A 72,089-nucleotide genomic window follows, 5' to 3' on the forward strand; every position below is an offset into this window, starting at 1 on the left:
GAAGGAGATTGTGATCCTTTCTTGCCTCGGCAATGTAGTGGCACAACGACACAACAGTTAGCCTCTCTGCCTCAGAACACCAGGGCTCCACTCTGACCTTGGTTGCTGTCCGTGTGGAGTTTGTATGTTCTCTCTGTGACTGCATCGATTCTTTCTGGTTCCACGTTTCCCTCCCATCCCTTAAAGATACGGGGGTTGGTGGTTTACTTGACCTCTGTAAGTTGACCCTAGTGTGCAGGTAAGCGGTGGGGAGTTGCTGGGAATGTGGGGGGATGAATTTAATGTTGGATAATTGTAAATGGATACTTGATGACCAATGTGAACCTGATGGGCCAAACAAGCTGTTTCTGTATGCACATAATATCAAATGTCCATTGACTTGGCCTCTACATCCTTCTGTGGCAATTAATTCCACAAGTGGGACTGCTGTAGATCGGACATGTTGGTCGGTGTGGGCAAGTTGGGATGAAGGGCCTATTTCATAAAGTCATAAGGTCATAAGGAATAGGAGTAGAATTAGGTCCTTTGGCCCATCAAGCCTACTCCACCATACAATCATGGCTGATCTATCTCTCCCTCCAAAACCCATTCTCCTGCCTTCTCCCCATAACCTCTGACACTCGTACTAATCAAGAATCTATCTATCTCTGCCTTAAAAATATCCACTGTCTCGTCCTCCACAGCCTTCTGTGGCAAAGAATTCCACAGATTCACCACCCTCTGACTAAATATTTTTTGCCTCATCTCATTCCTAAAAGAACGTCTTTTAATTCTGAGGCTGTCTCCACTATCCCCACACTGTATGACTCTATGACTCTAAGTAAGAAGAGAGATTGTTATTGCGGGATTGCTCCCCTAGGAATTGGGATGGACATGAGGGGCCAAAATCTTTCTAAAACTTGTTTAGATCCAAGATCCACTTATGCAGGAGACTTCCCTCATTGAAGACATATGAACAGGTGACCAGGTCTTACATTGCCATGATCCCATTGCCTCTCATTCTGACCACATTCACAATAGGGGGGGGTGATAAAGTGAAAGGCCAAGATGTAGTCACATTAGACCTTCATGTCTCTTGCTTGCTGTAGACTACAGTAAAACAAAAAAATACATCTCTTCAGACACAAAATTAGTACAACCAAACTTTACCAGCTCTACACCATTTGTCCAAAACAAGATAATCCACAGATCAAAGGGAATTAATTCATGACCACAAAACTACATCTGTTTAGATTTCTGTTCAGAGGAGACTTCTGGCTCTTTGCATGAAGCAACTCTGAGAAAGCTTAGCTGGAACCATGCTCACTCTGCTCACTGATGTTGCACAGATGAAAGGATGGCATTTGGAGCTCAACTTTAGACTTTAGCGATACACTGTGGAAATCATGGCATTGGCTAATGGTAAAATTATAGTGAATTGGCAACCCTTCCTCCTCAATAACCTCCAACACCAAGTGTGTGTAGGGTAGTGTTAGTGTACGGGGATCGCTGGTCATCCAGGAATCGGTGGGCCGAAGGGCCTGTTTCCCCGCTGCATCTCTAAACAAAACAAAACTAAACTATAAACTGAGTCATGGAGTTAAAACTAAAGTTATAGTCTATGGAAACAGGCTTTTTGGCCCAATTCTGAGCTTGACATATTTGCCTCCATTTGACCCTCAAAACCCTTCCTATCCATATATTTGGCCACGGGTCTTTTGAGAGTCATAAATGTACCTATAATTCTGTTTAGGGACCTGTCTGATGAATTCTGACAGTTTATCTAAGTCTCTGATGATTCAAATCGTTTGAAAAAAGTTGGAAAATAATTCACAACTATTAAATAAAAATTAAAACACAAACCTGTTATTAATTGATTCAAGTTGGCTGGGCGGCACAGTGGCGCAGCTGGTAGAGCTGCTGCCTCATAGCGCCAGAGACCCAAATTTGATCCGGATCTCGGGTGCTGTCTGTCTGGAGTTTTCACGTTCTCCTGTTCTCCTGTTCTCCGGGTTCTCTGGTTTCCTCCCACATCCCAAAGGCGTGTGGGCTTGTAGGTTAATTGGCCTCTGAAAAACATCTCTAATGTGCAGGGAGTGGTTGAGAAAGTGAAATAACATGGAACTAGTGAGAACGTGTAATCAATGTTCAGCATGGAATCGATGGGCCGAAGGGCCTGCTTCCATACTGTATCTCTCAACTTAAACTTAAAACACAAATATTCTGCGAGATGGATTACAAACAAAAACAACCTAACATTACACATAAACTAGTCAGTTAACTTTGGGCGGCACGGTGGCGCAGCGGGAGAGTTGCTGCCTTACAGCGCCAGAGACCCAGGTTCGATCCTGATTACGGGTGCGGTCTGTACGGAGTTTGTGCATTCTCCCTGTGACCTGCGTGGGTTTTCACCTGGATCTCCGGTTTCCAAAGACATACAGGTTTGTAGGCTAATTGGCTTGGTACAATTGTAAATTGTCCCTAGTGTGTGTAGGATAGTGTTAGTGTGCTGGTTGGTGCAGACTCGGTGGGCCGAAGGCCGTGTTTCCGCACTGTCTCTAAACGAAACTAAATGAAACTAATCTAAACTAAACTAAACTAAACTAAATCAATCTAAATTAAACTAAACTAAAGTAAACACTAAATGCACCAGATATGGCTGTTGTAAACAGGGACCAGATATTCAAGGGTGACTCCAGGGCAGGAAGCTTATTGCAGCTCCATTGAACAGCACAATATCTTTATGTAACGTGTCTGGTTAAGCCCTTGTGAAGTGCTTTGGGGTGTTTTCATTGAAGGCTTAAAAAACACATAGCACACGGCTTTGTTTTCGCTGGCTCTCCTTTAGTACATGTTTATAACCCAGTGACAATGAATAGCAGCCAGCTCTTCTCAACATATAAAAGCTCCTCCCTGTGAGTGTTGGAACCATTTTCTATCCTGTGGTGAAGTCAGTAACAATGTAATGGTGTTGAAAATCGAGCATCGGAGGAGGGAACAGAAAAAGCTTTGTACAATATTTAAATTTTTCTTTGCAGTAAATGAGCTGCTCGTTACGGAGCTATTAGCTTCTAATCAGATGCAACCTTTTTTATTTGTGTTGCCTCAGTTGGGTTCTGTGCAGGTGGATACTGAGATCAGCGAGGTTAATATGATTTTTTGTGATTTATTAAAATGGGGAAAAATTTACTTGTTGCAGTTAAAAAGGAAATAAACCTCTAAGTTGTCCAGATGTGTGAATTGTGAGAGGCCTGGATAGAGTGGGTGCGGGGAGGATGTTTCCACTAGTGGGAGGGTTCAGGACAAGGTCCCGGAAAATGTGGACGTGTTTGAGGAGCCCTCTCTCAGCAAGAGGACAGCATGGTGGCATGGTGGTAGAGTTACTGCCTCACAGCGCCAGGAACCCGGGTTCGATCCTGATTATAGACAATAGACAATAGATGCAGAAGCAGGCCATTCGGCCCTTCTAGCCAGCACTGCCATTCAATGTGATCATGGCTGATCATCCCCAATCAGTATGGGTGCTGTTTGTACGTTCTCCACGTGACCTGTGTGGGTTTTCTCTGGGATCTCCGTTTTCCTCCCACATTCCAAAGACGTCCAGGTTTGTAGGTTAATCGGCTTAGTCCAATTGTAAATTGTCCCTAGTATGTCTAGGATAATGTTGGTTTATGGGGATCGGCGCGGACTCGGTGGGCCGAAGGGCCTGTTTCGTGCTGTATCTCTAAACTAAATTAAACTAAACTAAAAGCTACTAGTGAAGGTGGAAGTCACCATTGTCCTCAGTGCAACACCACGACCTTTGGTTCTGAGGAAAAGGATGTTTGTAAGTGAAGTCCACAAATACATATCACCAGAGAGGCATAGAGAGGGCAGACAATCAGAATCTTTATCCCCAGTGGGGAAGAAGCTGCTTACAAGTCTCAGCATCTTTGCTTTCAAGCTCCTGTAACACCTTCCAGAAAGTATAAGAACAAATGTAATGGCCAAGGTGGAAGGTATCTTTAATAATACTTCCAGCCTTCCTGATGCAATGCTCCATGAAGATGGAACTGGATGTAAGGAAGTGATGAGCCTGTGATGGACAGGGCTGTGTTCACCACTCTCTGCAGGATCAGGCGATCAAGTGCAGAGCAGTTCCATAGCAGGCTGAGATCGAGATGCATCCTGTCAGAATACTTTCCAAAGCGCATCAGTAGACCTTTGAGAGAATCCTCGTGGATATGCTGAATCTTGCCTTAAGTCTTAAGACAGTAAATACATTAATGTGCTTTCTTGATCACTGAATGATTGAGAAGGAACCACATAGATAAGCATGTTTAAGAACTTCAAGGCGTCGACCATCTCTATAGCAGCTACACTGAAGATGACAAAGGTAGTGTTCTCCCCATTCGCTTTCTTAAATCAACAACTAATTCTTTCAAAATGGGCAGGAAGGAAATGCAGATGCCGAATTACACCGAAGATAGACACATGTATGAACCCTTAAGTATTACCGAAGATGGACACAAAAAGCAGGAGTAACTCAACGGGACAGGCACCATCTCCAGAGATGCTGCCTGTCTCTCCACCCAAAATGTCACCCATTCCTTCTCTCCAGAGATGCTGCCTGTGCCCAGCATTTTGTATCAATCTTCAGTTTAAACCAGCATCTGCAGTTCCTTCTTACACCTTAAGTATCACCTATGAGTCACTTACACTGATACAGCCTTAATCATTGTGAGAGCTGGAAGCAGTGAATCAGTATTTCCATTTAGTTGTACATTAAGTGTTCTCATTTAGAAATATGACCTTTGTCTCCTCCTTAATGATATAAAGAACACATCAAGGGTAAGTTAGCGGTTGTCTAATTGAGATGGTTCAAATATCACACAGTAACAGGAAATCTTAACTGTTCACAACTGTAATGCGAACCCTGAGATCCAATTATGGGCTTGCTGTCATTCCTTGTATCTGCTATTATTTATAATGAACACACTGTTTCAATCTGCCAGTGATTTAATCTGCTTTGGCCGACTTATGCCAGCAGCAGCCTGTTTCGTGGAAGCTGATGAACTGCCTGTTCGAGAAAGACGCTCACGTTAGACATTAAAGGACTGTGACAGCTCTTTTGCAGGTTTATGTAGCTGGTTTTGCTGCTGATCCGAGGACTACCAAGCCGAGCAGTTTCTCCCCTTTCCTTGAAGCCCTTTTCCTTTCCCCTTTCCACAGGGCGGCACAGTGGTGCAGCGGTAGAGTTGCTGCCTTACAGCGCCAGTAACCCGGGTTCCATCATGACGACGGATGCTGTCTGTGCGGAGTTTGTACGTTCTCCCCATGAGAACCCAGTGGGATTTCCCCAGGTGCTCCAGTTTCCTCCCACACTCCAAAGACGTACAGGTTTGTAGGTTAATTGGCTTTTGTAAATATTGTAAATTGTCCTTCGTGTGCAGGACAGCGCTGGTGTGCGGGGATCATGGCTACACCTTTATTACATCTACCAAAGTGCATGACTGCACACTTTGCTTTGCTGTGTTCCATTTTGCCACATCTTTGCCCACTCTCCCGACCTGTTCAAGTCCTGCTGCAGACTCCATACCTCCGCTACATTACCTTGCCCTCCACCTATCTTCGTATTATCCGCAAACTTGTCCGCAAAGCCATCAAATCCATCATCCAGATCATTAGCATATAACATGAAAAGTTGCGGACCCAGTACCAACCGCTGAACAACACCATTGGTCACCAGACTAGGCCACCTTTATTGCAACTCTGACTTCTGCCATTCAGCTAATTTTCTATCCATGTTAGTACCTGGCCTCTAATACCATGGGCTCCTAACTTCTTCAGAAGCCTCACCTGTGGCACTTTATCAAAGGCCTTCTGAACAGCCAAGTAAACAACATCCACTGTCTGAAACGTCACGCATTCCTTCTCTCCAGGGATGTTGCCTGTCCCGTTGAGTTATTCCAGCATTTCGTATCGAACATCCACTGACTCTCCTTTGTCTATCCTGCTTGTTTCTTCCTCTGAAAATTCCAACAGATTTGTCAGGCAAGATCCATGCTGACTTTGGCCTATTTTATCATGTGCCACCAAGTACCCTGAAACCTCATCCTTGATGGACTCGAAAATCTTACCAATGATTGAAGTCAGACTAACCGGCTTATAATTTCCTTTCTTTTGCCTCACTCCCTTCTTAAACAGTGAAGTTACATTTGTGATTTTCCAGTTCTCTGGAACCCTTCCTGACCACTAGATCACTACTCATGTCCCCACAATCTCAACAGCTACCTCTTTCAGAACCTGGGGAATAGCCCATCTGGTCCAGATGACATCCACCTTCAGGCCTTTCAGCTTCCCAAGCACCTTCTCCTTACCAATAGAGACTGCGCTCACTCAGCCCCAGACCCCCTGACTCTATTTGTCGGTACCCTCCACTGTGAAGGCTGACGCAAAAAACATATTCACTTGGCCCGCCATTTCTTTGTTCCCCATAACTACTTCTCCGGCATCATTTTCCAGTTCCAAACTGCAAACAGCAAAGGCCCAGCAATGATCCATAAGGCATAACCTCCAAACATAGGCTTCCAGTCTGAAAAATAACTGTCCACCATCACCCTCTGTCTCTTACCATGAGGCCTATGGTCTATCCTGTCGGTAGCTCTTCCTGGCTCCCATGTGATCTAGCCTTCCAGAGCATGCATTACCATGCATCTACCATGCAGAATCTTCCGGAATATCGCTATTTGGCAACACCAAAGTGTTTATCCTTGATCTAATATTATCATTATCTTTGGAACCCTTCTTCAGATTGATTGTAGTAAAGCCCCTGTCCCACTTGGCCGATCTATGCCGACCTTTTTTTACTCGTGGACATTTTGTTAGCCGGTTGAAAAATGCCGTGACCTGTTTGAGGTCACGAGTACGCGCAGACCACTCACGAGCATGAGGAAGACCTCCCACGACCTCATATGACCACGTGGCAACCATGGTGCCAGTATGAATCAAGGGCAAACTTGGCAGAGGTCGGCAATTAGTTCGTACAAGTGGGACAGGCCATTAAGGGGGAGAAATTTCAGCCCTATCCACCTCTCATTTGCCTGGCTTTGTCCTCCCCACTAAATTCCACCTCTCACACCCTTGATGGAATCAGTCTGAAGAAGGGATACAGCCTGAAACATAGCCTATCCATGTTCTGCAGAAATGCTGCCTGACCCGCTGAGTTACTCCAGAACTTTATGATTTTTGTGCAAAATTCCAGCATCCGCATTTCATTATCTTCTTTTGTCAACCATATTGAGAAAACCTTTCTTGTTGGGATTCTGTGACTTAGTACTTTAGATGTTGGCTAGCGCTTGTGTTATTTAATTTCCCAATCTACAATAACCAACTCAAACCTCATGCCATCATTGTTTGCAGTGTTTAGATTTAAGATCCTGGTTTCAGATTGATATATCTCACTTTCAGTTTTAATCGAAAAATATTTTGATCATTCTTCTCAACCCTGACTTAACCCTGGCTCAGCTGATCTATAATAGTCTCTTCCTTCATTGGTTTTAAACACATGTATTTAGAAAACTATCTCCCATGTACACCACAATTTCTCCCATAATATTGCTACTAATTGTATTTACCACAACTCTAAATACTAATAAAACTTAAAACCTACTATAGTGGTTATAATTAATGATTGCATTTGGATCAAGGGATTGGACACGCTAGAGTTGGGCAGGAAACATGTTCCCAATGTTGGTGGAGTCCAGAACCAGGGGCCACAGTTTAAGAATAAAGGGTAAGCCATTTAGAACGGAGACGAGGAAAGACTTTTTCACCCAGAGAGTTGTGAGTCTGTGGAATTCTCTGCCTCAGAGGGCGGTGGCGGCCGCTTCGCTGGATACTTTCAAGAGAGAGCGAGATAGGACTCTTGAAGATATGGGGAGAAGGCAGGAACGGAGTACTGATTTGGGATGATCAGCCATGATCACATTGAATGGCAGTGCTGGCTCGAAGGGCTGAGTGGCCTACACCTCCACCTACTGTCTATTGTCTATTGTCTATTGTCTATTGAATATTACTGGATATCGTAACCTGAACCACACTGCTCACTGCAAATATATGCTACTGGATGAACTACTGGAGGAACTACTACGTTCATAAGTCATAGGAACAGAATAAGGCCCATCTACTCCTCCAGTCTACTCCACCATTCAATCATGGCTGATGTTTCTTTCCCTCTCACGCTCATTCTCCTGCCTTTTCCCAATAAACTTTGACACCTTTACTAATCAAGAATATGTCAGTCATCATCTGTGAGAGGAAATGGAGAGATAATGCTTTGGGTTGGGATCCTTCTTCTCAAGATGGATCCTGGTCCAAAGTGTTGTCTGTCCATTTCCTTTCACAGATACTGTCTGACCCACTCAGTTCCTCCAGCAGGTTTGTGATTTGCTCAAGGTACCAGCATCTGCAATCCCTTGTATCTCCATACCACTTACTGATTTGATTCCTTCTTCAGGCTCTCCGCCCTTGTGCCTCTGGCTTACACCGCCTTGCACCTTCATTGCCCTTCCATCGTCTTGCAAGCACTACACATTCACTCTTTCCTGGCAAAGAACCTTCTACCGGAAATGCTGACTGAGTACATCTAGCCACAGATGCTGCCTGACCAGCTGCGTGTTTCCAGCACTTTCAGTTTTTATTCCTTTTGCCTATCCTGCTATGAAGTTCCAATTTAATTCTGACTTCCCCTTCTGGATTATTTCTACCACTCAAAATTCTACAACAGTTCACAGTCTCTTGAGTCACACTGCTGGGTTGACATCAATAAATGCAGAGATATTTTTCTGAAGGTCTTCAGAATTTTTGAATTGGGTCCACAATATAACTGATTGATTGAAAGAAACAGCACGGAAACAGCCTCCCAAAAAACCACAAAAAGCTTGAGCAACTCAGTGGATTAGACAGCATCTCTGGAACAAGGAAATAGGTGACGTTTCAGGTCAAGACCCATCTACAGGGAGGGTTTATGTAAGGAACTGTGTTTGAAAACCAGGGCTCCTGGTCTTGCTGTGATTTGACCAAACAACCAGAACGGAGAGAATGACTTCCATCGGTATTTACCAGCAATAAGTGCAGCATCTTTCAAAGTACAGGGATGCCATAAATCAGCCATAGTTAGGTTCAAAGAGTGTTTGCCGTTCTTGAGTGAGGCAGTAAACAGCCTGGTTGCACTGTGTGAAGGCAGATCATGTTAATAAGGCAGGGGCTTGAATTTTATGTGCGGGTACGTTGGATCAAACGGGAGGTGTGTTAATCACGAATTGTGATCCCAGCACAGACTTTCAAATGCTGTCAAGTTTAGCCTCCATTAAGTAGTCATGCGTTCAAAGTATTTTCATCAGTAGGAAAGCAAAAACTCAGAATTCGCTGTGCAGTTCCCATCTCACCTGATCTAACGAAACTCTGGGTGGACACAAACAGAATTAGTCCAAGCCATTCCAACATCTTTAATCTTGCAAATAAATTAGCCAGAGATTCCTTGAGAAAGTAATAATCCTTTATTAATTATATATTTTTCATCTGGTGCATTGATATAATATGTGCATACTCATCCTCTAATGGATATTTCTGACAGATAAAGTTCCATGACAGAAAGATTATACACTTGGAGTGAATATAATTGAGGATTTTTTTTTTTTTCTCGAATCAATGTATTTGATGTATATTTTATTGCTGGAAGTGAAAATGTCGTAACTGATGAGTGCATCTTGTTTGTTTGCAGCCTTGAGCTGCAAGACTGTACAGTTAGAAAGAAGTGTTACATTAATGGAGACGAACCAAGCCCTTGGGCCTTGTTATTATGCTCAACATTAATCCCAGTGTTATTAATTCAGCATAATAAGCAAACAAGCAATGAATATAAATCACCTATGATATCAGGCGCCTTGTCAGAAAAATAACACGAAGCCAAGCAGAGATTCATTAACCCTCTGAGGAGTGTGTAGCAGTATTACTGTGCAACAGACATAACAAGGTTACATTTTAATGTGCCAGAAACATTCTTTCTTTGAAGCCATATTTCAGCAGTTCATGCATAACTTACATGCCCCGCAATACTAATGTGAGCATATTAGCACAAATTTATTGAGTCAGTATGTACCAATATCCCACTGGATTAATGGCCCAGTTAGGAAGTGCACCAACTAATGTGCATTCCTATTGTACAGGGAGCTGGCAGGTGCTGGGTCTGATTGGCATTTCTCTGTTGTGTTTGGTGAACGCTGCCAAGTAAGTTGAAACCAAGCCAAGTAAGTGCCAGGAATGCAATAAATGCATCAGAAAGAGTCAGAGGGTTGAGGGCCAAATGCAGGCAAATGTTACTAGCTTAGATAGGGACACCTTGGTCGGCGTGGACAAGGTGGGCCAAAGGCCTATTTCATGCTGTATGTATGACTCTGTGAGACTCTATGATTCTAACTTTCCAGAGCAGCCTACCACGTGGTACCTTGTCAAAGACCTTGTTAAAGTCCATGCAGGTAATGTGGAAGCAGAAGGCCCTCAACACCGCTCCACCATTTAAAACAGATTACCACTGATCTAAAATGCATAAGTCACAGAATGTTTTCTTTCTTTTTTTGTAGGTATCTCCACTCTTCTTTACTTCATGTTTCCATATTTCCTTCCGACAAAGAAGGAGACTATTTTGGCCAATCAGGTCTGTGCTGACTCACTGACCTTTCGCATTGGCACATCAACATTCCCTGACTCCAACTGCCCCCAGATTACGCCACTCATTTACATACCAAAGTAAAGAAGTGAGCCTAACATCATGTCGCGTACAACACATCATCCTCCGACATTTTCCCACCACTAGTCACGTCTTCCCATCTCCAACACTTTCTGCTTTCTGCAGAGCCTATTCCCTTCACAACTCCCTGATTCACTCGGCCATCCCACCCAAACCATACCCCTACCCCCCCCCCCCCCCCCCCCCCCCCCCCCACCCCACCCCACCCCGTTACTTTCCCCTGCAACCGCAGGAGATGCAACACCTGTCCCTGTACCCCCTCCCTCAACTCCATCCAGGGACCTTGACAGTTCTTTAGGGTGAGGCAGAGGTTCACTTGCAGCTCCTCCAACCTCACCTACCATTGCTCTCAGGGTAGACTCCTATATATCGGAGAGACCAAGCACAGACTGCAGATCGTTTTGCTCAGTCCACCTTCACCAAGTGATCTCCCGGATGCCAAACACTTAACCTCCTCTCACATTCCCACACTGACTTTTCTGTCCTGGGCCTCCTTCTTTTTCAAAATGAGGCCTCATGCAAATTGGCCAAACAGCACCTCATATTTTGCCTGCTTACAACCCAGTGGTATGAATGTTAATTTCCCTAATTTCAGTAACCCTTGCATTCCCTCCCTTCACCCCCCCCCCCCCCCCCCACACCTCCCCAACACTAGTCATCCTACTAGTGTCCGCATTCTTGTAGCCCTTCGTTATCATCTCTTCCCCAGCCAACAATGGGCCATTGTGGACTCCACCCTTCCTTGGTCATCTGTTGCCAGACCCGTTTTGTTCTTTTCTTACCTCCATTTCCCTCCCCTCTACTTTCAGTCTGCAGAAGGGTCCCGACCTGAAACGTCACCCATCCTTTTTCTCCAGAGAAGCTGCCTGACCCGCTGAGTTACTCCAGCACTTTGTGTCTATCTCTGGTAAGAAAAAAGCAGCATCTGCGGTCCATTCTACACATCAGTGGTCTGGAAATTACTGGAGGGGTTTCTGAGAGATAGGATCCACATTCATTTAGAAAGGCTGAGGAAATCAAGTCTCAGAGATTGAATTTTTTGAAGATGTGACCAAGAAGATTGACAAGGGCAGTGCAGTAAATGTTGCCTGCATGGACTTTAGCAAGGCCTTTGACGAGGTACCGCATGGTAGATTCCTAGATTCACACAGCACAGACACACAGAAGTTGTCTAGCTCGACAGCTATGAAGTCATACAGGAAGGTGAAATTGCTTTAGTTTAGTGATACAGCGCGGAAACAGCCTCCTCGGCCCACCGAGTCCGCGCGGACTAGCCCTTCCCACACACCACCACTATCCTACACACACTAAGGACAATTTACAATTTTACCAAAGCCAATTAACCTACAAACACTGCTGTACGTCTTTGAATGTGTGGGAGGAATCCAGTGCACCCGGATAAAATCCACGCAGGTCACAGGGAAAACGTACAAACGCCATACAGACAGCACCCGTAGTCAGTGTCGAACCGGGTTATCTGTGGTTGTAAGGCAGCAACTCTACCGCTGCGCCACCGCGCCGCCAGTCTTAGAGTGTTGTGTAAAATAGTGAAATGGTGAATCCATGGAATTCTAGTTTGGAATTATTTTGGGTAACTGGGGACGGGGAAGCAGCAGATTTCATTGTGGCCTCCGTTTAGACAGAGTGAGATACAGCAATTAATATTTATCATGATATAGGAAGCGATTTAGCTCATTGATAAAAACACAAAGTGCTGGAGAAATTCAGTGGGTCAGTCAACATCTGGGGAGGGAACAGACAGCAATGTTTCGCTTTGTGACCTTTCTGCAGACTGATATGAGTAGTGGGAAGAAAGCTGGAAATGAGAGAATGAGAGGTGAGGGTAGCATGATGTATTTTCCAGCTCCCTCCCCCCCCCCCCCCCCCCCCCCCCCCCTCCATTATAACATGTCTCCAGAAGAGTCCCGCACTGAAGCATCACCTATCTATTCCCTCCATGGATGCTGCCTGTTCTGTTCAGTATTTTTTATTGTCAGGTGTACTGAGGTACAGTGAAAAGTCTGCCCCACTGAGTTAATCCAGCAATTTGGGTTTTGCTCAAGTTTCCAGCATCTGCTGTCTATTGTGTCTCTGGTTTATCATCGCTCATCGCGCCCATGTCAGTTCTCAGTGCAAACCCATCAGTCCCATCCCCCCAATTATTTCCCTGTGATCTATTCTATCAAGCTTCAAATCAGTTAATCAGGAAGATAATATATGGTATATTTAGTTCACAAGAATCTGGCAGATCTCTTCTAGAAAATGGAATGCAGGTTTATGCCTATTTGGAATTATCCTGATGGAACATTATGCCATTCTTTTGGGAATATATTATTTTGGAAATGTCTACATGTCTCCACTGAGAGATGTTCTTTAAATGTTCTCATGCCACAACTAGATCTGCTGCAGAGTAAATGATAGAGATTAACTAGTTGTCAGTCACTAATCTATATAATTAAAAGTCTAATCTTGACCACTTCCTGTTTGTGTTGTATATTGATTTTAGAAAAATCGCTACCACTTATGGCTGTGATTTTTGGCCATATTACTCAGTCCCCCTTCGCTCATCAGGTGCAGAGGATTTTTCCCATCAATTAAAAATAAAAGACTTATTAATGTTTAAAAAATGTTGAGATTCTCTCTCGTCAATCACTCCATGAAGGCCACGCCCCTTCCGATGGGAGGGGGAGGGACTATAACACCCGGAAGTGCGGAAGTGCCTTAGTCGCTGCAAGATGGGGGAGGAGGAGGCCACTACTCTCAGTCTGAGTTGTGAATCAACTGAACAACACAGTCTACTAAACTGTGAGTGTGGTTTTATGGGGTTTTATGTGGTTTATTTGGAACTGTGTTTGGAAGGAATAAATGTTTTATGTGCCTTTTAACTGTGCCTTTTAACTGTGCCATTAAACTGTGCCATTTAACTGTGCCTTTAAACTGCGCCTTTAAACTGTACTTTTAAACTGTGCCTTTAAACTGTGCCTTTAAACTGTGTGGCTAATGGAAATGTGTGGCTATTGGAAATGTGTGGCTAATTGAGTGGCTAATTGAAATGTGCGGCCAATTGAAAAGTGTGGCTATTGAAAAAGAAAATGTGTGGCTATTGCGACTGTGTGGCTATTGCGACTGTGGCTATGGCAGGAATAAATGCTTTATTAGGTCCAACCGTGTTTATTGCAAAAGTCCCGCTCATTTCGTGATTTCCATTTAATGGACAGGTCACGCTGATTGTGTCATTTCTGGTGAGTGCAGAGGTTGTGCTGAATGCAGAAGTGTTGTTGACTGTGGAAGGCCCACATTGGAGATGCCGTGCTCAGCCGTTTGTATTCAAAAAGGTTTACTGCCATATATATGGTGTGTATGTGTGAGTGTCTTTGGGTATGTATGTGTGAATGTGTCTTTGCGTGTGTGTGTGTGTGTGTGTGTGTGTGTTTGTGTGTGTGTGTGTTTTTGTGGGTGTGGTTGGGTGTGTGTGGGTGTGTGTGTTTGTGTGTGTGTGTGTGTGTGTGTGTGTGTGTGTATGTGTGTGTGTGTGTATCCTTCCGGTGGGCGGCGCGACTCTGGTCAGCAGCGGCCTCTCTGCAGTCTGTCCGCGTTTTTATTTTTTTCTGTCTGTGTTTTTATGTAGTTTTTGTTATTTTTTGTTGGGGTGTGTGTGTGGGGGGGGGGAAACTTTTTAAATCTCTCCCTGCACGGGAGACCCGACCTTTCTCGTCGGGTTTCCGTTGTCGTTGGGGCCGCAACGAGGAGCGGCCTCCAACAGGAAGAGACCGGGGACTCTGGTGCTACGACTCACCATCACCGTCGCGGGGCTGGCCGAGTCCGGAGCGGGTGGAGCGGTGGAGGAGCGCTGCTGCTGCTGCTGCTGCTGCGGCCCGAGTGGAGAGTCGGAGGCTCCAACGGCAGGTCTGTGGACGGCGGCACCGGGAGCCCGCGGGTCCCTGGAGGGAGACCGCTTTTTAGGGCTCTCGCAACGGCGACTTCCCCCGCCCGAGTTGCGGGGTTGAAGAGCTCCTGGAGCGGGGCCTACATCACTGCCCCGCGCGGCTTGGAATGGCCGCGAGACTCTGTGAGCGCACGCCCGGGGGCTCTAACAACTAGACCCGGTGTGTGACCTTGCACCACCCGCGTGGCTTGAAATGGCCGCGGGACAATCGCCATCGCCAGCCGGGGGCTTTGACTTTGACTCTGACATGGAGTGGGGGGGGGACTTGAGAGTGCAGTGGAGAGATAAGTTTGATTTGGCCTTCCATCACAGCGATGTGATGGAGGTTTATGTAAATTAGTTTGTGTCTTGGGCCTATTTGTTGGTAATGTATGGCTGCAGAAACGGCATTTCGTTTGGACCTCAAGGGGTCCAAATGACAATTAAATGTATCTTGTAAATTGTGTGTGTTGTGTGTATTGTTTGTGTGTGTGTGTGTGAAAGGGTGTGTGTGTGTGTGTGTGTGTGTGTGTGTGTGTGTGTGTGTGTGTGTGTGTGTGTGTGTGTGTGTGTGTGTGTAACTGTGTGTGTGTGTGTCTGTCTGTATGTCGTTCACATTTTAAACTTTATTAAATCCTGCTGCGCGTTCTTCATCACAATGGGAACCTAATAGGCAGGAATTGCTGCACTGTCCGAGAGCCACTAAGAATGCATGGGGTATGGGGGGAGGTTGAGGGGAGATGGACTGAATGCGTGTAGGGGAGGGGAATGGCAAGTACGGAGCGTGGTGGGGGGGGGGGTTAAGGGAGGAGGGGTGACTGAGTGAACTGCCACCACACCAGCTGTGAGTGACTGAACTGCCAGCCCACCAGCCATGAGTAAGTGAACTGCCACCACACCACCTGTAAATGACTGAGGTGCCAGCCCACCAGCCATGACTCACTGAACTGCAAGTCCAAGAATCCATTGTCCACAATGTCCATACTAGCTCTCTGTAAACCATTCCCTTCAGCACACAACACCTTTACTAGCACTCCAGAGATCCACGCAAGGATAGACTTTCCTCCTTCATTGCTGTGATTTGTAAAAATAAAAGAAAATGTCTAAAATTGATTGTCCACCCTCTCCCCCTTCTCTCTCACACAGACTGGCACCTGTTTTTGGCAGAATTCCTGGCAATTTCTCAGCAGCCATCCCACCAGGCCTGAGTTACTGAGCTGCCAGCCTGCCATGCCTGAGTGACTGAGCTCCCTGACCTGAGTGACTGAGCAGCCAGGCTGAGCTGCCAGGCCTGAGTGACTAAGCTGCCTGGCCTGAGTGACTGAGCTGCCAAGCTTGTGTGACTGAGCTGCCAACCCAATAATCCATTCGGCCCACAATGTCCATACTAGCCCTCTGAAACCAGTCCCTTTGACCCACAACACCCATGCTTACAATCCAGAAAGCCCCTCCCCCCACTGGCCAGCAATATTGGAATTGGTGGAGAGATGGAATATTGCATTGGGGGGCCAGCCTTCCCGTGTGAAGCTGGGACCTAACTGGTCCCACTTACTCTAGTATAATTATAACATGCAAGCTCCAAGATGGGAAAGAGTTGAATAGACCGTGACTTTCAGCAGTTGTGCAGTTCCTAAGTTCTTCATCTGACTTCACAGAAACAGGGCAAAAAGGGTCATGGTGTAGAGGAATGTGAAATAATTAGATGGTCTGTGCAATTTTATGTGAAAAAACATACAATGGAAAATCTGAAACAATATGCCAACATTTTTAAAGTTGTGATTATTACTTGGAGTGCAGGAGTATAATGGTGATCTTATGGAGGTGTATAAAATCATGAGAGGAATAGTTCAAGTAGATGCACAGTCTCTTGCTCAGTAGGGGAATCGAGGGCCAGAGGACATAGGTTTAAGCAGAAGGGGAAAAGGTTTAATAGGAATCAGAGGGATAACATTTTACCAAAGGGTGGTGGGTGTATGGAACGAGCTGCTAGAGGAGGGAGTTGAGGCAGGGATTATCGTAATATTTAAGAAACAATTAGACAGGTACATGGATAGGACAGGTTTAGAGGGATATGGGCCAAGCACAGGCAGGTGGGACTAGTGTGGCTGAGACATGTTGGCCGGTGTGGGCAAGTTGGGCAGAAGGGCCTGTTTCCACTTTGTATGAGTCCATGACTGTGAGTGCTGGAACCATTGGAAGAGAAGCTTAAATAAAGAGCGCACTTTGTGATAGAAAATCATAATTAACTCCTGATGGATTAAAGCTGTTTCACCCCAGAAGACAGGAATGAATTCACCATTGGAAAATACAGGAAGGATGAAAACAGCAGGAAGGGAAGAGCTTTATAATTTCAGGATCATTTGGAATTGCAGGAAGCTGTCCTTAGGATGCCCACAAGATGAGATAATCTGTCTTGAATTAAGATCTAGAATAGAGTGTGCATGATAGGAATCTGTTTCAATCCCCCAGGGAGTGAAAAAGATGCAGGTATCAATTTCTACGATGAAATACTGTAGGAAGGGTATGTACTGGCAATAATGCGATTATCATGGGCGATTTCAATCACTCCGGCAAAAGACAGGCCTGTTCAAATAGTAATAAAGAATCAGGCTCTGTCAATTGTTCTTTCACCCCAAATAAATTAGTAACCCAACTAGGGTTAACGTGTATCTTGATCTGTTGTGAGCAATCAAAGCAGAAATGGAAATTTCGAAGCGAAACCCCTCAAAGCTATTGAGCAGGATATGATTGATCACAAATTTGATTGTCACCCCACTAAGGCAATTGGTAAGGATTTATACAAAGATTTTTCCATGAAACTCAGACGAGATTTACTGGATAATGGGACTGAATAAAGCAAGCTTGAAAATATGAACAGGCAGAGTTAAGATGTAGCCAAGATAAATGCATGCATGTTACATATAATCCCTAATGGCGATGTCTTACTAAACAATAAAATACAAGCTCTTCAGGGATAAATGTGTAGGGGACTTGGGGAGGAGTGCAGGGACATATATAAGAAGCTTAAAAGACATATTAGAGGTGGAAAAAGAACCCTGGAGAATAGTGGCAGAAACCTGGCAAAAAAAATACAAAGCATCCTCCACTGACAGGAGGGATGTTATATAAGCAATTAGAATGCAGAGATAGAGAGGAGATTCTAATACACAATAGACAAAATCTAAAATAATTATTTGCCAGAAGATAGTCAGAGCGTCATAGAATTACCAAGTCATACAGCACGGAAACAGGCCCTTCAGCCCAACTTGCCCATGGCGACCAAGATGCCCCATCTACACTAGTCCCAACTGCCTGCATTTGGGCCAAATCCTCTACACCTTTTCCTATTCATTTACTTGTATCTAGGCTCTTTAGATGTTGTTATAGGACCTGCCTCAACTATCTCCTCTGGCAGTTTATTCCATGTATTTACCTCCCTCCATGTGAAAAAGTTGCCGGGCAGGTTTCTATTAAATTTACCCCCTCTCACCTTCAACCTTTGTTCTCTGGTTCTTGATTTCCCTATTCTGGCTACAAGACTGTGAGCATTCACCCTGTCTGGTGCTCTCATGATCTGATCAGCTCCATAACATCACCCCTCATTCTCCTGAGCTCCAAGGAATATGGTCCTAGCTTGTCCACCCTCTCCCTATTGCTCTTGCAATCAAGTCCTGGCAACATACTTGTAAATTTTTTCTGCACTCTTCCCAGCTTAACAACATCCTTCCTATAGCAGGGTGACTAGAACTGAAAACAATATTCTAAATGTGGCTTCAACAATCAATGCCTTGTACAACTGTAACATAACATCCCAACTTCTATACTCAAAACCTTGAACGATGACGGCCTTCTTGACCAGCCTCCAATATTTACTTGTTATGCCATTTTCATGGAATTATGTTCATGAGTACCTTTGTTCCTCTGCTCTACAACACCCCAGGGCCCTGCCATTCACTGTGAAGGTCCTGCCCCGGTTTGACTTCCCAAAATGCTCACACCTATCTGCATTAAATCCCATTAGCTATTCTTCATCCCACTCGCCCAACAGATCAAGATCCTGCTGTCATTTTTTATAACTATCATCGCTATCTGCAGTACAACCCACTTCAGTGTCATCTGCAAATGTACTAACCATGCCTTCTGCATTCTCATCCAAATTTTATATATAAAGAACAAACAGCAATGGGCTTAGCACTAATTCCTGAGTCACACCAGTAGTCACAGGCCTCCAGTCCTAAGAACAACCTTCCACCATCACTTTCTGCTTCCATCTGCGGTCAATTTTCGATCCATTTGGCTAATGCTTGCTGGATCCCATGCAATTTAACCTTCCAGAGCAGCCTACCAGCGGAACCTTATCTAGTGTCATGCTGAAGTCCATATAGGCAATGTCTATGGCTTTGCCCTCATCAGCCTTTTTGGTTACTTCTTCAAACAACTCAATCAGATATATAATACTGCTTTTCTCTTTACTACTTGCAACTAAAGACTGAATGTTCCCTTAACCTCTCCAAGGGAACAAAGCAAGGCATAAAACATTGTGTGGCTTATGGAGTATCAAGGAACTGCAGACGCTGGTTTGCAAAAGAAAACAGAAAGTGCTGGAGTAACTCAGCCGGTCAATGGACCTTGTTTAATGGTGTGAATGGAATCAAGGGAAAAGGTTTGTGAGCATTGTGTAGCCTCAAGGGAGAAATCACCTGGATGGTCGCAGGTGGCCGCTGGATTGGACACAGATGGTGGCAAAGAAGACAACTTCTGTTGTGTTTAACATTCCACATGGCAAGCAATTACTTCTGAAACCCAGTCAGGATTGTTATGTTGCCAAACGCAGCAAAGTTCACCAGCCAACAACAAGATGAAAGACCAATTAATCTGGATCTGGAGATGTTAATTAGGAGATATGTACTAGCCAAATTCATCTCTTCAAACAATAAAATAGGATATTTTTAAACATACAGATGGTCCTCAGTTTAATGTCTCAGCAAAAAGGATACCCCTCTCATAAAGCAACATTGCCCAGAGACAGCATCTGATGTGGTAAATCTTAGAAACATAGAAACATAGAAATTAGGTGCAGGAGTAGGCCATTCGGCCCTTCGAGCCTGCACCGCCATTCAATATGATCATGGCTGATCATCCAACTCAGTATCCCGTACCTGCCTTCTCTCCATACCCCCTGATCCCCTTAGCCATAAGGGCCACATCTAACTCCCTCTTAAATATAGCCAATGAACTGGCCTCAACTACCCTCTGTGGCAGAGAGTTCCAGAGATTCACCACTCTCTGTGTGAAAAAAGTTCTTCTCATCTCGGTTTTAAAGGATTTTCCCCTTATCCTTAAGCTGTGACCCCTTGTCCTGGACTTCCACAACATCGGGAACAATCTTCCTACATCTAGCCTGTCCAACCCCTTAAGAATTTTGTAAGTTTCTATAAGATCCCCTCTCAATCTCCTAAATTCTAGAGAGTATAAACCAAGTCTATCCAGTCTTTCTTCATAAGACAGTCCTGACATCCCACATCATCTTCTGAGGTGATGCTCGAATCACAATCTTCTTGTGCAGTTTAGAGATTCAGCACGGAAACAGGCCCTGCGGCCCACTAAGTCCGTGCCACCCAGCGATCTCCGCACACTAACACTATACGCCCTAGGGACAATTTGCAATTACACCATGCCAATTAACCCACAAACGTATTCGTCTTTGGAGTGTGGGAGGAAACTGGAGATCCCAGAGAAAATTCATGCAAGTCACGGGAAGAACGTACAAACTTTGTGCAGACAGCACCCGTAGTCAGGATCAAACCCGGGTCTCTAACACTGTAAGGCAGCAACTCTACCACTGTGCCACCATGCTGGCCAATGTGACCTCCTGCCTGAGATGCAGTGGACCAAACTAACATTGAATTTAATGACTTTATATTAAACAGGGATGTCAGACCCATGGGAAATCAGACTCGTTCACCTAATTTCATTATCAATCCATAGAGTCCTTTGAGCCCATCGATTGCATCATGATAAACTAATGGAAGACATGAGGTAGATAATTACTCACAAATATCCGTGACTTCTTTGTGCTCATTACAGTGAAATGAATAATGGACATTGTTTAACTCCACTTACAAAATAATTCTAACCAACATAATGTCAGGGTATCCACAGCTCGTTTAGGAAGTTGACTGAAAGATTGGAAAGGAAAGAGGTGAGAGATATTATTGGACCATATGTGGTGCTTGTTGGCCACTGTGCCATACACCCTTCACAAGTAGATCTTCTTGTACATAGGCTTCTGTGCAGCACAGTGGCGCAGCGGTAGAGTTGCTGACTTACAGCGCCAGAGAACCGGGTTTGATCCTGACCTTGGGTGCTGTCTGTACGGAGTTGTACATTATCCCTGTAACCGCGTGGGTTTGCTCCGGTTTCCTCCAACATTCCAAAGACGTGCGGTTTTGTAGGTTAATTGGCTTTTGTAAATTGTCCTTAGGTTCTAGGATAGAACATAATGTATACGTGATCGTTGGTTGGCATGGACTCGGTGGGCCGAAGGGCCTATTTCCATGCTGTTTCTCTAAACTACACAGAGGGCTGGGGGCTTTCTCCACGTTCACGCAGAATTTGAGGGAAGCAGTATTTTAATGTGCATGATGTAATGTGCAACATTTACAATAGAATTATGAATCCCAGCCTTCACATATAAAACATTGATATGTCCCTTGACCGTTTAAATCTGGCTCGTGCCAGCTTTTATCCTCCGGTGTAGCTAGCCTTGATCTGGAGATTGAGGCCCACATCCATTGCAGACACCGTCCTTGCTCTGAGGTGTTAGGGTGATGATTCACACCAAAGAAAGACACAAATTGCTGGGGTAACTCAGTGGGTCAGGCAGTATCTCTGGGGACCACAGATAGGTGACGTTTCAGGTCAGGCCCGTCTGCAGACCTCTTTAGAACCCGAAACGTCACCTATCCATATTCTCCAGAGATGCTGCCTGACCTGCTGAGTTACTCCAGCACTTTATGTATTTTTTTTAGCAAACCAGCATCTTCAGTTCCTGTGTCTGGATGATGCTCACCATTTGGCATCACTGCTAAATCCTCAAACTCATACGGGTGCCAAAGATTATGGGGAGGCGGCGGGAGAATGGGGTTAGGAGGGAGTGATAGATGAGCCATGATTGAATGGCAGAGTATACTTGATGGGCCGAATGGCCTAACTCTGCTCCTATCACTTATGACCTATGACCTCAATGTTTCAGCATTTCATGGCCACATTAAAGAACATGCAATGATTTCCCAAAATTCATAAGTGATGCAATCCGCTAGCTTTTTGGGATTAAATATTTTCACACAATACGACAGAACATTAAGCTATGGGGTGGAGTATCCAGCACTTGGTGTTTCGACTCGGCCAAATAGAATGGATTCTCAAACCAACTGGAAGACTGTTGCATGGAGAAGACATCAAAGTTGGCAGTGCAATCAACTTCTAAAGTTACTAATCCAATTTGCCACACCATCATCCAGATCATTGATGTATATGACAAACAACAGTGGATCCAACACAGATCCCTGAGGCACCCCACTAGCCACCAGCCTCCAACCTGACAAACTGTTATCCACCATTACATTCAGGTATCTCCCATTCAGCCATTGTTGAATCCATCTTGTTACTCTACTATTATTACCCAACAATTGAACCTTCTTAACCAACCTTCCATGTGGAACCATGTCAAAGGCCTTACTGAAGTCCATATAGACAACATCCACCACTTTACCCTCATCAATTTCCCTAGTAACCTCTTCAAAAAATTCAAGAAGATTAGTCAAACATGACCTTCCAGGCACAAATCCATGTTGACTGTTCCTAATCAGACCCTGTTTATCCAGATGATTATATATATTATCTCTAAGTATTCTTTCCATTAATTTGCCCACCACTGATGTCAAACTAACAGGTCTATAATTGCTAGGTTTACTCTTAGAACCCTTTTTAAACAATGGAACAACATGCGCAGTACGCCAATCCTCCGGCACCATTCTCGTTTCTAATGACATTTGAAATATTTCTGCCAAAGCCCCTGCCATTTCAACATTAACTTCCCTCAATGTCCTAGTGAATATCATGTCAGGACCTGGAGGCTTATCCACTTTTATATTTTTCAAAAGTGTCAGTACTTCCTCTTCACTGATCCTCATAGTTTCCATAGCTACTCTACTTATAACCATATAACATATAACATATAACCATATAACAATTACAGCACGGAAACAGGCCATCTCGACCCTTCTAGTCCGTGCCGAACACATAATCTCCATTAGTCCCCATATACCTGCGCTCAGACCATAACCCTCCATTCCTTTCCATCCATATAACTATCCAATTTATTTTTAAATGATAAAAACGAACCTGCCTCCACCACCTTCACTGGAAGCTCATTCCACACAGCTACCACTCTCTGAGTAAAGAAGTTCCCCCTCATGTTACCCCTAAACTTCAGTCCCTTAATTCTCATATCATGTCCCCTTGTTTGAATCTTCCCTACTCTCAGTGGGAAAAGCTTTTCCACGTCAACTCTGTCTATCCCTCTCATCATTTTAAAAACCTCTATCAAGTCCCCCCTTAACCTTCTGCGCTCCAAAGAATAAAGCCCTAACTTGTTCAACCTTTCTCTGTAACTTAGTTGCTGAAACCCAGGCAACATTCTAGTAAATATCCTCTGTACTCTCTCTATTTTGTTGACATCCTTCCTATAATTAGGCGACCAAAATTGTACACCATACTCCAGAATTGGCCTCACCAATGCCTTGTACAATTTTAACATTACATCCCAACTTCTATACTCAATGCTCTGATTTATAAAGGCCAGCACACCAAAAGCTTTCTTTGCCACCCTATCTACATGAGATTCCACTTTCAGGGAACTGTGCACAGTTATTCCCAGATCCCTCTGTTCACCTACATTCTTCAATTCCCTACCATTTACCATGTACGTCCTTTTTTGATTTGTCCTGCCAAGATGTAGCACCTCACACTTATCAGCATTAAACTCCATCTGCCATCTTTCAGCCCACTCTTCCAACTGGCATAAATCTCTCTGTAGACTTTGAAACTCTACTTCATTACCCGCAACCCCACCTATCTTAGTATCATCTGCATACTTACTAATCCAATTTACCACACCATCATCCAGATCATTGATGTACATGACAAACAACAGTGGACCCAACACAGATCCCTGTGGCACCCCACTCGTCACTGGCCTCCAACCTGACAAACAACCATCCACCATTACTCTCTGGCATCTCCCATTCAGCCACTGTTGAATCCATCTTGCTACTCCACCATTAATACCCAACCATTGAACCTTCTTAACCAACCTTCCATGAGGAACCTTGTCAAAGGCCTTACTGAAGTCCATGTACACAACATCCACTGCTTTACCCTCATCAATTTCCCGAGTAACATCTTCAAAAAATTCAAGAAGATTAGTTAAACATGACCTTCCAGGCACAAATCCATGTTGACTGTTCCTAATCAGACCCTGTTTATCCAGATGCTTATATATATTATCTCTAAGTATTCTTTCCATTAATTTGCCCACCACTGACGTCAAACTAACAGGTCTATAATTGCTAGGTTTACTCTTAGACCCCTTTTTAAACAATGGAACAACATGCGCAGTACGCCAATCCTCCGGCACTATTCCCGTTTCTAATGACATTTGAAATATTTCTGCCATAGCCCCTGCTATTTCTACACTAACTTCCCTCAATGTCCTAGGGAATATCCTGTCCGGACCTGGAGACTTATCCACTTTTATATTTCTCAAAAGTGTCAGTACTTCCTCTTCTTTGATCCTCATAGTTCCCATAGCTACTCTACTTGTTTCCCTTACCTCACATAATTCAATATCCTTCTCCTTGGTGAATACCGAAGAAAAGAAACTGTTCAATATCTCCCCCATCTGACTCTCTAATGGACCAATTTTATCCCTCGTTATCCTTTTGCTATTAATATAGCGGTAGAAACCCTTCGGAATTACTTTTACCTTACTTGCCAAAGCAACCTCATATCTTCTTTTAGCTTTTCTAATTTCTTTCTTAAGATTCTTTTTACATTTTTTATACTCCTCAAGCACCTCATTTACTCCATGCTGCCTATAATTATTGTAGATCTCCCTCTTTTTCCGAACCAAGTGTCCAATTTCCCTTGAAAACCATGGCTCTTTATAATTTTTACGATTTCCTTTCAACCGAACAGGGACATAAAGATTCTGTACTCTTAAAATTTCACCTTTAAATGTACTCCATTTCTCTTCCACATCTTTCCCATAAAACAAACTGTCCCAATTTACTCCTTTTAAATCCTTTCGCATCTCCTCAAAGTTAGCCTTTCTCCAATCAAAAATCTCAACCCTAGGTCCAGTTTTGTCCCTCTCCATAATTATATTGTACTTATACTTGTTTCCCTTACTTCACATAATTCAATATCCTTCTCCTTGATTCAATATCCTTCTCCTCAATATCCTTCTCCTAATGTTGATTATCTAAATAAACCAGGTTAGATTTAACGGCAATAAATGCAGAATGTTATTGGATATTTTGTGACAAAATTACAATATAAATTAATTACCTATCTGATGAAGCAGTGGCTTATGATAGGGTGTGTGTGTAAAAAGGTTTGGCAGTTTTCTGGTGAGCTCAACAAGTTGAGGCAATTAATATTCCCAACAGAATGTTACACTCTATTACCGAAACATAACAATAATATATAAATCTTCTGAAATCATGAGAATGGCCAAACGTTTCAGCATGAGGGCCACATTATATATTTGGCACATTTTTGCAGGCTGTAGGAAAAAAATAAAGAAATGGCAGTTTTATAAATTTAATGACCTCAAAAATTAACTGAAGTAAAACAAATGGAAGAAATTCAAAACAAAACTTGTAGCCATCAATCAAGGTTAACCAATGTAATCATAAAGTTTAATGCAACTGCATTAATGGGAAGGATGGAACTGCTTTTTTGATTTTGACAGTGGTTGCGCTGCTCACTGGGGTCGGGCCCCGTGTGAGTGGTGGGGGGATCATCCAGTTCGCGCTGTATACACAACCCTCCCGAAGTTCAGTTTACCCGAGGGGGTTCGCTTCGGGAATCACAACAAGCGCTTTTACTGGGAGGTGGGCTCTTGCTTTGGGCAGCTGAAGGCAGGCCTGTGCATGTGGCATGTGTGTCTGTGTATTGATGAGGTGTGAGTGTGTGTGACACCGAGGGTACCAGCGGTTGTGGGATTCGCACGGTGGCCGGAGGGTTGCTATCAATCACTCGCTTCTCCTGGCGGGAGTCTCCGGCTTCTCCCGTTGGATTGGGGCAAGGTGGGGAAGGAGGGGGAATTTGTTTGAAAGAACTTCTTCGCCCTCCCCTCCTTCTCGGCTTTGTGTCAGCTGCTGTGCCCATCCCCCAGCGGGACATTGGATGCACAGCCCAGGGAAGGACAGGCTTGGCACCAGCACAGAATCAACTCGCTCCTGTTTCACAACACACCACAAAGCCAGCGAGCGCCTCGCACAATTTCTCTTTCCACCGATCTTTAATTCCTGCAGCCCCAGAGTTCCTTCCAGCGCTTTGGAGCGGATAAGATGTGGCCCGCCATCCGCTCACAGACATGGGTCCTGGCCCCTATGCAGAACAAGGTTGCTGACCCCTGGCCTAAGGCAAACTGACGTGGAAGTTCCCGCGCTACCACAGAACCCGCTAAATAGCCGGCACACAGAACTTGTTAAGAGCTTGCTGCGGGCCGGATAAAATCTCGATGTAGCCCTCGGGCCAGAGTTTGGAGACCCCTGGACCAGACCCAAAACGTCGCCAATGCATGTTCTCCACAGATACTCCTCTGGAGAAAAAGGATGGGTGACGTTTCGGGTCGGAACCCTTCTTCAGACTTCAGAGCCGGAAGAAGGGTTCTGATCTGAATCGTCACCCATCCTTCTTCTCTAAAGATGCTGACTGACCGTTGAGTTATTCCAGCACTTTCGGTCTATCTCCAGTTACATTCATACGATTCTAATGGGTGAGCCATATGTACCAGACTCACAAATCAGGCAGTCCAACTCTGGCATGGCTAAACTTTCTGAGAGGGCAGAGAAAGCACTTCTGCATCATCTGCATTCTCCTGCGAAATAGATCGTAATTTTCTCACTGCTCCACAATGAACCAAAATGGAGAAAAAGTTGTTCAAAGACTTCTGTACCCCTTCCTCCTTCACTGGGATTCTTCACGCTCCAGATAATATGAATCAAGGAACTGCAAGCCTTCACAGAGTACGTTTTTATCTGGAGCATAAGTGTGTTCACGCAGTTGTTAAAAATATCTTGGGTTATAAAATCCCAAATACCTGCCCTGTGATGTATCTGGGGCACATTCAAGATATTGTAAAGATAGAAGATACCTATCTGATTAAAGTGTTGCTTGCAGCAAGTCAGAAGGTCATTACCAGGCAGTGGCTTAATGAAAAAAGTCCAAAACAGGAAGAGTGGCTAGAAATTGTGCAAGACATCTTCACTATGGAGAAACTGACATATTCCTTGAGAGTTAAGGAGAATTAATTTGAGAAGATCTGGGAAAATTGGACTGCATATTTGAGCCATGACACCAACTAGATAAATGTCGATAGATATGGGAAGATTGTGTTATATAGAACTAGATGGTATGTTTGTGCAAATAATGAAGTATCTCCAGATAACTAATCAATGTAACATTTTTTTTTTTAATTTGGTAAGTGAACCACGCGGTCTTATTCCAATTTTTTTTATCTATTTACTTTTTTTCCCCTATCTACTTATTTTTTCTATTTTGATTGTTGTTTTTCTTATTTTGTTTTATTTGTGGTGAGGGTGTTGCACTGTTTGGTATATATCTCTGTGAAAAATCAATACATTTAAGTGAAAAAAAAAATATGTGTGTTCCTGGGAACAGCCATAAATCAGAATCCTTAGCTACAGAGCTGTTCAGGATGAACTGTGACAAGGACCCATGCATCCGTCTCCACACCCTCTTCACAATTTCACACTCAGTCAGGTAGATAACATGGCTTTCTTTAAGATCAATAAGAACATACCGTTCATTGTCAGCATGTTAGGCATAAATGGATTCTCCATAGATTGTCACCTTGTCGCAGTGGAGAAGCTTGTGTGGACCTGAGATCCTGAGATACGTCTGGAGCTATGCGCCTGGTAGGGCCACCCATGGCGGTAAGGTCAAGGGGGAGGTCTCTGACAAAGAGCAATCCAACCAAGACCTCAACGGTGGAACAGGCGGAGGATGATGGCTGACCTTAGTGGAGCGTCACAACGGCTGGGAAGCCGGATGAAGGCTGCAGCAGAAAAGAGTCTCCTGTTGTCTTGGACTCCATGCGACTGGATCCCGACCCAGATCTGTCAAGGACAGTGGGGTGGTTATTTATGCACCAGTCTCCCCACGTTAAACAAAGTCATGCACAGGCATCCTCCATATAGGGAATAGCACCCTCGGGACACCCATGGTCAGCCATGACCTAATGGGCCGAAGAAGATGAAGCTAGGCATGCGAGCAGATCAATTTTGGCCAAGAAACCACACCAACGCCATTACTTCCTTAGAAGGCTTAGAAGTTCGGCATGGACCCAACCACTCTCACTAACTTCAGCAGATGCGCCATGGAAAGCATTTGATAAGAATCCATCACAGTTTGGTTCGGTAACAGCTCCAACCAAGACCCCTAGAAGTTGCAGAAAATTGTGAACGCAGCCCAGACCATCACACAAACCAACTTCCCCTCCATTGACTCCATCCACACCTCACTCTGCCCCGGCAAAGCCAGCAGCATAATCAAGGACAAGTCACACCTGGGCCATTCCCTCTTATCCCCTCTCCCATCAGGCAAGAGGTACAGATGTGTGAAAATGCACACCTCCAGGTTCAGAGACAGTTTCTTCCCAATTGTTATCATGCAACTAAACCAACCTACTAACAACTAGAGAACAGTCATGAGCTACTATCTATGTCATTGGAGACCCTTGGACTATCTGTAATCAGACTTTATTAGACTTTATCTTGCACTGAATGTTAATAATGTTATTGTGTATCTGTACAGTGTGGACGAATCGAATGTGTCAAGACCCTCGGACTATCTTCAATCGGACTTTTCTGGACTTTATCTTGAACCAACTGTTATTCCCCTCATCCGTTACTAGACTAAGTGGGACCCGTTGAGTCCCATGTTCACACGGGAGGGCTGGTTCCCCAATGCAATATTCTACCTCTCCACCAATTCCAATATTGGTGGCCAGTGGATGAGGGGGTGAGGCTTTCTGGAGTGCTAGTATGGGTATTGTGGGCCAAAGGGACTAGTTTCCAGAGGTATGGACATTGTGGGCCGAAAGGATTCTTAGGCTGGCAGCTCAGTCACTCAGGCCTGGTGGGCTGGCAGCTCAGTCACTCAGTCCTGGTGGGCTGGCAGCTCAGAAACGGCCAGGAATTCTGCCCAAAACAGGTGAGAGACTCTGAGAAAGAAGGGGGAGAGGGTGGAGAATCAATTGTAGACATTTTTCATTTTTTTTCTGCAGATCACAGCAATGAAGGAGGAAAGTCTATCCTGGCCTGGATCTCCCAGGGAGCCAATGAAAGGATGGAGAAAAACACTGGGGTGAGGTTTAATACTTGTAGGGGGAATACTTACTGATGGGCCGAAAGGACTCCTCCTGGGCTAGTACAGGCCTGATGGGCCAAAGGGGCTCTTAAAAAAATACAAGTAAAATCTCAGTGAAAGACACTTTTTCTGGACTTTTCTTGTCCTGGCACAGGCCTTTTGGGCCAAAATGCTCCTCTTAGGCTAATGTGGGAATATTGGGCAATAGGGACTGGTTTCTCGGCAAATAGGGGCCTTGTGGGCTGAAATTAGTGGTTTCATGCAGGCCAAACAATTCATTTCATTTCATTTCCATTTCAATTTCAAGCACAGGGCAGGCCAAACAACTCGTTTCATTTAATTTCCATTTCCATTTCCATTGCAGTTTCAAGCACAGGGCAGGCCAAGGAGCTCATTGCATTTTCATTTCATTTCCATTTCCATTGCAGTTTCAAGCACAGGGCAGGCCAAACAGCTCATTGCATTTTCATTTCATTTCCATTTCCATTGCAGTTTCAAGCACAGGGCAGGCCAAAACGCTCATTTCATTTTCATTTCATTTCCATTTCCATTGCAGTTTCAAGCACAGGGCAGGCCAAACAGCTCATCGCATTTGCATTTCATTTCCATTTCCATAGCAGTTTCAAGCACTGGGTAAGCCAAACAGCTCATTGCATTTTAATTTCATTTCCATTTCCATTGCAGTTTCAAGCACAGGGCAGGTCAAACATCTCATTCCATTTTCATTTAATTTCCAGTTCCATTGCAGGCGAGAGGACCATTCGGCTGATCTCAAGATTTTTTAAACACTCATAACTTATTTTTTTCATCAATCCGAAAAATCCCCAGGGCTGACTCAGCAGAGGAGGATTTAGCGATATAGTGTAGCCTTTTTTCTAAAATCAATATACAGCACAGACAGGAAGTGGTCAATATGTGACTTTTAGTTATATAGATGTATACACTGCAGACAGCTCGATCGTAATAATGTATAGTCTTTCCACTGGCTGGTTAGCACCCAACAAACGACTGTCATTGTGTTCAGAAGCATGAACCCTGTGAATAAGGGAGGCACGGTGGCACAGCGTTAGAGTTGCTGTCTTACAGCATTTGCAGCACCAGAGACACGGGTTTGATCCCAACTGTTGTCTGTTAGTTTGGTTGTCTGGAGTTTGCATGTTCTCCCCGTGACCATGCGGGTTTTCACCGTAATCTTTGGTTTCTTCCCACGTGCAGGTTTGTAGGTTAATTGGCTTGGTGTAAGCAGGTAAGGTCGGGAGGAGTTCCCTCCGCCATGGGTAGCAAGCAATCCCGTGCTACATGCTCCAGGTTTGCCAGGTGAGGAGGGGGCTGTAGACCACTAGCAGGACCAAAAACAAGACCTGTCAAAGGGCAGATGAGCTTCTAGCGAGCCAACGGCCATCCACACTTCAATAGAAGTTGCGATCACTGTCATACATAGCATTGTAAGGAATGATGATAAAGCACATACACCAAAATCCTATACTTCCAGCAGCGGAAGTCCACAGGACCTGGAGGACAGAGATGTGAAGTGCGTCCATCATCGTTCCCGTTAGAAACCAACACCACTGTGTCACTAATTTTCTCAATGATGATGAATAAAGTAGATGCTAAATGCATTTCGTTGTCTCTGTACTGTACACTGACAATGAAAATTAAAATTGAATCTGAATCTGAATCTGAATAAATGAATGTATAAGTATAAATTGTCCCTGGTAAGCGTAGATAGTGTTAAAAGTGCAGGGAACGTTGGTCGGTGCAGACTCGGTGGGCCGAAGGGCCTGTTTCCACACTTCTTAGGGCAACATATGCTTAGGTAAGATACGGGGACAGTAAGTTTTCCAAAGAACAGAATGAGCACCCCATTAAAATGTTATAATCTAGTGTAAATACATTTATCAGGATCCAAGCCAAGAATATTCTCTGCATTCATTCCACCCACTTCTAGGGCCAATGCTAACAGGATATCTGAATTTAAAGAGCGACTCCAGGTTGTAAAATTTGAAACCGTAGTTCATAAATCATGTTGGTGGAGATTTACATTGAGAATAAGGTATTGAATTTGTGTTAAAAGTTCAGGTACTTTTTTTTAAAGATTTTGTTTCTGCTTAAATTTCCTTTGTGGCTTAGCAGTGAATTTGTCTTCCTTTTTGTGGTCGCAAGGAAGAAATTTATCAGAAGAAGAGAAAGGAAAAAGACCCTGCCAGCAGAACCAGGGTGGGGACTGGCAATGAACACCAATTCCCCAGGACCTAGAAAGAAAGACAAAGAAATACATAACTCCATGTACAGCCTACAGCCATCAGGCTATTGAACATTACAATATGCAAATAGGCTCTGAACTACATTGATTTGGGGGCCTTGGTTTTGTCTTTTTGCACTAATATTGTGTGTCCCCCCCCTCCCTGTCCTCCCCCCCTCCCTCCCCCCCCCCCCTCTCTCTCCCCCTCCCTCTCTCCCCCCCCCCTCCCCTCCCCTCCCTCCCCCCCTCCCTTTCCCCCCCCTCCCTCCCTCCCCCCCCCCCCTCCCCCCCCCCCCCCCCCTCCCCTCCCCCCTCCCTCTCTCTCCCCCCTCTCCCCCCCCCTCTCCCCCTCCCCCCCCCCCCCCCCTCTCTCTCCCCCTCCCCCCCTCTCTCCCCCTCTCCCCCTCTCTCCCCCTCCCCCCCTCTCCCTCTCTCTCCCCCTCTCTCCCTCTCCCTCTCTCTCTCGCTCTCTCCTCCCTCTCTCCCCCCTCCCTCCCCCTCCCTCCCTCTCTCCCCCCTCCCTCTCTCTCCCCCCCCCCCTCCCTCCCTCTCTCCCCGCTCTACCGCACGTTCGGGGAACAGACCCAACGGGTCCGCACTTGGTCTAGTATATATATATATATTTGTCTGTGTGTGTGTGTGTGTGTGTGTGTCTCAGTGGGTCAGGCAACATCCATGGAGAACGTGGATAGGTGATGTTTTGGGTTGGGACCATTCTTCCTGTCCTGATATTGTATTCATGTTTTGTCTTCAGAGACTGCAACTTGAGCAATGAGCTTTTGTTTGGGAAACAGTCTGCCATGGGCAGTTCACCGAATGACAAGACTGTGGCTGCTAAGATTAGTTCAACCCTTGTTTCACTCCTTCAATTAGGTGTCAAACTATCTATAGTGCTAATGTATACTAACAGGCAATGGAAGACTCATTTACCGGAGAACGCTTCCTGTAAACAATTGAAATATTAGGTTGCCAGACAAGCCAAAAAGAAAAACTTATAGCATGTAGGAAAGAACTACTGGTTTAAATTGAAGATAGACACAAAAGGTTGGAGTAACTCAGCGGGACAGGCAGCATCTTCATTTTTTCTATCCAGAGATGCTGCCTGTCCCAATGAGTTACTCCAGCATTTTGTGTCTACCAGAAAAACTTAAATGTAGAGGCTGCTTTATAAAGAAAGACACAACATTCTGCAGTAACAGTGCCAGGCAGCATCGCTGGAGAACATGGAAAGGTAAAGTTTCAGGTCAGGACCTTTTGTCAGAATGCTATCGTAGAAGGGGGAGCAGTGAGAGAGGGTCTCACAGAAATTTCATTGGAGAGAGGAGGATAACCTCCTCAAAGTTGGCATATCTTGAGGAGATTTTGGGTGACGTTTTGGGTCAAGACCCTTCATCAGACTGATGTAAGGGGAGTGGGTGGTGCAGAGATAAAATGTAGTCAGAGACAGTAGGACTGGCAGGAAAACTGGGATGGGGAGGGGATGGAGAGAGAGGGAAAGCAAGGGCAACTTGAAGTTAGAGAAGTCAATGTTCATACCGCTGGGGTGTAAGTTATCCAAGTGAAATATGAGGTGCTCTTCCTCCAACTTGTGCTGGGCCTCACTCTGACAATGGAGGAGGCCCAGGACAGAAAGGACAGTGTGGGAATGGGAGGGGGAGTTAAAGTGTTGGGCAACTGGAGATTAGGTAGGTTTTGGCGAACTAAGTGGAGGTGTTCAGTGAAACGATCGCTGAGCCTGCGCTTGGTCTCACCGATATACTGGAGTCCACACCTGGAACAGCGGATACAGTGGATACGTTGATCAAATTGTAGAAATAAGCAGCTGCAGATATTTGTTTGCCTACGAAAGACAAAATGTTGGAGAAACTCAGCAAATCAGGCAGGATTACTGCAGTCTGAAGAAAGGTCCTGACCCGGAATGTCACCTATTCATGTTCTCCAAGGATGCTGCCTGACCAGTTGAGTTACTCCAACATTTTGTGTCTTTCCTGGGACTCCTAATCTTTGTGGCCTTCTACAGTGGTACAAAGGGATATGGTGGCATGGTGGGAAATAGTAAGATTAAACGAGAACTTACTGGTTTGAAGTTTGATCTTTATTTTATGAGGAGTAACGTTGAGGGATTACGTGAAGAACCCGCCAGGACGCATGCGTGTCAATCTTCAAAGCAGCGGTGTGAAATCACAGATAACAGTAAATGAACTGATCATAGTAAGATTAGAGAAATAGGATACCAGTTGAACTTTATGATCGAGGGTGGGAGCGGAGGGCACGTAATCCCTCAACGTTACTCCTCATAAATAAAGATCAAACTTCAAACTGGTAAGTTCTCGTTTAATCTTACTATTTTACTTCGGAGTCACGTGAGTGACTACGTGAAGATTTTAAAGCTCTGTGATTTCATGCCGTGAAACGAGTCCATGCCGCACGTCTGCCTTAATTGACTAAGGGAGGAATTGTGTTAACGTATTCAAACATGAATCAGACATTGAAAAACCATGATGAATTTGTTAACAAACAAAATTATAGCCCCTATCTTATGGGTTAAATCATGATACAAAACTTAAAATGGATTCTGCAAATGTCACAGGTTTGACCACTGGTTTATTGTAATATAGTTGAAAGGTTTTCTCTTTTGACCATCCTGCTGTCCCCAGGATTTGGTCCATAGGTACCTCCAATTCCATAGCTGCCGATGTAGCTGCAGCCTTGGTGGAATGAGATTTTAACATGTTAGTATCCGACACTTCGCTCAGACCATAAGGTCTGAATGACAAATAAAGGATCTAATTCTAAATTCTAAATCTATCCACCCCAGCAGCCGTCAAAACCTGTTTCAGCCATCTGGAAATTGTTTGTACAGATACCCTATTATGGGGCTGTTTGTGGCTGATCAGTAATGCCATCTCATTGCCTCTGAGCTGTTTAGTGATCTTTATGTATAGTAATAAATGCGTCATAATGCATAGACGATCATCTATTGGGTAAGCTCTGAATTCTATTTTGTGGCCTGACGATCCCGGTCTGTTCTGTTTAACTAATTCGTGGATGTAAAAGGTTATTTTACTCGTTGAAGTGGTCATACTATCCAGCCTTAATTTATGTAATGACTGAACTCTTTGTGCTGAGACCAATGCCATCAGCATGACTAGTTTATGAGTTAGTCTTTGCAGGGACAGAGCTGTTGCTGGTGACCAATTCTTCAGTAGCGTAAGGACTACACTCACATCCCATATTTGGGAATACCTTGTCCTAGGGGGATTAATATTAAAAATTCCCCTCATAAGCTTAGTTACCAGGGGGTGAGTCCCGACAGAATGACGCTCTGATCCTTGCCACGGATACGCTGAAAGGGCACTTCTGGCGCAGTTTATGGCACTATAACTGAGCCCCTCATCATAGTGGAGGCTAGCCAGGAATTCCAGAGCAGACATAATGTTTGCCGTATAGTAATTGATGTTGTTCCTAGAACAATATATCTCCCACTTCCTGATGTAGACCAGATATTGTTTTTTGGTGGGCTGCCTGTGAGCCGCTGTGATTATATTCATTGTTCGGTCCGTCAGCCCCAGGTCCAGAAGTGGTTTCTTTAGATTCTACAAATCAACAAATTTGTCCTGTCATGGCATGGATGGCTTTCCCCCGTTACGGGATGAACCAACAAATCTGGTCGTTTCGGAACGGAGATGCATGGTTCTAATACCACATCGAGAATCACAGGGAACCATGATTGTGTAGGCCAATCGGGTACTACCAAAATACCAGACGCTGAGTCTTGTTGTATTTTACGTAATACCCGACTGATGAGACAGAAAGGAGGGAATGCATAGAAAAACAATTTCCCCCAATGCAGCGAGAAAGCATCCATCGCTGCTGCCCCAGGGTCTGGTTCCCAAGAAACATAGTTCGGCAACTGGTGATTAAGCTGAGATGCAAATAGATCGATATCTGGTGTTCCATAACCGTGCTACATTATCAACAAACACTTTGCGGTCCAACATCCATTCGATGTTGTCATTTAATTTTCGTTACCTGATGTTGCCACTGTATTGAGGTTACCTGGTAGGTAACTAGCTGATATCTAAATATTTTTCTGAATACACCATTGCCAAATTGTGTTAACCAGATTATCACGATATCGATTTGATTCCACCCATATAGTTAATATATGCCACCACGGTGGTGTTATCAATCTGTAGTCTAATATGCAGGTGATGCATTTCTGAACAGTATGATTTTAGACCATAGAACGCACCTAACATTTCCAAGTAGTTTATGCCATGTGTCTGAAGTAATGATGCCTCTTGTGCATCCCATATACCTCCACAACTAGAGATGGAATTAGTAGCACCCCAACCATGAGCACTGGCATCGGTTTGTAGCACCACTGAAGGGTTGCTGACAATGATAGGGCTGGAACAATGCCGAATGTTTTCCCTCCACCATTGTAATTCTGTAATTGCTTTGATTGGTAGCTTCATTGGCCTATCGAAATGACCAGTGTTGATTTTGAGTGCTTGTACCTTTGCCCTTTGTAAATTTTGGTAATGCAAAGGTCCAAACTGTGTGGCTGGAAAAGCAGCCACAATTTTGCCAATTACCCTAGCTACCAGTCGAATAGATGGTTCACTGATGTCAATGAGGTTGTTGCAGGCCTCAGTTAAGTCTGTTGTCTTGTTCTTAGGTAAAGCCACCGACATGTGAACTGAGTCAATGGTGAACCCTAAGTAATCCAAAGTGGTGGAAGGCGTCAGCTTAGATTTAACTGGATGGATGATAAACCCCAGTTTCTCAAACAATTGTTTGGTGGCTGATACCGCTATTTTGGCTAATTCCAAAGTTTTCCCCACAATTAATATGTCATCTAGGTAAGCAATGACCACATGTTTTTGTTTCCAAAGAAACGCTAGGGCTGGTTTCAAAATTTTGCAGTTTTTGCAAAAGAGGTTGAGGCTTCCGCATCTTCCAGGGTGGCCGGCCCTGGCCATACCCTAAAAAAGGCTGCTGTTGGCAATGTTGATTTTTGGAAGTGCGACTGGTCTGAGCCACATTCTTAGGTCTTGTATGTGGCTGATATCTAGCTCCAAAATAGGCCTTTGCACTGGCTTTAATGAGCCCTAGTGTCTTTGCTTCGTCATCAAGTTTTCTGACTTGTGCGGTCAAGTCCTTCCCAAATAAAAGGGTTGATGTATTGGTGGTTTTTTGTTTGCAGATAGGCGCATATCTGGGGTCTAGTGTTGGCTGAATGGCAGTCTTCCGCATATTGTTTAATTCGTATTGCACATTGCAAAACAGAGCTAGTGGGTCCTGATGATTTTTGGTGAGCTCTGTTTTGTCCAAGGTGCGGGTGTAGGCCGTGATACCTGCCGTCAGCCCCTTAAGTGTTCTCTGGATCTTGAGGTCTTGAGTTCTTATGTTTCTCCCCATATGCTGCCAAATAGATTGGTTCACGGTGGGCACCTGTAATGCCTCACAGTTTCCCGGTGGCAGATGTCTGGCCAGAGTTTCGGTGAATATTTCCTGTTGTAGCTTGTGGCCAGACATATAGTTGATACTTGCTGCCATCCTGGGATCCAAGTCTCCCCCTGTTTGACTTGGCATGAAATAAGTGGCCACCATGTCCAGCAGAGTCCCTGCTGTATTTGGATCATGGGCCTCTGTATTGTCGGGCTCTGGCCCCTCAGGGTCCTGCCCACTCTCCTCCGAGGAGTCTGAGATTGGTGGGGGTCCCTCACGGGGTACCCCTATGGGGCTTGCCTGCCCACTCTGGCAAGTCTCCTTCTCGGGACTGCCACTGTGAATGAGCTCCTCGAGCAGCTCCTTTAAGCGCTCTCTGTGCTGGGCTGCACTAGGCATTTTAGGCTGCCCCAAATCTTGCTGGCTTTCAGCAAAGTGCTGTTTGCTGCTATATCCCCGCTGCTCCCGTCCCTGGTACTCACGGGTGCTGGCTTGCGGGCTTCCTTCATCGGGCCGCTGACCATACCGTTCCTGACTGTGTTCCCGGTCCGCGGTGTCTTGTGGCTGCTCTGTGTGCACCCACTCATAGCGGGTTAGTTGCGTCCCCCGCTCCTCAGCCATAGTGTTTGATATGGGCTGGTCTCCCGTTGCGGCACAAAGTCGGGCTCTTCCAGATGGTGTGTCTTTCGCCGAACTTTTCCTCCCGCCCGGGCAATAAGTTTTGGCGGTGCCAGAACGGTTTCTGGCACAGCTGGTACCTCTGCTGAGGTATGCATAGTCGGCAGCTGCTGTTTCTGCCGTTCACCCGTGTTCTCCACGCGTTTGTCGGGCAGTTTCTTTGCAGGCCGCTTCCTTTTAACTCTATCCATTTTCCTATAAATGCAAAAATGTAGAGTCCTTACCTGCCTTTTGCTGGTCCTTTTGTACTCTCCCGTTACTGGGGGACGTCCTCCCCCTCCTGTTGACTCGGACAATGCGTGTAGCGATATGACACGCGTGCGCTGGAAGCGGGGTTCTTCACGAAGTCACTCACGTGACTCCGAAGTAAAATTAGAGATTATTGAGTGTACTATTGGTTGTTGGAAGGGCTGGAAGCCTCCTACACTTGCTACCATTTCTAATGGCCTTATCATCTTCTCCATGGATTGTCACCTTGTCGTGGTGGAGAAGCTTGTGTGGTCCTGTGATCCTGAGAGCGATGCCGTCTGGAGCTATGCTCCTGGTAGGGCCACCCATGGTGGTAAGGTCGAGGGGGAGGTCTCTGACAAAGAGCAATCCAACCAAGACCTCAACGGTGGAACAGGCGGAGGATGATGGCTGACTTTAGTGGAGCGTCACAACGGCTTGGAAGGCCGATGAAGGCGGAAGCAGAAAAGGGTTCACCGGTCATCTTGGACTCCATGCCACTGGATCCTGACCCTGATCTGTGGTGGCTGCCTGTGCACCAGTCTCCCCACGTTAAACAAAGTCACGCACTGGCGTCCTCCATGAGAGGACAGTCATACTTGTTTTGAGTGACCGCCGATGATGATCATTCACAACTAGTTCAGAGATATTAAGCACTGTTCTTACACTTCCAACTATCACCATATCGTTTCACCATATCATACGATACAGGTGTAGTCCACACACTATCCCCACCTTGCCTCTGTGGAGTCCAGCTTTGGTTGATGGTATGATTACAGCTTTTGAAGAGCAATAGGTCTTGTGTGACAACTCTCTCAGTTCCGTGATCTGCCGAGACAAAATGGCGTCACACAATGGCGAGGAGTAAGGTCCCAGTAACGTGGAAATCGCAACAATTCAGGCAACTGTTGGTGACTTTTTAAACCAGCCTCTCCTTTCCCTCACTTCTGATCTCTCCTACACAGCAGTGTGCTCTCAGAACAAATGCTCACGTCATTTTTCAGATATCTGATATCGAGTGAACAGTCCCTTGTGTGTAATGGGTAATCACTCTTTCTCTGAGCTCCATGCACCAAGGAGCAAGCTAAATGTTTTTCCAATTGTAGGTTGCCACAATGTACCTGGTTCATTTCCCCATTGGAGTGGTTTCTCCCTGGCTCACTGTGGGATATTCCGGTGTCAGGCGATTAGGAGTTTAATAAATGAATATACATTAATATACTCGTACTCGAACAAGTACAAAATATCGTAAAACATGCATTTGAAATGGAAACGCTCTCTTTAAAAATAAATCCACGCTCTTAATGGATGTGATGCTGAAGCTTTATATGTCACTGGTCAGGCCACATTTGGAGCATTGTGAGCAGCCTTGGACCCCATATCTGAGGAGGGATGTGTTGGCATTGGAGAGGGTCCGAAGGAGGTTTACAAGAAGGATCCGGGGATTGGGTTAACGTATGTATGATCAGCTTTTGACGGCACTGGGCCTGTACTCGCTGGAGTTTAGATGGATGAGGGGGAACCTCATTGAAACTTACTGAAAAATGAAATGCCTGGATAGAGTGGATGCGGAGGGGATGTTTCCACTAGTGGGAGACTCTACGACCAGTCAGAATAAAAGGACATGCCTTTAGAAAGGGGAACGGGTGGAATTTCTTTAGTCAGAAGGTGATCAATCTGTGGAATTCCTTGCCACAGATGGCTGTGGAGGCCGTCATTGGATATTTTTAAGGTGGAGATTGACAGATTCTTGATTAGTACAGGTGTCAGGGGTTATGGGGAGAAGGCAGTAGAATGGGGTTGAGAGGGGAAGATAGATCATCCATGATTGAATAGTGAAGTAGACTCAATGGGGTAAATGGCCTAATTCTGCTCCTATGACTTATGAACTTGCTGCTGCCTGCATAAATTGAAGGAAAAGCAGAAAATAAGAAGGGAAAATATATGGAGCTCAGGTTCTTGTAGTTTCTGGATGATGTGAGAATGGAGGGAGTCTTGCCCTTCTGAAGATGCTGAACAAGTGAAGAGATCTGGAAAATGGGGTGAGGCTGCATTGAAAGGAGTTGACCCTGTTTAGTTTAGAGATACAGTATGGAAACAGGCCCTTTGGCCCACTGAGACCATGCCGACCAGCGATTCCCGCACACTAACACTATCCTACACACACTCGGGACAATTAACAATGTTTACCTCAATTAACCTACAAACCTGTACGTCTTTGGAATGTGGGAGGAAACCAGAGCAGGTCAAACTGCATAGGGACAGCACCCGTGGTTAGGATTGAACCCGGGTCTCTGGCGCTGTAAGGCAGCAACTCGACCGCTGTGCCACCATGCCGCCTAAGCTCTATAGGATGTCAACTGACATGTCAGACAAAAGACGCTACACCAAGATTTAGTACAACCTAAACTTTATTACTTAAACATGCTTGTGGTGCTTCTAATGAGTTGACATTTGATTTGCTCCTCTAAAATCACTTACACTAAACCACAAGACTCATGCCTTGGACTTAAATATGATGTGTACAAAATGAAACTGCCCGGTTTATTTTGATAGGTTGTAGTCGGAAGAAGGGTCCTGACGCAAAATGTCGCCCATCTTTTTTCTCCAGAGATGATGCCTGACCCACTGAGTTACTGCAGTACTTTGTGTCTATCTTCAGTATATACCAGCATCTGCAGTTCCTTTCTACATGGGTTGTTGTCTTATCTAAGTTCTGAACTCGTCCTCCTTCCTGCGATGGGTGTTCTTGAGTTATCACTACCAATGTTCTTGAGATGGCTCCTCTTCTATAGAGTGCCTCCTTATCTTCTACCCAGGGACCTCATAACACTGAGGTCACTCAATTTTAGGACCAGAATCCCACTGAGGAAAGCAACCTTTCACCACCAGTTGTTTAAGAAGGAACTGCAGATGCTGGAAAGTCCCAGGTTCACAAAAATGCTGGAGAAACTCAGCGGGTGCAGCAGCATCTATGGAGCGAAGGAAATAGGCAACATTTTGGGCTGGAACCCTTCTGCACTACCTGTGGCAGCTTTTTGGTTCCCCTTCCTCTATATATCAGACTAGAGTCCAGGTAAAGCTTATTTCTCTACATAGAATTCATATTAAGTTGGCTTATTTGATCGCAAAAGTTGAGCTGTTTGCCATATAGCTACAAAGGACACCCTCCACACACGATGATTTCCATTATCTGCTCCTGCTCATGTTTCCCACTGTTTTCCAAAAGGCAGGGACATGAGCAACACAACCCACTGAACCTGATACCTTCTAGTACAGTGATAATGTCCAATGGCCTTTCTGCATTGTTGCAGCTGAACTGAAAATAGCAAGTGGTCAATTAATCCTGGGGGAATTATGATGACACACACACACACACACACACACACACACACACACACACACACACACACACACACACACACACACACACACACACACACACACACACACACACACACACACACACACAGGCACTCACAGAAACACAAATACAGGCACAAATAAACAGAGGATCACACGGACACAAGTACAGTCCACAAACAGGCACAATACAGAGGCAAAGACCGACATGCAGTTGTACACGTAGATACAAGCACATCCATTCCTGCCAGTCTCTGTCCACATGCTTGCATGCACGTACACACACATCCACACACGCGTGCATGAGCACGCACACAACACACACACACACACACACTCACACACACACACACACACACACACACACACACACACACACACACACACACACACACACACACACACACACACACACACACTCACACATGCATGCACACTCACAGTCACACTCACATCTGCACACACACAAGCACAGAAGCATAAATAGAAAATAATGAGATGGAACCATTGTAACTTGGATGTAGACTAAAATGCTGGAGAAACTCGGCGGATGAGGCAGCATCTATGGAGCGAAGGAAATAGGCGACGTTTCGGGTCGAGACCCTTCTTCGGTGCCCTGCCATTGTAACTTGGGTTCATCAACTGATGACTTTGCATTTGGGTTCCATGTGCATTCCTATTTTCCATTATCATTCTATTTTTCAATTGCTAGTTCACCTCCCTCATCACGAAGATTTGCAATTTGTTTCATAATCTAACCCAGATACGCAAATTCCTTCTCCTCATACCGACACAGAGTTGGGGAGATGCAGCACCCCAGCAGAACCTGCAGCCCACCAAATTGACAAGAAACATCCAGCATCCATTGCCAATATCCCACTGAAAAATGTAGTGTGTTGGTAGGAAGTCTGAAGAAGGGTCTCGACCAAAAACATCACTTATTCCTTTTCTCCAGATATGCTATCCGATCTGCTGAGTTACTCTAGCTTTTTGTGTCTATACCAATGAAACTTCCCTCCACATTCCCATCAACTCATCCCAAGATTTTACACGAGGGGCTAATTTATAAACATAGAAACATAGAAATTAAGTGCAGGAGTAGGCCAATCGGCCTTTCGAGCCTGCACCGCCATTCAATATGATCATCGCTGATCATCCAACTCAGTATCCTGTAACTGCCATCTCTCCATACCCCCTGATCCCTTTAGCCACAAGGGCCACATCTAACTCCCTCTTAAATATAGCCAATGAACTGGCCTCAACTACCTTCTGTGGCAGAGAATTCCAGAGATTCACCACTCTCTGTGTGAAAAATGTTTTCCTCATCTCGGTCCTAAAAGATTTCCCCCTTATCCTTATACTGTGACCCCTTGTTCTGGACTTCCCCAACATCGGGAACAATCTTCCTGCATCTAGCCTGTCCAACCCCTTAAGAATTTTGTAAGTTTCTATAAGATCCCCCCTCAATCTTCTAAATTCTAGCGTGTATAAACCAAGTCTATCCAGTCTTTCTTCATATGAAAGTCCTGACATCCCAGGAATCAGTTTGGTGAACCTTCTCTGCACTCCCTCTATGGCAAGAATGTTTTTTCTCAGATTAGGAGACCAAAACTGTACGCTATACTCCAGGTGTGATCTCACCAAGACCCTGTACAACTGCAGTAGAACCTCCCTGCTCCTATATAATTTACTGCAATTTGTTAACTCACGCACTTTAAGGATGTGGAATGATGTGGTAGCCCGGGGAAACTCACATCTCACAGGGTGAACAAGCAAACTCCACACGGACAGATCCCAAGATTAGGACTGAACCTGAGCCACTGGAGCTGTGAAGCAGCACTCTTTAGTGGCTGTACCCCCACAGACAAGATAATGGGCCTTTATGCCTCTGATACAAAGAGGAAGGGAAGCCAGAGAACCACAACTGGTGGTGAAAGACTGCTTCACCTAATCGGGGCCCTGACCCTATAATTAAGGACGAAAAAGGGAACAATGAAAAATATGTGACCTTCCGGTTGCGAAACACTTTAGCTCCCCTTTCTGTTCCCACACTGACCTTTCTGTTCTGGGCCTCCTCCACTGCCAGTGAGGCCAAATGCAAAGAGAGAAACAGCACCTCATATCCCGCCTGGGCAACTTACAACCCAGACATATGATATATTGATTTCACTCCGTTCAAGTAAACCTCGCATCTCTCTCCAACCCTCCTGAATCCCAGTCATCCTACTAGTTTCACTGTCTTCCTGCTTAGTTGCATTGTTCCTATCCTCTCGTTATCACTTTTTCCACAACCAACAATGCCCCTTTGTGGGCTCCACCTTTCCTTGATCATCGGTGCTGGCTTTGATTTGTTCTTTTCATGCCTTTCATTCATTCTTTGTAGCGATTCAGCACCTTTAGTTTCCCTCTTCCCTGACTCTCAGTCTGAAGAAGGGTCTCGACCTGAAACGTCACCTATTCCTTTTCTTCAGAGCTGCTGCCTGACCTGCTGAGTTACTCCAGTATTTTATGTATCTCCTTGGTGTAAAGCAACATCTGCAGTTCCATCCCACACAACAGAATGGATGCATCCTGTTTGAATGACCATTGAATGACCTCAGAGTCGTGAGTGTATGGGCAGAAGATCAGAAGACAGTCTATAAAAGAGGAGCCATCAAGAACATCAGTCTTTATTTTTAACAACTTTGAACTTGAAGCATGGTGACCCTTGTGTACTTTCTCACTGTAATCTAATATTCTTAGACTCTTGCACTCTAGACAAAAGTATGGTTTTGCCTATATACATTGTAAGATTTTTACGCAATGTACGCAAAAAAGTTGGTACATATGATAATGAAGTACCATTGGACCATTGAACACTATTACAATCACCAAATACTCAGCAAGTTGGACTGAATCTATGGAGGGAAAAATCAAGCTAACTTTCTGCACCTTTGGACATGTTACGCGAGAGGGAGTTTGTAGCATCGAACCCTTGGTGAAACCAACAATCGTTTTTCCTTGAAGATAGTCATAAGATGCTAGGGTAACTCAGTGGGTCAGGCAGCAACTCTGGAGAAAAGGAATAGGTGACATTTTAGGTCAGATCCCATTCTCAGACCCGAAACGCCACCTATTCTTTTTCTCCGGTGATGCTGTCTGACCCGCTGAGTTGCTCCAGCATTTTGTGTCTATCTTCGTTGTAAACCAGCATCTGCAGCTCCTGCCTACACCTACTAATCATGTTCTCTTTCTCTCCCTGAGCCGTCTCCCATTGTCTAAACAACAGCAGGTTGAATTTTAAAAAGCAGGCAGCTGGAAAAAACGTATTTTTACATTAATAAGTTCACGGCCACTGATCCCCCGGTGACCAAACCACAAACACACCATAAGTACATTTTCTTCTCCGTACATTCCCATCCCCTTCCCACCAGCTTCCACCACTCACCTACACACTGTGGATCATTTACAGCAGCCAATTAGCCCACCAAGCCCCACTGTATTTGCGATGAGAGAGGAAGCAGGGGCACTCAGAGCAAACCCAAGCAGTCACAAAACGATCATGTACTCAGACAGCACTGCAGGTGGGGGTTGAACACGAGTAACGGAGGCTTTAGACAGCAGGTCTACTAACAAGGCCACTGTGCCACCACAATGCCTACAAAGGTAGGCCTAGCCAAGTCAAAGCCAATTGATTCAAGCAAGCGACAGTCAGATAGTGTTAGAGAGTCATAGAATGATACAGAGTGGAAACAGGCCCTTTGGCCAAACTTGCCCACACCGGCCAACATGTCCCAGCTACACTCGTCCCACATGCCTGCGCTTGGTCCATATCCCTCCAAACTTGTCCTATCCATGTACCATAAATGCAGTTGTTCATGATTGTGAAGATGCCTCTGAAATGCTTTACAAGAAGTTTAATTTAGTTTAGTTTAATTTAGAGATACATCACGGAAACAGGACGTTCAGCCCACGGATTCCACACCGACCTGCGAACCCCATACGCTAACACTATCCTACACACAGGGGAAAATGTCCAATTTTTATCAAAACCTACAAACCTGTACGTCTTTGGTGTGAGGGGGAAACCGGAGCACCCGGGGAAAAACCACACGGTCACAGGGAGAAGGTTCAAACTCCGTGCAGACAGCACCCCATGGTCAGGATCAAACTCAGGTCTGTGACGCTGTGAGGCAGCAACTCTACCACTGCACCACCGTGCCACATGCAAGTGCTATTGCTCTGGAGATATTTGTTCCTAAATGGAGCAAAATATCGGAAAATGAACCTTGACGGCAGACGAATAATAACGACCGCACTTGATTTCTTTGTGGGGCGAACGTACAGTGGAGGAGAGTTAAGCTATTAGTTCCGTTCATATCACTCACTGATGGGTCAGCCTAATAGGAAGCCTTATCTGTAGGGAGCTGCCCAGCATTGTTTTCATTAACATGCACTCATCCACTGCCCATTGCAGCGAGCTGCACTCGAACGCAACAGGCGTCTACCTAATCAATGCAGAGAGTAAGCAGGCCTGTCAAAGCACTTTGATCATGTTCACTTTCCCAGCTCCATCACAAGGATATTGTTCTGTGAAAAATACCAGTTGGCCTGTTGTTTGTGCTGTGTATTTGCGGAAGGATTGGGGTCAATTGTTATTTTTAAAATATCGTTGGTTAACGCGTTTCTGTGGCTCATGAGGTCCAGAGCGAGCTAACTTATTTCAAAGCTGACAAGAGAAGACACATAATGCTGGGGTAAATCAGCATCTCTTCTGTCTGAAGAAGGGTTCCAATCCGAAACGTCACCTGCCGATGTTCTCCAGAGATGCTGCCTGACACGCTGAGTTTAGCTTAGAGTTTTAGTTTAGAGATACAGCGCAGAAACAGGCCCTACGACCCACCGAGTCCGTGCCGGCCAGTGATCCCCGTACCCTTGCACTATTCTGCACATTCAGGACAATTTACAATTTTTACCGAAGCCAATGAACCTACAAACCTGTACGTCTTTGGAATGTGGGAGGAAACTGGAGCATCCGGAGAAAACCCATGCAGGCAGGTCACGGGGAGCACATACAAACTCTGTACAGACAGCGCCCGTAGTCAGAATTGAACCCGGATCTCTGGAGCTGTAAGGCTGTATGGCAGAAAACTGTGTGGGTTTTCTCCAGCCTCTCCGGTTTCCTCCCACACTCCAAACCACAGAGGTTTGTAGGTTAATTGGCTTCGGTAAAATGGGAAAATTGTCCCTAATGTGTAGGATAGTGCTAGTGTACAGGATTGCTGGTCAACACGGACTCAGTGGGCCAGTGGGCCTATTTCCACACTGTATCTCTAAAGGCACGGCTGCTTTATCAAAGGGAGCAGAGGGAATGCTGCGTGCTCTGTTTCACAGAGACATGGCTCACCCCCAGCTCCCCAGACTCAGCCATCCAGCCTCAAGGTTTCCCAATCCATCGCATGGACTGAACGCTGGCATCGGGGAAAGGGAGAGGCGGGGGTCACTTCTTCATGGTGCTCAGACATGGCATCCAAGCTGGAGGATGAGGCCTGAATGTCGTCACTTCCTACAAGACAATCAGGGGGCAACTCAGACAACGGCGAGGCATCACTCCCTGACACGATCAATGCGTTCCAGGCACGCTTAGATAGAGGGAACACTAATGTGTTCCGAGGCCCCATCAATGGTATTACAGTAACAGTCACAGAGACCGACCTCAAAACATCTTTCAGGGGGGTGAACCCTCGAAAGGTGTCTGAACCTGATGGTTGTGATTAGACTTTAGACTTCAGACTTTACACTTTAGAGATACAGCGTTGAAACAGGCCCTTCGGCCCACCGGGTCCGAGCCAACCAGTGATCACCCCATACACTAACATTATCCGACATACAAGGGACAATTTACAGACATCAATTAATCTACAATGCCGTACGTCGTTGGAATGTGGGATGAAAACGGAGCAGCCGGTGAAAATCTACGCGGTCACGCGGAGATCGTACAAACTCCACACAGGCAGCACCCGTAGTAAGGATCAAACACAGGTCTTTGGCGCTGTAAGCAGCAGTTTTACCGCTGCGCCACCGCGCCGCTCACATTCTTAAACCATGTGCAGATCAAATGGCCGGAGGTTTGCGGACATCTTCAACCTCTCATTACTGAGGTCTGAGATCCCCAGCTGAAAAGGGCATCATCAATAAGAGTGGCACAGTGGTGCTTCGGTAGAATTACTGCCTTACAGCATCAGAGACCCGGGTTCGATCCTGACTACGGGTGCTGTCTGTATGGAGTTTGTACTTTCTCACCGTGACCTACGTGGATTTTCTCCAGAATCTCTGATTTCCTCCCACACTCGAAAGACGTACAGATTTGTTGGTGGGCCGAAGGGCCTCTTTCCGTGCTGCATCTCAAAACTAAACTTAAAACTACCTAAACAACTACCAACCGGTGGCAGTAACGTCTGTGGTGATGAAGTGCTTCGAGAGGTTGGTTATGGCGCATATAATCTCTGACCACAACAAGAACCTGGACTCATTACAATTTGCCTACCGCCACAACAGGTCAATGGAGGATGCGATCTTCCTGGCTCTCCACTCTGCACTGGACCACTTGGACAACAAAAACACACACGTCAAGCTGTTATTCGCAGACTACAGTTCAGCATTCAGCACCATCATCCGAGGGAATGGTACAAACCCTTGGCTTGTATAGAGTGGATGCGTAGAGGATGTTTCCACTAGTGGGAGAGTCTAGGACCAGAGGCCGTAGCTTCAAAATTAAAGGACTTTCCTTTATGAAGAAGATGGGGAGGAATTTCTTTAGTCAGAGGGTGGTGACTCTGTGGAATTCTTTACCACAAAAAGCTGAGAAGGCCAAGTCAATGGATATTTTTAAGGCAGATAGATAGATTCATGATCAGGTGTCAGAGGTTATGGGGAGAAGGCAGGAGAATGGGGTTAGAAGGGAGAGATAGATCAGCCATGATTGAATGGCGGATTAGACTTGACAGGCCGATTGGCTTAATTCTGCTCCTATCACTTATGATCTTATGACTTAATCCCCATATGTTTGGAATGTGGGCAGCAACCGGAGCACCCAGAGGAAACCCACGCAGTCACATGGGGAATGTGCAAACTCCACGCAGACAGCACCCGAGGTTTGGATCGAACACGGGTCTCTGGCGCAGTGAGGCAGCAGCTCCACCATGGCATTCCTTGTTGGAGACTCTCCCACTGGTGGAAATGTCTTGACAGGTCCTTTCCAGAGAGTCTCCAGAAAGCTTTATGAAACCAGGCAGTTGATTGAATTGCAGTTCTACTGCAAAGTTAATTACTCAACCATGCTTTACAGAGAACACACACAATGCCTTTGGAAAGCCCTGAGGCTTTTAGCTTTCCATCCCATTTAAAAACCTTCATGAGCATTTTATGTTCTCAACAACTTAAAAGTTTAATATTGAGACATTTGTCCTTTTTACAATTACAATTTGTTCTTACACTACCTAATAAAAAGGGAAGGTGCCACGTTTGTTTAAATGTTTCTCTGCTGCGAGGTGGCCATTGCCGAGATCATGGCCCATTTATTCATTGTGAACCTGTATAAATTAACCCTGGAGCCTTGTGCAGAGGTGCCCTACAGATCAGCCTTGCAGAACACTGTTACAAACATTCCCAAATGTAAATCATATTGACATTAGGCATTAGCAATCACGTTACAAGGTAAAAAAAGACATAAACCTCAGTAGGTTACTGATTGTGATGTTTTACAGAGGGGCAAAGCACCAAAAGTCCAGTCAGTAATGCATTACTGTCAACCGACATCACTTCTACTTTCCAATAAGTAGCTGAGAGGGCAAACTGCATATTAGCCTTTCTTGCAAGAGTGGCGTCGTTTAGAAATATATCCTCGGGTACATAGATAGTATTTTATTGGGATGCATCACAGCTTGGTTTAGGAACAGCTCCATCAAAGACCGCAAGGAATTGCAGCGAATCGCGAATGCAGCCCAGACCATCACACAAACCAATCTCCCTTCCATTGACTACATTTATAGCACAAGCTGCCTCGGCAAGGCCAGCAGCATAATCAAGGACGAGTCGCACCCTGGCCACTCCCTCTTCTCCTCTCTCCCATCGGACAAAAGTCACAGAAGTGTAAAAACGCACACCTCAACTCCATCCTATCCCCCCCCTGGTTAAATCCCTCCCTACATATGTTCAAGACACCTCACATGCTCTTTGTCTCCTCCATGACGTCCATTTTCTAGGCCCCCATTCCCTCATCTTCACCATGGATGTCCAGTCACTCTACACCTCCATCCCTAACCAGGAGGGTCTTAAAGCCCTTTGTTTCTTCCTCAACCACAGAACCAACCAATCCCCATCTACTGATACTCTCCTCTGCATAACGGAGCTAGTCCTTACCCTTAACAACTTTTCGTTTGATTCCTCCTCCTCATGGGCCCAAGCTATGCCTGCCTCTTTGTAGGGTACGTCGAACAATCCTTGTTCGAGGCGTACCATGGCCCTATTCCCGACCTCCACCTCCGCTACATCGACGACTGTATTGGTGCTACCTCCTGCACCCACACACAACTTCATCCATTTCACCACTAACTTCTATCCAGCACGCAAATACACCTGGACCATTTCCGACATCTCCCTACCATATCCAGACCTCACTATCGCCATCACAGGTGACAGACTACTGACCGACATCTACTATAAACCCACTGACTTCCATGGCTATCTGGACTACACTTCTTCCCACCCTGCTTCCTGTAAGGACTCCATGACCTACTCCCAATTCCTCCGTCTACGCCACATCTGCACCCAGGATGAGGTGTTCCTAATCAGAGCAGCGGAGATGTCCTCATTCTTTAGGGAACGTCTCAAATCTACCGCTGTGCCACCGTGCCGCCCGCATTCTTTCCTGGCTCAACTATCATCAGGTAACTGTAACGTGTAAAGAAGTGGTTTCCTTATTTAAGGAAGGATGCCAACACATAGGAAACAATTCAGAGAAGAGCGACTGGACTATGATCTGAAATGGGCAGGGTGTCTTCTGAGGAAACTTTGGGCAGAGTAGCCGTATGTTTGATGGAGTTCAGAGGAGTTAGAGATAACTTGCCTGAAACACGTTGGACGCTGATGTAAGTTGACAAGGTGGGTGATGTATCTTGACAGGGTGGGATGTGGATATGATACTTGCTCTTGTGGAAGAACCTAGAGATGAGCAATTTAAACTGAAGGGTCACCTATTTAGGACAGACAGAAAGCGATCATTTATCTCTCAGACGGTTGCAAGTCTTTGAAACTCTCTTTCACAGGTGGAAGCAGAATCTCTGGATATTTTAAGGCACAGGTAGTAAATGCTGAGGGTCTGTGCAAGGCCAGTGCTCACCGCCCAAACTCTCCAGTAACCAACATGTCCTCGCCTGATCTTCTGGACACTGGCAAATACGATATCGCACAATAAGGGCAGCACAGTGGGGCAACTGGTTGAGCTGCTGCCTCAAAGTTGCAGAGACCTCAGACATCGGGCGCTGTCTGTGTGGAGCTTGGCTCTCACTCCCACTCTCTCTCTGGTACAGATATAGTGGGCCAAAGGGCCTATCAGACAGTGTACTTCTCTAAATTCTGCACACTATGTTAGGTGCGGGCAGTCCCTGCAATCATCCTGGTTGTTTGCATTGATCAGTATCTGATCATCCATTATAGTGGGGCTGGTTTAATGTGAAGCTGCAGTTTCCGTGTGTCCACGGACAGGGAGCTCCCAGTAGCAGCGGTATTATCTGATGGAGAGAAAATCAATGTATGCCATTGTACAATGCGGTTTGCAGATAAGGATGGGAAAAGAAAACTATTAACGTACGTGAACAGCTGGAAAGGAGAGTAATCATGAAAGATACAGTAATGGGATGAATTGATTGATGCCAAACATCCAAAAACCACCCTCAAATGTATGTAGAGCTTGAAGAGTCCTGATGCTGACACACAGTGTGATGAGCTGCTGGAATCGCACTATCACTATTATGCCTTAAAATCTCAGCTTGACAACATTTTCTCCCGATGCTGTTGAAATAATCTACAAAACAAATTAAAATAGAGCTCTCAGTGAGGCTTTGACTCCTGCCGTCTTGAAATCAGTTTATGTGCAAAGACTTGATATGGTGTTCCATCATCCACCCTGTTAACAGTGTCAAGCTCAATAATTCCCTTATTAAATAATCGGCTAAGGCATTTTTTCACGAAAACAAGTTGTGCCCAATTGCTAATTCCAATGGCTTGTATATTTATTCTGGAAGGGAAAATCACAGCTCTGTCCAAGATACCAGTCACGCTACACTGGAATCGCTGTGTGCCATGCACCAGACTACCAGTGAAAAAACACCACTTGGATAGATACTCACTGTACTGCACCACTTGTTCTTTTGGATCAGGTACAGAACCTCTTTCTACTTAAGACCTTGTGACCCAGAAAGAAATAGCTCAGAAATGTGATAAGGCACAGGAGGCAGGAAGGGTGGGGAAGGTCAAACCCAGAGCCTGCCTCTCAACCCAGATCCTATCTCTCAGGATGCCTGAGGCACTGCATCTGCTGCAAGACATCTCAAGTGGTCGATCTTGCACACGCATCTCACAGTTATAGAATGGATTGATTCAGAGCCTGAAGACCTGTCATGAACAAGGCACAGATGGAAATGGGGCCATGTTTCCTCATGTCTCATTCCTTCTGAAGCTTCTGAATTTTGTAGTCGGCAGGGCAGTATCGCCATATCGCCAACTTGGACAATTTTACATTTTTTATCAAGCTAATTAATCAGCCAATTAACCTTCAAACCTGTACGTCTTTGGAGTGTGGGAGGAAACCGAAGATCTCGGAGAAAACCCACACAGGTCACGGGGAGAACATACAAACTCCATACAGACAGCACCCGTAGTCAGGAGCGAACCTGGGTCTCTGGCGCTGTAAGGCAGCAACTCTACCGTTGTTACACCGTGACTGCCATTCAGTAGTTTTTCGCCGCCAATACAACTCTCCACATTTAGTCTTTATAAATACCCAAGAATGAAGGAAATTAGGAATAGAGAAACAAGGAACTGCAGATACCGGTTTACAAAAGAAGACAGAAAGTGCTGGAGTAGTTCAGTGAGTCCGGCAGCATCCCAGGAGAACATGGATAGGCGACATTTGAAGAAGGGTCCCAACGCGAAACGTCGCCTTCTCATGAAGGAAATTAACGTGGAATATAGATAATTCCTATAGATCATCAGGTCGGGCAGTATCTCTAGGGCACAGTGGTGTAAGGGTAGATTTGCTGCCTTACAGTGCCAGAGATCCAGGTTCGATCCTGACTATGGGTGCTTGTCTGTACAGAGTTTGTGTGTTCTCCCCGTGACCTGTATAGTATATGTCTCCACCACCATCCCTGGCAGTGAATTGGGGCATCTATCACCCTCCCTGTGTAAAAAACTTGCCCCGCACATCTCCTTTAAACTTTGCCTCTCTCACCTTAAAGCCATGCCCTTTAGTCTTTGACATTACCACTCTGGGGAAATAATTCTGACTGTCTACCTATCTACCTGTTTACCTATCCATGCCTCCCATCATTTTATATGTTTCTATCCCGTCTCCTTTCAACCCCGGGAGCTCTAGAGAAATCTATCCTAGTTTGCCCAGGGTCACCTTGTAGCTAATATCCCCTTAGGCAGAATTCTGTTAAAGCAATCAATGACATTTAAAAGATCGGACATAGCTTGAAGTTGAAAATAAATTCAAATAAAGTCAGGCTTGCATTTCCATTCGTACCAGATGATGAAATGTTGCCTTTCCCACATTAATATGTGGGGGAAGCGGTCCACTCTTGATGTAGTGAGTGGGAAGCATGCAACATATGACTGCTAGAAACATGAGCTTATGGCTCCCACGGCCTGGGGCATTGAGCACCAGTAGGATGGGAATTGAAAACCATTGCTCTATCAATAGTCTATTTCACTCCATGAAATCTACACTGATGTGTGATGGTTTTTGTGGGCAACAGCCCATCACACTCACTCATTCAGTGTGCAGCGAAGGGGGGCAGTTTCTCTCAGAGTGCCACCAAGGTTGCTGATGTGGGAAATGGCAAGTGTGACATCCCACCCTGGTCTGTGGCTGGACATTTGGCTGCGCTCACTTTGACCCCAGTATTTGGCACCTATACCGCCCATGACTGCAGTAGCAAGTTTCCATTTCCCACTGCCAAACATCCCTCATCTTAATGAGCACAAACCTCCACCAACAACCTTGTGTGTGTGCTCCGCATTTCAAACTGAAAACACTGGAAGCAGTGTTGCAGCAACAGAAATCATACATTAGGGAATGAGGCAAGATGGTGAAATTATAATCACCGTCGGTTCAAAACATGTCCCGACATCTATAAGGCCACATTCAATGAGAACAGTCACAAACAGTTGAGTGTGGCACGGTGGTGCAGCGGTAGAGCAGCTGCCTTACAGCGCCAGCGACCCGGGCGTGATCCTGACTGCCGGTGCTGTCTGGATGGAATTTGTACGTTCTCCCCGTGACCTGCGCGGGTTTTCTCCGAGATCTACGGTTTCCTCCCACTCTCCAAAGACGCACAGATTTGCAGGGTAATTGGTTTTGTATAATTGTAAATTGTAAATTGTCCTTAGTGTCTGTAGGATAGTGTTAGTGTGCGGGGTTCACTGGCCGGTGCGGACTCAGTGGGCCGAAGGGCCTGTTTACGTGCTGTATCTCTAAACTAAACTAAACTTAGCTAAATAGATGTTTGGCCTTGTACAATATACACAGTCCCCGCTGAATATTTCCAAACAAACAAAAATCCATGGCTTTTTCATGAATTATAAATTAATGATGAATATTACATTCAAAGATAGAAACAAAATGCTGGAGTAGCTCAGCGGGTCAGGCCGAAACTCAGCGGGTCTCTGGAGAAAAGGAATAGGTGACGTTTAGGGTTGAGACCCTTCTTCAGATCCTGTAATGCCACCTACAACCTTTCTCCTCAAGGTGATGTCAACCATCACACACGTTTCTCCATGTTTGTGACATTGAATAGTAAGATTAAACGAGTACTTACCAGTATGAAGTTTGATCTGTATTTTATGAGGAGTTACGGTGAGGTATTACGTGAAGATCCCAGCCCAGTGCGCAGGTGCGGCATACTTCGAAGCAGCGGTGTGAAATCACAGGATAGACACAATATTTGAAGTAAGATAGTAAAGATCATGAGACATCAGTTTATTAGTTTGATCTATATATTGAGGGTGGGAGCGGAGGGCACGTAATACCTCACCGTAACTCCTCATAAAATACAGATCAAACTTCATACTGGTAAGTACTCGTTTAATCTTACTATTTTACTTCGGAGTCACGTGAGTGATTCCGTGAAGACTTCAAAGGTCTGTGATTTCAAACCGTGTAACAGTTTTTATTTCACTCACTGCCGAAGTTTTTGAGGGAGGAAGTGTTATCGTAATCAACCAGTGGATCTGCTTTCACAAGAAACAGAAAGGTATTTGTTAACAATAACAACATAAAGAGCTCCCCTGAGCTTAAATTAATATTGCAGTCTGTAATATTCTTTCTGCAATTAAATCAGGTTTATCAACGGTTTACAATAAAAAATGTTCTGAACGTCGTTCCCTTGACCATTCTGCCGTATTGAGAATGTGGTCAACCGGGATGTCCATTCGTTCAGCCGCTGATATCAATGCTGCCCTAGTGGAATGGGATTAAAATGTATTATTATCTATTCCGGCAGCTTTCAGTACCTGTTTGAGCCACCTTGGAGTAGTTTGGCTCGTACCCCGACTTGGGGTTTCTGTGGTTGACCCATAGGCTTTCCTCTCCCTCTAAGATTGTGGGTTGTGTCTATATATTGTAGTAGATGGGTCACCACACTCAACCTGGACTCTGGTGGGTAGGCCCGGAATCCCACCAGTGAATTGGGCGTTCCTGGTCCATATAACCATATAACGATTACAGCACGGAAAACACAGCCCATCTCGACCCTACTAGTCCATGCTGAACTCATAATCTCGCCTAGTCCCACATACGTGCGAGTTAGGTTTTTACCAGACCTAGAATATGAACGTGATGCGTCTGGGGTAATCACCATGTTATCCAGTCTAGTTTTATGGAGTGACTGGACTCTGTGAGCGTATACGAGAGCCATAAGCATGAGCGTTTTTAACATAGATTGAGCAAGCTGAGGGATCTGGCTGGTGCCATTCTCTGAGATATGTCAATATCACACCGATATCCCATACATGGGTATACCTCCATGCTCTGCTGTCCTGCTGTTTTAGATAAGCAGACAAGGTGCTCCATGCTGTATTTACGGCACTGTAACTCACCTTTTAGTCATGGTGTGGATGTTCCAGGAACTCCAATACATCAGTGGTTGAATAGTTTGGTATGTTGTCCCTGCGTCGTGGCAGTATTTTACCCATGTTAGCTCTTGGTGACTGTTCGCAGGGATGCCGACATGGTGGTAATGGTTCCTTTGGATAATCCCAGTCCCTGGTAAGGTCTATTCAAACCCTGCACCCAGGAGTTTGATGTTTCCCTGGCATGGGTGGCTTATGCCTGATACTGGGTTGAGTCAGCAACCATGGTCCACTAGGGAAATCCATAGGTGGCTCGCCCACCATGTCGTGATGAACTGGGAACCATGGCTGTGTAGGCCGGTCGGGCACGTTCAATATCTCGGAGACAGATTCCATCTGTATTGCGAAGTGCCCGACTGATGAGGCAGAAGGGAGGAAGGCAAAGCAGAAATTCCCCCTTCCAGCGTGTAGGCATCTATCGCTGCTGCCTCTGATCTGGTTCCTAAGTCACATACATAGGTTACTGGTGATTCCGTCTTGTGCAACCAAATTGATATCTGGCTTCCAAACTGCTTAATACCTTTAGCAGATATTTTGGGTTTGACATCTATTCAATGTTATCATAAATTTTTACCCGTGACATGGTGTCTCCCACTGTGTTCTAGCTTCCTTGGACATAGGCAGCTGATAGTTAAAATGTCTTTTGACACACCATTGCCAGATCTGTTTGACCAATTTGTTGCACAATAATGATTTTTATGCTCCCCATATGGTTGATATAAGCCACCACCATAGTAGTATCAATCCGTAACCACATATGTACGTGCTGCATCTGAAATGCATATGCTTTTTAGCCCAATAGGCGATCACCAATCCCAAGTAGTTGATGCCCGGTGTGTGTAGTAACGATGATTCTGAATTGGTCCATCTGTTACCTGTGCTGGATATGGAGTTTAGTTGCTCCCCAGCCTAAAGTACTGGCATCGGTTTTTAATAACCAAGTTGGGATTGGTGATGATAATAGGGCTGAAAACTATGCCAAATATATGTCTGCCCACCACTGTAATTGTGATATAGCTTCAGTGGGTACATTCATGATTTGATTATAGTGACCCAAGTACCTTGGCAAAGTAACAGTCATATGGATGGAATTGTTATTGAAGCCCAGATAATCCATGGTAGTTAACGGCTTCAATTCTGGTTTATCTGGGCGTGGGATGAACCTCAGAGCTTTAGGGAGCTGTTTCGTAGCTAGAACTGCTGCCACAGCTAATTCCTTTGTTCCCCTAATATGAGGATATCATCCAATATATGCCATGATTATGCTTGTTTTCTTAATATTTTCATGGCCATTTTTAATATTTATAATAGTTTAGGGCTGAGGTTAGACCATTGGGAATGCTCTATACTCCCATGGTTGCCCTGACCGGGATATCCATTATCCAGGTAAAATATTTTAGGTATCTATAATGATCCTAGTGTATGGGTATAAGATAGTTAGCATCTTCCATATCAATGCTCGCCATAGGTATCCTTTGGAGATCAGATGTCTGGCAGTGACAAAAACCCGTCTCCATCTTAAAGTGTATATACTCAACAGATTTATTTAGTGATATTAGATCAATGATGATGCTACATTCACCATCTTTTTAGTTTTGGTGAATATATTCGATACAAATTCCAATGGTTCATGTTTACTCCCATGATCCGTTTAGTAATGAGCCTTTCTAGTTCAGCTTAACCTTCTCACTCCTCTTTCTTAGAGGTAGAGAATGCCCTTTGGGCGCATTGCTGGACTGGCGGTAATATGCCCAATTTGAATTCGTTTTTATTCACTAATACGGTTGAGTATATTTTAGTTATTTGTGACAGCATCCCATGCTTTATCAACAAGTGTAAATGCCCCCCCCCCCCCCCCCGCAGTTAGTAGAACACCCTTATTTAGTGTAAACTGGGAGGAACCAGACTACCTACCTCCATGTTTATTGTTTTTTCATGAAGGCCTAGTTTGCTGGTATGCTGGTGCTGTCGGTGGGGCGGCGCATTTTCCCACGGCTCCGCTCTGGGCCCCTGTCTAAAAAGAACTATGGGGGTAATGTAAAGCGGTCGCCAGGCTTTCACCAGCCTTGTTCGATATTGCTGGTGGATGCCGAGGGGTGCTGCCAGCTGGGTGTTGGATGCGATGTCCTGCTCGTTCCATGGCCTGCCCTCATGAGGCGCACAGGTTTAGCTGCCTCTCTTCCCGCAGCAGCGGTTTGTATAGCCCCGTATATTTGGGGTTGCGGGCAGGTCTTATATGCACAAATGTCAGTCGAGTATCCCAAATTTGGGAACATCTTAGGCGTCAGCACACTCGTAGTGCAACGGGATAGTCTCATCCTGGGAGAACCACCTTGGATCATGGCGTCTCGCCTGCCAGGTGAGTATGATCCGTGGAAAAACGAGCAAAGGCGGTGACATCTTGACCCTTCTGTTAGGAGCTTCAGAATTCGCTGCTTTTAGCTCTTGTCTGCGAGTCTGCTGACCCAGCTGCCTGCGGATTTGCCTCTAGAAAGGCCTACTCCTGCAGGGCTTTGTTTGGGAAGATGGTTGCGTGGAGGAGCCATGTAGTGGCCCACGACACCCAGTAGCTCTTCCTGATCCTGCTCCCCTGGCATACTGCTGTTCTCGTCCGCCTGCCCAGCGTTTAAGCCAGCCCAGCCCTGGCCTCCTTAGCTAGCCTCAAAAGAGGGAGCAAAAGGGTGTGCTATAAATTGGAGGAGGCATAGCTCAAACTCCGCTGTTGCATCAATCCCTTGACAAGGGAGATGGCTAGTGCAATAGCACTGGGGTAGGAGTGTCAGCTCCCTTGGCATTCAGCCAGTGCCCCTTTTCTCCTGGAGGTTTTGAACTCCATGACCTCCTCTGGCTTGGGGAGACAGACATACTTATTTTTGCTGTCTCCAGCCTGTTCCAGTGTTGGAGGAAGTTGATTCCTATAGAACCTGTAAATTGGTAAGATTTTTGTCTTACCTGTATTTAGAGGCTGCCTGCCGTTTTTCAGGCGGCATTGTAGCGGTTCCCGGGCGGCGATTCTCCTTGTCAGGAGTCTGCAGGGCTGCCGGTCGGGTTTTTAAATTTCCCTCCGGTCCGCTGCTGTTAACCAAACAGCTGTTCAGCGGACCGGCATCAGCGCAGCTCCCTGTCAGCGGTCCGCAGCCTGTGCGGTCCCGTTAGCGCCTATCCCCCTCCACTGTCGGCTCCTTCGCTGGAGTCGAACGGGGGCCGCTTCCTCTGCTACTTTGCTCCCCCTGGAGCAAAAAACCACAAGGCCCGATTAAGGTAAGTACTTACCTCACGTCCTTGGTTGCGGGAGCGCCCGACTCCCGCTGGCCGCAGTTTGCACAGCTGTGCGATAATGCCGCACCTGCGCACTGGGCTGGGATCTTCACGGAATCACTCACGTGACTCCGAAGTAAAATCATAATTTTGAACACTTCAATTATATTTTCATTTCAATTTTACTTCTCTCTGGAAGAACAATCAGTTTTGAATCTCAAAATCAGTGAATGTCCTTTCTATTCTATTTCCCCCGTTTATCAAAATTTGCTTCTGTCATTACAGGGAAATTAGTGCCCCTACCCCTTCTCCCTCACCCTGACCACCCCTCCCCCCCCCCCCGGTGGTCACCAGTCCACTCCATACACCGACCCCTATCCACCAAACCATGACCCACTGCCAACACCCATGGGCACCTATAGCCCCACAATGACCCCTACTCCACCCCTCCCCCCAACTCCTCTCCCCACTCCCCCCCCCCTCCCCCATCCCTCACCCACCTCCACAATCCCTCACCCGCTACCCCCACGCTGTTGCTCTCTCCAAAGAGAGTGAGAGAGTGATTCACAGAAAGGGTGGCTAGTATATGGAACAAGCTGCCAGAGGAGGTAGTTGAGATTGGGACCATCCCTACGTTTCGGGTGAGGCAGCGGCCCCTTCAGCCTGTCTGTCTTTTTTTATTTTTTTGTCTAGTTAATGTAGTTGTTCGTGTGTTTTAATTATGTTTTTAACTGTGTATATGTAGGGGGCGGGGGGGGGAGGGGGAAACTTTAAAAAATCTCTTCTCTGCACAGGAGACCCGACCTTATTCCTGTCGGGTCTCCGTTGTCGTTGGGGCCTAGCAACGTGGAGCGGCCTCCAGCTGGAACGACCTGGGGGCTCCGGAGCTGCGGACTTACCATCGTGGGGCTGGCCGGGCTCGGAGCGTGGGGAGCGGTGGTTGCTCGCTGCTGCCGCCCGACTCCGGAGTTCGGAAGCTCCAGCTGCAGCTGCAGGTCCAGTGGACTGGAACATCGGGAGCTCGCAGGCCCAGGTGGAAACCGCTTTCCTGAGCTCCCGCAACGTGACTTCTCCAGCCCATGTCGCGGGGTTGGAACGACCCGGAGCGGGGCCGTACATCGCCCGGCGCGGCTTCAATGGCCGCGGGACATTCCAGCGCCCGCCGGGGGCTCCAAACTTGTGATTTTTGGGCCTGAAGCGGGGCTGTACATCGCCCGGCGCGGCCTAAAATGGCCGTGGAACGTATCATCGCCTGCCTGGGGCTTCAACATCGGGGGGAAATGTTGCAGGGGAGAGAAAGACTTTGCCTTCCATCACAGTGAGGAGAAGATTTACTATGATGGATGTTTGTGTAACTTGAATTTGTGTGTGTGTCTTGTAGGAATTGTCTCTGTTTGTATGGCTGTGGAAACTAAGTTCCGTTTGAGCCTCACTGAGGTTCAAATGACATGTAATAAATATTAAATATTCAATGTTTAAGAAATAGTTGGACCATGGATTGGACAGGTTTGCAGCGAAATGGGCCAAATGCGGGCAGGCGGGGCAAGTGTAGCCGGGGCACGTTGGCCGGTGTTGTGTCTATGACTGTGACTCTGGGAGAACTGGCTGCCTAATTTGATTTTAGAATTACACCATTTACTTGATATTTCCTCCCAAACTTGAATCTCTAGTCACTCTTTTTGAACAATCTTTCACAGGCTTATACCAGAAAGTTACTCAATCAGAACAGGAAATGCTGCAGAGCTGCTCTCCATTAGCACATCTGGACCCACTGGACCCACCAACCGAGCATCTGTATTAATTCTGTTCAGCAGCAGTGACCCTGAGCCAGCGGGTTCTTGCTGCTGTAAAACACCATCCACCTGCCACTTTGACCTGCTTGCTGTCTCCTGCACTGTTCTAACGAGGTCCAAAGCAAGCTTGAAGAACCGCATCTCATCATCTCTCTGGGCACAGTATAGCCTCCCAGAATAAATATTACATTCTACAACTGGCAATAACTGGTTATATCAGAGCTGGCCATTTTTGCTGCAAGTCTTATTTAACTTAATAGCAACACACAGTATGTGGGCTCGTGGTTTTGGCAAGTACTCAGATCTCGATGGGAACTAATTTAGCTATAAAGGGTCAGTAGGTTAAATGGCTATTGTAAATTGACCTTAAGTTTAGGTAAGTGGTGGAAGCTGGACGTTGGGAATGAGAGAATAAAAATGAGGTTATCATATGCTGGTGGTTGATTGTCAGCATGGATTTGGTGGGTGGAAAGATGTGTTTCGATGCTGTATACCTCCTTGGCTCGATGGCTCAAAATTATTTCTGGTTTATGATCATTTTGATAGGTATGGGTGAAAAAAAATCTGAGATTGTTTGTGGGCAGCACAATGGCACAATGGTGGAGTTGCTGTCTTACAGAGACCCAGGTTCAATGCTGACTATGGGGGCAGTCTGTATGGAGCTCCTTCGTTCTCCCCATTACCTACGGGGGTTTACCCTGGGTTCTTCAATTCCCACCCGCATCCCAAAAAAACCCAGGTTTGTAGGTTAACTGGAGTCTTAATATTGTCCCTAGTGTGTAGGATAGAACTAGTGTACAGGTGACCGCTAGTTGGCGCGGAATCTGTGGTTCGACAGGCCTGTTTCCACATTGTATCTCTAAACTCAGCAAACTAAATTGAGGTGGAACTCTGAAGACAGACACAAAATGCTGGAATAACTCAGAGGGTCAGGCAACATCTCTGGAGAAAAGGAATAGGTGACATTTTGGGTTTCAACCCAAAACATTGCGTATTCCTTTGGGGTGGGAGATTGCAACCTTCACATGGCCCGCCCTGTTTCGACGAATGCAATCAACCTGGCATGCACGATCAAATAAGATGAAATAGAACAAGTTGTGTTACAATTTTAGGCCGTGCACGCCATACGCAAGAAGAAGAAGAAGCGTTTTCCTTTTCTCCTGAGATGCTGCCTGACCCACTGAGTTACTCCAGCATTTTGTGTCTATCTTAAATCTAAGATGTACACTGTTTGTGTTCTACATTCAGGCACTATTGAATAAGCAAGTCCAGGTCCAAGTGTAACGTGCAGCTGCTGTAGATCCAGGATGTACTGAGCAACTGATGTCCCTGCATCTGTTGTCTGTCAGCAGAGCCTGGTCATACTTAGCTTGCTCTGCGAAAGGCTTCCGATGCCAACATATCTAATGTGCGATTCAAACACCCCTTCATTTGAATAGAATCCATAGAAAAAAGATGTCAATTTACATATATTTTATTTTTTAAGAAAAATAAATAATTTTTATTTCTTTAATTAATTAAAATATTTCCAATGGATAATCTTAATAGACTTTTAATGTCACTGAATATTGGGGACATTTGGAAGTTTTTTGATTGATTCAAATATACAGCATAGAAACATGCTCTTTGGCCCACCAAGCCCACGCTGACCATCGATCACCCGTTCACATTAGTTATATGTTATTCCATGATTACATCTACTCCCTACACACTCGGGGCAATTTACACAGTCCAATTAACCTACAAGCACGTCATTGGGATGTGGGAGAAAACCGGAGCAACTGGAGGAAACCCACGCAGTCACAGGGAGAATGTGTAAACTTCTCACAAGCAGCACCCAAGGTCGGGATTGAACCATGGTCTCCGGTGCTGTGAGGCAGCAGCTTTACCCACTGTGCCCTGCGCTGTCCAGTGTTAACCCTGACAAGCTTGGATAGGAGGCAATGCTCAGTCTCTTGGCCTATGAGGCCTCACCCACAACTGGGGAACTAGGCCTGTATCATGGTCCCAAACCAGGCCTTTAACATAGCCCCAAACTAGGCCCTTAGCGGAGTCCTAAACTAGTCCTGTAACCTAGTTCCAACCTAATCCTTTAACCTAGTTCCAAACTAGGCTCTTAGCCTTGTCCCAAACTAGGCCCAAAGCCTACTGCCAAACTAGGCTTAATCCAATTTTACTCAAAGCAATCACAAAACTTTTCATAAGTCAATCATTATAACTTTGTGTATCCATTACCAGCTCCCATCTTCAGGTACTATCGTCAAACAGATTTGCCGTGCGTTTCCTAATTCATATACTCTTCTGGGAATAATCTCCCAAAACTGTAATCTTGTTACATAATAGCCACCTATTGAATTACATAATGGGTAACTGCAGGATTGTTTTAACAGCCAAATCATGCCATGTCCTGAGGGTGGAAATCTCAGCAACACAACTCCTCTTCCACATGAGTGACAAGTTGGAACTTCCACCCCCACTCATCACGTGCTCAACCTCAGGGCTGAGATCAGTGGAATAACAAGGTGCCACCCCCATCGTTGTCAGTAGAACTTCACCTTCTGACGAGAAGTCATGGAACTGAAACATCAGGGGCCGTGGAAAGTTTTTGAAATTGGGGAGGGCTGAGCAATCACTGATCACCGGCCTCGGGGGTACCCGGTGAGGGAGCGGAGCGACTGAGCAGGGGGAAGGAGTGGGAGGGTGGCGCAATTATTATTTTTTGTTGTTGCTCGACCTCCAAAACCTGGGGGATAATTCAGGCCATCCCCCAACTCAAAAAAGTGAGGGGATATATCCCCTAACCCCTATCCCCCCCCCCCCCTCTCTCTCTCTCTCTCGCGGGGCCGACTCTCACTCTCACTCTCCCTCTCTCTCGGGGTCGACTCTTTTTTTTTCCCTCTCAAAAACATTATTCGACACAAACATACGATACAACACATCAAATCATAAACAAAAATTACACTATATCAAGTATCATTATAATACTACATTGCATTCATAGTTCACAATACTCTCAACCCCACGCGGTGACCAGCGCCCACGGAAAGCCTCCAGTGTCCCCGTGGACACTGCGTGTTCCCTCTCCATGGACACACGTGCACGGACGTAGGCCCGAAAGAGGGGCAGGCATCTGACTCTAGCCTGACCATCGACCGCCTGCTGCCTGGATCCATGAATGGCCATCTTGGCCAGGCCCATGAGCAAACCGACAGGTAAGTCCCAGGGGTTGACTCTTTCTCTCTCCCTCCCTCCCTCCCTCTTGGAGCTGACTCTTTCTCTCTCTCTGGGCCCACAGGCCCACCCTCCCACCCCCCCCCCCCCCTTCCGCTCGGCAGCTAATCACAGCGCTCCGTTCACTGCCCCATATCTCGACTGTGAACCACGCTGTGATTGGCCGTTGAGCGGAGGGGAGGGAGGGTTTGGGGGGGGAGGGGGGCGCAGTCGGTTTCCGCCACGGTTGGTCGTGGTTTTGCCCAAAGATCATGGAGCGGAGCTCTGCTCTGTGATCTTTGGTTTTGCCGCGCTCGCTATGCGCTTGTTCTGAGATTCTGGATGTCGGAGGTTCCCAGAAGAAGAGAAAAATACGCCCGCGGGCCGGATAATTTCAGGTTAAGAAGCATGTCTCGCTAAAAAGGCGGAGGGGCTGCAGCCCCCCCCCCCCCCCCCCCCCCCCCCCCATGAACATGTAGGAAGGAACTGCAGATGTGGTTGCTGAAGATAGACACAAAATGCTGGAGTAACTCAGCGGGACAGGCAGCATCCCTGGAGTCACCCATTCCTTCTCTCCAGAGATGCTGCCTGTCCCGCTGAGTTACTCCAGCATTTTGCATCTATCTATGGAACTGAAACAGCTGTTTCCCTCTGCACTGGTGTCCAAATTGCAGAGGACCTGCTGTGTTTTTGTTTTATATCAAAATAAAATGTGTGGGACGGTGGTGCAGCGGTAGAGTTGCAGCCTTAGCACGCCAGAGACCCGAGTCGTTCCTGACTACGGGTACTGTCTGTACGGAGTTTGTACATTCTCCCCGTGACCACGTGGGTTTTCTCTGAGATCTTCGGTTTCCTCCCACACTGTAGCCACATGAGGTAGAGACCAGTGCCGGGGGCACCTCCTGCAGCCCACCTTGAAGGTACTGGTGGGAATACCCCAGTTCATCCTTCACACCGGCCCACTCCTAGGTCCCGACGTCTCTGGCTCCCTCCTGGCTATGCCGACCTACGAGCCTTTGGGCGGGTTTCCGGTCCTGCCGACCGACGAGCCTTCAGGCGGGAATGAGATGCAAATAATCCCATGGTAGGTTTGATATAGGTTTGTGTGATAGTTGTTGTTGGGCTTCAAAAAGGAGTTTGCATAAGTTCACCATTCTAGCACAAGCCCTCTCCACTGCTCAGTGCAGGTCAGTCATCATCATTCCTGTTAGGTTGCCAAAGTACACTGTATACTTTTAATTCCACCACCCTTAACCTCATAGCAAAAGGATTTGAGTATAAGTGCAGGGAGGTTCTACTGCAGTTGTACATGGTCTTGGTGAGACCACACCTGGAGTATTGCGTAGTTTTGGTCTCCTAATCTGAGGAAAGACATTCTTGTCATAGATGGAGTACAGAGAAGGTTCACCAGACTGATTCCTGGGATGGCAGGCCTTTCATATGAAGAAAGACTGGATAGACTCGGCTTGTACACGCTAGAATTTAGAAGATTGAGGGGGGATCTTATAGAAAATAGTAAGATTAAACGAGAACTTACCAGTTTGAAGTTTGATCGTTATTTTATGAGGAGTTACGTTGAGGGATTACGTGAAGAACCCCGCCAGGACGCATGCGTGTCATTCTTCAAAGCAGCGGTGTGAAATCACAGATAACTGTAATGACTAAACATAGTACGATTAGAGAAGAGATACCAGTTGAGTATATGATCAAGGGTGGGAGCGGAGGGCACGTAATCCTTCAACGTTACTCCTCATAAAATAACGATCAAACTTCAAAGTGGTAAGTTCTCTTTTAATCTTACTATTTTACTTCGGAGTCACGTGAGTGACTACGTGAAGATTTTAGAGCTCTGTGATTTCATGCCGTGGAAACGAGTCCATGCATCACATCTGCTTTGATTATGGGGAGAATAGTGTTAACATCATTAGACATCAATACGATATTGAAAACCCAACGATAAATATATTAACATCAAATTATAGCCCCTATTTATGGGGTAAATTATATTACAGAACTTAAAATTGTTTCTGCAAATGTTCCAGGTTTAATGACTGGTTTGTTATAAAATCATTGGAAAGTTTTCTCTGTTGACCATCCTGCTGTCTTGAGGATTTGGTCCATAGGAACCTCCAACTTCATAGCTGCCGATGTAGCGGCAGCCCTGGCGGAGTGAGATTTAAAATGCTAGTGTCTACTCCAGCCTTATAAGGACCTGTTTTAGCCATCTAGAGATGGTCTGGACTGTCACTGTTTTGAGTGGCTGTTTGTAGCTGATTAAAAGTGACATTTCTTTCCCTCTGATGATCTTAGTATACTCCATATATAATAGTAAGTGTGTTACATTACAGAGACGATCATCTGTCGGGTATGCCCTGAATTCTGTTGTTTTTTTTGTTTTTTTGTTGTTTTTTTTGCCTGTCTGTTCTGTTTGACTGATTCATTGATGTGAAAAGTTAAATTTCCAGATGAAATAGTCATGTTGTCCAGCCTTAGTTTCTGTGGTGACTGGACCCTTTGTGCCGTGACCAAGGCCATCAGCATGACTGTTTTCATAGTCAGTTTCTGTAGGTAGCTGTAGCTGGAGACCAGTTTCTTAACATGGTCAGTACAATGCTCACATCCCATATTTGGGAGTACCTGGTTCTTGGGGGATTAACATTAAAATGCCCCTCATGAGGTTGGTTACCAGGGTGTGTCCCAACAGAATGCCACTCTGTTCCTTGCCACAGGTATGTTGACAGAGCACTTCTGGTGCAGTTGATGGGACTATGACTGAGCCTCTCATCGTAATGGAGGCTTGCCAGGAATTCCAGAACAGACGGGATGTTCATAGATCTGTGGATGATCTTTCCTTTGTTACTGGATGGACCAGTAAATTAGGTCTATGATGGATGGTGATGCATGGTTCTAATACCATGTCTAGTATCACCGGGAACCATGGTTGAGTAGGCCAATCGGGTACTATCAAAATACCAGACGCAGAGTCTTGCTGTATTTTCCTTAATACCCGACTGATGAGGCAGAAAGGAGGGAATGCATAAATAAACAATTTCCCCCAATGCAGCGAAAATGCATCTGTTGCCGCTGCCCCAGGGTCTGGTTCCCATGAAACATAATTTGATAACTGGTGATTGAGCCTGGTTGCGAAAAGATCGATATCTGGTGTTCCATACCGTGCTGTAATTTCAGCAAATACATTTTTATCCAACATCCATTCAGTGTTTTCATTGAATTTGCGTGACCTGGTGTCTGCCACTAAATTTAGTTTACCTGGTAAGTAGGTAGCTGATATCTAAATATCCCTCTGGATACACCATTGCCAAATTGTGTTGGCTAGATTGTCACATGATGTCGATTTGTTTCCACCCATATGGTTGATATATGCTACCACGGTGGTATTGTCAATTTGTACTCTAACATGCTGGTGATATAACCCAGAACAATATGACTTAAGGCCATGGAATGCATTTAACATTTCCAGGTAGTTTATGCCCAGTGTTTGTAATAATGATGACTCCTGTGCATTCCATCTCCCCCACAGCTGGAGATGGAATTGGTAGCACCCCAACCAAGTGCACTGGCATCAATTTGTAGTACCATAGACGGGTTGCTGATAATTATTGGATTGGAACAATACCTGATGTTATGTTCCCACCATTTTAGTTCCATTATGGCCTCGGTTGGTAGCTAAAGTAAAGCCAGTGCATCTTGGTGGTCTTGGGTCATGTTTTGCTCATTCAATGTGCGGGCAAAAGCCGTAATTCCTGCTGTTAGGACATTTAGGACTTTCTGTATTTTTAAGTCCCTGGTTCTAATTGATGCCCCGACATGTTTCCAGATGCACTGGTTGACACTGGGAACATTTAGCGACTTGCAGTTCCCTGGTGGTAAGTGTCGTGCCGTGGTGTCCGATAATGCCTGTCCCTGTAGTTGGTTAAAAGACATGTAGTCAATGCTTGCCGCTATTTTCGGCTCCAGGTTTAGGCCAGTTTGGTCGGGTTGGATAAACTGGGACACCATATCCAACATGTTTTCTTTCACCCCAGGCATACTAGGGGTATGTTGATCACTCCCCTCTTCAGGGTCAGCCCAGAATTGACCCTCCGTGCTCCCCTCTGATGAGGGAGAAACACTGTGCAGCCCCACAAGAGGTACTGCTGTGGGGCTTACTAACTGCCCACTGTGGCTAGCCTCCATCTCCCGGAGCCTGCCACTTTGGAGTATTTCCTCCAGCAGCCGCTCCAACTGGCTCTTATGCTCTCGGGCATAGGCCGATCCTGCAGCCGCTCCAACCGGCTCCAATGCTCACAGGCACTGGCCGCTCGCGGCTGCTCCTGTTCCCCCAGCCACTCAAACCGGCTCCAATGCTCACGGGCACTGGCCGCTCGCGGGTATTCAGAGTTGGACTCATCAGAGTCAACGACTCTGTTACTTTTTTGCTTCGCTCTACTGCCTGGCCGTGGCCGGTGTGGGAGCGAAGTTTGGCACAGCTATTCCCATTTCGGGAGATTGGCTGCTGCTGCCGGCTGCCCGCAACTCCGTGGTTCTCCCTCGCCAGCTTTTTCGCAGCCTTCGTGGATCTGGTCCATGTCTCCACCTGTAAGGTAAGTGGCAGGAACGCAGAGTCTCCTTACCTGCTGTTCCCGGCTTTCAAATTCTGCCGCTAAGGGGAACGTGACTCCGAAGTAAAATTACAAAATGATTACAAAATTCTTAAGGGGTTGGACAGGCTGGATGCAGGAAGATTATTCCCGATGTTGGGGAAGTCCAGAACTAGGGGTCACAGTTTAAGGATAAGAGGGAAGTCTTTTAGGACTGAGATGTGAAAATCATTTTTTACACAGAGAGTGGTGAATCTGTGGAATTCTCTGCCACAGAAGGTAGTTGAGGCCAGTTCATTGGCTATATTTAAGAGGGAGTTAGATGTGGCCCTTGTGGCTAAAGGGATCAGGGGGTATGGAGAGAAGGCAGGGATGGGATACTGAATTGGATGATCAGCCATGATCATATCGAATGGCGGTGCAGGCTCGATGGGCCGAATGGCCTACTCCTGCACCTATTTTCTATGTTTCTATGTTTCAACTCCTGCTCCAAAAGCATTGATTCCATAATTGAAAATGGATAGATATCTGGGCCCAAATTTCCACCCCCTCTTGCCTATATTGCAATTATAATCTGAAATTGCATGCACTTTCAGGGCCATTTAAATGTTTGTGCTTTGGCAATAAACGCACTGTTGCAGCTGGTAGAGCTACTGTCTCACGACGCTATTGACCTGGGTTTGAACGTTACCTTGGGTGCGGTGTGTATGAGTTTGCACATTCTCCCAATGATCACGGTGGTTTCCTCCAGGTGCTCCCATTTCCTCCCACTTCTCTGACATACATCTTTGTAGGTTGAGTGACGTTAGTTAAATTGCTCCATAGTGTAAAGGGATTGGATGTGAAAGTGGGATAACATAGAACTAGTGTGAACTGGTGATCCATGGTCAACGTGGACTCAGAAGGACAGATGGACATGTGCCTATGCTGTATCTCTAAATTAAACTATGCAACACATAAATATTTCAGTCATAAGTTGAACCAACTCTCACTAATACACTAAGAATTAATCTGCACTGTTCCCACATCATCTTTCTGAAGAGATATATCTGGAAGAACTGTTGCAATAGATATAGTTTGTAATGTTAACTGCTTCATATACGAACCTACATGTGTTATGCAATAAACAGGCACAAGGTTATGTTTTTTTTCATTTATCTTGGAATAATCTACGAATAGTAATACGAAAGGCAAATGCAATGTTAGAACTCATTTCAAGGGACTAAAATATAAAAACAATGTAATGCCGAGGTTATATCAGATGCTAAGGAAGCCACATTTGGAATATTGGAAGCAGTTTTGGGCCCCATATCTGAGGAAGGATGTGCTGCCTTTGGAGAGGGTCCAGATGAGGTTTACGAGAATGATCCCAGGGATGACTGGGTTAATGTATGAGGTGCATTTGAAGGCTCTGAGTTGGAGTTCAAAAAGATGAGGTGGGATCTCATTGAAACCTCCCAGATAATGAAAGCCTTGGATAGAGTGGACGTGAAAAGGATGTTTCCACCAGTGGGAGAGTCTAGAACCAGAGGGCACAGCCTCAGAGTAAAAGGATATTCCTTCAAAGGAGATGAAGAGGAATTTCTTTAGCCGGTGGGTGATAAATCTGTGGAATTCATTGCCACAGAAGGCTGTAGAGGCCAAGATACTGGGTATTTTTTTTAATGACAGAGATTGATAGGTTCTTGACTATGAAGGGTGTCAGAGGCAACAGGAAGAAGGCAGGAGAATGAGGTTGAGAAATAGATCAGCCGTGATTGAATGACAAAGTAGACTCGATGTGCTGACTGGCATAATTCTGCTCATATGTCTTCTGGTCTAATAGAGCTATACATAGGTATTAATTCCTTAGATCATACTCAAATCCAGGAAAATAAAATTCTGTGTAATTTTAAAGTATTTTACAAGCAAGATCTGAGCAATTTTATTAAATTTGAATGGCTCAGTGCAAAAAGGATTAAAAGGACATGACAGATGTTCTACCTTGGTAATACTACACCAGAAACATCACAACACAAGAAAAACAGCAACCATGTCAGCAGCTCTCAGAACAGTAAATCAGGCAAAGACTTAGCAATTCGGCTGAATTGCTGCTATTACATGGTAAAGGGCAAGGGTTAAAGGTTCAGGAGGTGACATAGCTCTGATTGTGAAAGGCTTGTCTGGAGTAACCTGAAGGTCGACATCTGTTACTCAAACTGTCCTTATCTCTCACATATGCTTTGATTTTACTGAACATCCTCAATGATACAGTCACCCACCCTAATCAAACACACACACGCACATATGCACATACACACAAACATACACACGCACAGATGCGCACGGGCACACACACATACATGCAAGTACGCACACACATGTCCATAAACACACACACAAGCAAACACATACTCATGTACACACACATGCATGCCCCCCCCACACAAATATAACACACCTACAACGATACAATCACCCACTCCAGCTCAAACACACATGCCCACACACACACAAAACGTGAATGCATATGCCCACGCACCCCTCACTAACTTCACACACATGCACGAACATACATGAACAAAATAAAAAAAACACATACATGCATGCAAATAGGGCCACACCATCATATGCACACACTAGCACACACAAACACACATGCACACACACACAGACACACAAAATGCAGACACACAGACACAAATATAACACAACATCACACACACAAGCTTATACAAACCCACAAACCACAAGTACAATCAAACACACACACATATTGAAGAATCGATAATGTTATCCTTTCTTTTTTTTTTAAATTTTTACAAAGAATAGACCAACATCTTGATGCATAAGTTAAATCAAGACTTAGCTAAATGTTACCAATGCCTTGATGGTAAGCAACAGTTCTTTCCACAATTGGCCTTGTCTTGCCAACAGGTCCAGCAAAAGATAAATTGTGCATTTAAACAGCTTCAAATCGACAGGACAGATCTTTACTCCGTGAAATAAGTGAAAGATTCCCTGACAGAAACCAATTCGTGGGCTTGGTCTCAAGTGGGGAACAGTTTCAAGCCTATTCCAGGCGAGGTGGGAGTGTGCCCTGAAAAGCCATTTTTTTTCTTCCTCCTCTCACCTTTTGGTTTGAGAACTGAAGTCTTGAATGTGACCAGCTTTACAAAGTCCACTCCACAGACACGTCAACTCACGGTCCCACCATGGGTCGACCTCTCATGTCCCTCTTATGTCCATCCCCACTGCCTTGACTCCGTGTACTGTTGCGCCCCCTGCAGGCCACGCCAGAACTCCCAGAACACCTCGGACACCGATCTTCTCCGTCCACCACCACTGCTATCATATCATTGGGTTGTAGACTATCCAGGCAGGTTGTTAGGTATCCCCATTTGATATCACTCCATGACTCCATGACCAGAGGATATAGGTTTAAGGTGAAGGGGAAAAGATTTAATAGAAATCAAGTTTTGGTGGACGTATGGAAAGAGCTGTCAGA

Source organism: Leucoraja erinacea, chromosome 27, assembly GCF_028641065.1.
Source record: "Leucoraja erinacea ecotype New England chromosome 27, Leri_hhj_1, whole genome shotgun sequence".
NCBI lineage: Eukaryota > Metazoa > Chordata > Chondrichthyes > Rajiformes > Rajidae > Leucoraja > Leucoraja erinaceus.